General features: G+C 48.6%; 1 protein-coding gene across 1 annotated transcript; it reads right to left on the bottom strand.

Moving 5' to 3' along the window:
• Positions 1 to 30,617: 30,617 nt before the first annotated feature.
• LOC148542851 (protein kinase C delta type-like) lies at positions 30,618 to 57,842 on the bottom strand. Its single transcript, XM_088460178.1, has 9 exons — positions 57,362 to 57,842; positions 53,367 to 53,467; positions 49,118 to 49,291; positions 47,335 to 47,426; positions 45,022 to 45,084; positions 42,677 to 42,815; positions 35,791 to 35,946; positions 32,502 to 32,630; positions 30,618 to 30,746 (listed from the first exon to the last, which is right to left on the bottom strand). The coding sequence occupies exons 1-9, from the start codon at positions 57,840 to 57,842 to the stop codon at positions 30,618 to 30,620; spliced, it is 1,464 nt and encodes a 487-aa protein (XP_088316304.1).
• Between the last annotated feature and the right edge of the window lie 13,507 nt (positions 57,843 to 71,349).

Raw genomic sequence — 71,349 nt, 5'->3', positions numbered from 1 at the left:
AACAAAATTTATATTTTAGGAACAAATGTTAGGATGTAGCATGGGGCGGGAGGGCAGAGACCCCCAGTTGTTAGAGGCTGGGTGAGTCTATTTGAACCAGCCTGTTAAATGCTCTGTAACAGATGCTTCTCCCCTGGGAACCAATGATATCAGCAACAAACTTCTCTATTGTCCTGTCTATTCTGGGGGGGTATAAATATGTGTGCTCAAACGTTGGGTTTTTAGTCTTCGTGCTGAATGCTGAATGACGACGGGGTTTCTTGCTGATGCCTATCATCTGGTCCGGAAGCGCTGCGTATGTATACTGTACTTGGGGTCTGTATAACTCCTTTGCGTCTAATTGTGTCTGAATCAATAGCGTGTAACTGACTGTACTTTTTACTTGAATAATACTTTGTGCTTTGGAACCACATGTTCTAAGTCTGGAGTCTCTATTTACTGTATGACTGCGTACGCAAATTAGCGTCATCCTTAGAGGTCTATAGGTAGGACATTAGAAGGTACAGGCAGGGGTATATAGAGGTTCAAATTCAGTATCGTTAATATATATCTATAGATATCGCAGAGCCTCTGATTAGGGATGGCAACCGACCATCGATGGTTTGCAAACATCGATGGCCTGACTGAAAACAAATGGTTTGTCATTGCTGGTGGCCATCAATGTTGCACTATCGATGGTAGCCCCTCAATCGATGTTTAGGAAACATCGACAGTTGTGGTCTACACAGATCTTGCCCAATCGCTAAACAATTGATGGCTTCTAACGATGGTTGAACCATCGATGGTACAGCTGTCAATGGCTACAGTATAACATAAAAATTGCTATATTTATGGTATACTTGGTTTAAAAAAAAAAATTTCAAATAAAATAGTGATCAATAAGTTTAAAAGTATGTTCTTGACCTAATTCAATCATAAAAGAAACCGACAATTTTGGAGCGGTTTTTGGAAAAAGAATTTGTCAGTTAAGTGGTTAAACAAAACACACAATGTAGCTAAACTTAAAAAGATTTACTCTGATTATCTTATGCCCACCAGCAATATAATATAGCACAACCAATAATGTTTTACTATATATTTGTATTTATTAAGTTGAGGTAAACTGCAGCGTTCTAAAGCTATGTTCTGACAATAGAACAGCATCGCTCATTAATATTAATGTTGTACTATCACCGCATTTCCTTGCTTTACAGTGCTGCAGTTTCCTGGTCATCTGATACTGCACTTCATACTTGCCTACTTTTGAAAAAGCATTTCAGGGAGATAGTGAAAGCAGCACCTATGAACGTGTGTTACAGTGGGCGTGTACTGATAAATCTGAGAGGCGTGTCCTACATGTGATGGGCGTGTACTGATAAATCTGAGAGGCGTGTCCTAAATCTTACTTACATCCAAATGTAAACCAGCCCAACAGCAGTTAGTAAGATCTGTTTGTTGATGAAAACACACTAATACTTTTCAGAAATTCATAGGGATCATTGTGCCTTATAATAACCAAAGTAAGGAAATGACACTAATGTTCCCATTTGAATGTATATATCTCTGTTTTTTAATATAACAGCTTCATAATGGGGGTAAGGATGAAATGAGGGAGATTGCTAGACTCTTCAGTGAGACAGGAGATTGCTACTATATCAGGGAGTATCCCTGACAATGAGGAAGAGTTTGCAAGTATGCTGCACTTAGGGCCTGATTCATGCATCGCACTGCGCGTGGGCAAACTAGCCAGTGCGAGTGGGTAAGCGTACGCAGGCTACACGCAGTGTACATGCAGACCCGTCTGATATTTATTTATTGACAGGAAGTGCCATTTGTGGGGGATAGTTGGGTGAACATAGGCGTGCCTGTGCGTTGGGACGCCGTTACAGGGGCATGCATAATTAAGGCAGTGCGAGGCCCTACGCAGCTCAAGCCCTCACTGTGTGCAGGAAGTGAAGCAATTCCTGCACGAGGTCAGGTCAACCACTATTCTGCGTATGGGTCCGATGTTTCTCGATGTTACCGATGTTTACGCTATCTTGCGGACTACTCAGGCTTTGAGTAAAGGGAAGTGGGCGGCATTGTATATTGCTGGGCAGCTGCATCTTATGCTGAGGTCTCCGTGTGTATGCATTGATTAGCATATTCTCACAGCGGCCGGGTGCGTGCATCTTCTAGCGTGTGTTCCTTGCTGAATCAGGCCCTTAGCTGCCTCCAGAGTACCAGAGGGTTATACAATGTGTGAAAGGCTAGAAGGCAAAACAAAATATATATGATTGGGAGAAATATAGTATAGTCAAAAGTTGAAAAACACATACAAAGAAAATATGCTTAACTTCTGCAATGAATCATTTGAAAATTGCTAAAAATCACACTTAACGGCAATAAAATGAATAAAATGTAGTGTAGGGTATAGAGGGGTCAGTGATGTAGTGTAGGGTATAGAGGGGTCAGGGATGTAGTGCAGGGGCTGGCTGGCAACTTTTAGGCTGGGGGGCAAATGCATGCAGGCGGCCCCAGCAGTGGTCCCTTGATGCAGTGGCCCCAGTGGTAGTCCCCTCCCCCTATGTAGTGCCCCTAGTAGTAGTCCCCTCCCCTCTATGCAGTGTCCCTAGTAGTTGTCCCCTCCCCTTGTATTGCCCCTAGTAGTAGTAGTCCCCCCTTGTAATAGTAGTCCCCGGAGCCGGCGGCTGTGTGTTTGTCACTTGTGTAGCGCTGACCGAACTCCGTCCGGTCAGCGCTACACACGTGGTGCAGTATGTGTCACAGTGACACAGACTACCCGCGGCCCGCATGATGCTGCGGCCTGGGAGGCACATGGCACCCTGCCCCCCGGCCCAGCCCGCCACTGATGTAGTGTAGGGTATAGATGGGTCAGTGGTGTATGGTATAAAGGGTTCAGCGATGTAGTGTAGGGTTTAGAGGGGTCAGTGATGTAGTGTAGGGTATAGACTGTTCAGTGGTGTATGGTATAAAGGGGTCAGTGATGTAGTGTAGGGTATAGAGGGTTAAATTATGTAGTGTACGGTATAGAGGGGTCAGTGATGTATTGTAGGGTATAAAGGGGTCAGTGATGTAGCGTAGGGTATAAAGGGGTCAAGAGTGTAGTGTAGGGTATAGAGGAGTCAGTGATGTAGTGTAGGGTATAGATGGGTCAGTAGTGTATGGTATAAAGGGGTCAGTGATGTAGCGTAGGGTATAGATGGGTCAGTAGTGTATGGTATAAAGGGGTCAGTGATGTAGTGTAGGGTATAGAGGGGTCAGTGATGTGGTGTAGGGTATAAAGGGGTCTGTAATGTAGTGGCAAGTACAGAGGGATCAACAATGAGATGTAGTGTAGGGTATAGAAGGGTCAGTAAAAATTCTAATCCCATGTACTTAGACCCGCTCGCTAAGATGCATAGTCTTGCTGCTGCTGATGGTATGCAGTATGTATGCATTGTGCCCATGTGTATGCATCACAGTGCACATGTGCATACCTTAGCGAATGTTCACAATGCAAAGAAATAAATGTACCACCGCGCTCTGATGTTTTCAGCAGCTCAATTAAAAATGGCAAGAGAAATAAAATAAATACTGAGCACTATGTGTATTATAACTAATAGTAATGTGGCACCTGTGAAAATAAAAATTGGTTAAAACAATTTTGTTTATAGCTCCTTTTGGAGAATTTTGGTGGATTCCTTCGTGGAGTGGTCTGGCACTTCCGCCCGCAAAAGTAGATGTAAGCTGTCTCTCCCTACCTTACCCTTCCTGAGACCAACCGCTCCGTCTCCTCCAATTGCGGTGGTTCCGGATATGGTGATGGTTAGGGAGTCAGAGAGTTGAAGCCTGGCCTTGGCTGTAGCTCTCTGTAGTTCCGTGGCGTCTGGCCGCGATCAGCCGCTGGAGATGACGTCACTTGGGACGGGACGGGCGGCGTGTGCAGCTGACTGTAAATGAGATAGTCCAAGGAAAGTCCACGATCGCCACCTGTTACCTCCAACGCGTTTCGTACGCTTGCGCACTTTTTCAAGGATGGTGTGTAATCCACCAGTGGTGGTTTAAATAGTAAAAAAACATTAGCCCTTGTATGGCTGGAGAAGACAGGAAGCAGGATCACAATGCGTTTGCTCGCTGCACATAGACAGCCCAGCAGAGTGAGTGACAGGGGAAGAAATTTGTAGGAGGTAACAGGGGTTGGCCATTAAAAAATGGGGGAGTGGAGGTGCAAACGCAGCGGCGTTTTAGAGGTGTGCATAATTATAAAACAGCATCATAGTACACGTCACCTGGCTTGTTTTTACACTGAAGTGCTCGCAGTGCTTGTGGCAGGGTATGGTCAACCTCAAGGGCTGCGATAGCACCGATGTACCGATGGTTGCATACACTTCCTGGACATGACGTGCACAGTGGGTGTCTTAAAACAGGCTGGCGGGTGCCTGCATACACTATGTGATCGCTGCCTAAGAAATACTGGGTGTGCTAATGCATTGCTGTGCGGTAGCACTGCTTACACAAATGGCATACACATCGTGCGAGCGGCTCTGAATCAGGCCCTTAGTACACTATCATTATATTAAGATACAAAATGCAGGAAAAAGAATGCAATCTGGGTAATAAAAGGTCAGAGGTCCAATATGAGTGACCCGCGCCATGCCCTGCACCATGTATAGTTCTGCTTCCAGTGAGATATGTTCATTTTTTGTACGGGGGGGGGGGGGTGAGGAAATTTTGGCCATGGGATTCACTTGGTCTAGAACCAGCCCAGCCATGGAGGAACGCCATTACATTTCCAATTTATTTCTCCCTGCCTGTTTCTTCAAACGTGACTGCATCCCTGTAGAACACATCCTGGATGAATGCACGGTGCAACTTAGATGCATGCGCGGTAAAAGCACCCAACTCCATGAGCATCGGCATCGCGTCCAACTCAGAGTCAGGCCCTTTGTGTGTGTATATAAAATACCACAATCACGTTTGAGAGGGAATCAATGTACTCTGGGAGATGTACCACCTTTTGTGGCTAGGTACGAGGTAGGATTTAATGGGGTATGTCACTTTATAAAGCCATAATCCTTTTACTCAATGAGAATAATCCTATACCTAAGTCTATCAATGACACTAATGATATATGTGTGAGATATCCCTAGAAAGGTAAAGCATGACATGTTGGTATTCTTATTATTGTCTGCCACAAACAGGATTTCTCAGTATTGGTTACAGCTCGGTAACTACCAAAATGTCTGCTAGATAATTCTCAGAATAACCCCTTCATACACATTTATTTATTTCCTGTATCTGTTAGATGGAGCAGTATGTCCATGGAGTAGTAAAAATTAGGTACAAATAGGTCTAGTAAATGAAATTGTATATCCCTACACCAAATAATGAGGAAAGTGGATAAGAGAAGTTCGGGCTGATATAGTAACAGGAGTGACGTAACGTAGGTGAGAGAGCCCATGATATGAGGAGGCTGCGAGAGATGAGGACAATTTTCAAAACAGTTCCAAAGAATGTTTGCCGGGAGAGCGATAGAGAAGGGAGAGGAAGACGTGTTACTATATTTGCCTTACAATCCTTGCTCCATGCACAGCAGGGGGACATATTACTGTATTTGCCTTCCAGTCCTTGCTCCATATACATCAGGGAGACATGTTACTGTATTTGCCTTACAATCCTTGCTCCATGTACAGCAGGGAGACATGTTACTGTATTTGCCTACCACCCCTTGCTCCATGCACTGCAGGGAGACATATTACTGTATTTACCTTCCAGTCCTTGCTCCATATACTGTACAGCAGGGAGATATGTTACTGTATTTACCTTCCACCCCTTGCTCCATGCACAGCAGGGAGATATGTTACTGTATTTGCCTTCCACCCCTTGCTCCATGCACAGCAGGGAGATATGTTACTGTATTTGCCTTCCACCCCTTGCTCCATGCACAGCAGGGAGAAGGAGAGGTTCTCAGGTGCCACAGCCCAGTGGAGGAGTAGAGGCAGAGTCACTGTGTAGGGAACAAATGATGTTGCACTGACTGACCCTTAACCCTATTCATATCAAAGGTGCTGGTAATAACTCACCGTTAATTACTGTAATTCCCAATGGTGTTTTCACATACACTGCTCACTATCAAAGCTACAGAGAGACAATTGTTTCACTATTGTACAGATGTGCATAACTGTGACAGGATCACTAGAGAGGGTGCTGATGAGCAGCAGATTCTGTGTGGGGCAGGAGAGATCCACCCACACAGGGAAGATAAGCCGGGTGTTAGTTAAACTAATGGCTGCCTTGTGGAGAGAGTCCAGTTGTGGGCTGAGGAGAAGGCAGACCAGTCAGGCTGCTGTTGAAGACAGTCTAAGTGGGATAGTGGCAGCCAGAGAGTCCAGTGAGGCCAAGGCCAAGCCATTTGGGGCCAGGGGGCCTAAGTCCAGACCTGCAGGAGGCAGGGAGGACCACAAACCTCTCAGACTGTGTCATGTTAAATCAGCTAAGCTGCAGGCCAAGGAAGCCAGGGTCCATATCTGCAGGAGACAGGGAGGACCACAAGAAAGCCTTTGTGTGAAGGCCAGGAGGCCAATATTGATTCCCGTGAGAGACAGAATTAAAGGACTAAGGTGCATTTGCAGACTAGCTGCCTACTGTAGTCAGGGGCGAAGTGAGGTAGTGCCCTGAATGGGAGCTAGGCTTGTTTGTTGTTTTCCATTTGATTTATGCTGACAATAAAAGCACCATTTATTTTCATTTTAACCTTCAAAACTGTGTATGGACCTCTTATTATGCACCTACTCACTGTACCACTGACCTCTCTACCAAGCTAATACCCCAAGTCATCACAATAACAAACAGACTGCTATTTGTTTAATCATTAGATTTTTATTACAATTTTAAATAGGGAGGTATGGGGTACACAAAAAAAGGAGAAGGGATGGGAGGGTACAAAACAACACGACAATACACATTGATATACAACAGGCTGCATACGGGTATAACATAATAACATGTAGTAGCACAAAGATAAATACCAAGCAAAACCAGACCATGAGGGAAGCATCAATCTATTCATAGGAGGTGCGTGGTTCAGTCAGGTTGAATGGTTGAGAAGGGGACTGAACAGCAGGTCAAAGCCGAGAAACTTTTTTGACCATTGGGGGTGGGGGGGTGCCTAAATGGAGTACGGAGTTCCCAATGGTTCCATCTCAAAGATGAATTATCTTGTAGCAATAAGGTTGGCTAAAGAGGGGGTTGATTTCCAGTTTTGGTTTATGACTGCCCTGGAAGCTATCAATATAAGACCAAACACATACCGATGATATTTGTACAGAGGAGATGGAGAAGGGCTAAACTCAGATCCGGACTGAGGGCTGGATGCAGCAATGTGAGAAATGCAGTCAAACCCAGAAAATGCGGATTTGACCAAGACTCGGAATGCGATGCATTATGGGGCTTGGATGCGGTGGGTAGAAGTTACCCTATTCCAATCAGATCCATCCCAGTACCCCCCTGCGGCACGAGTGTCCTTCTGTGCATGCGCAGAAGGACGCCAGAGTTATAGACCCAGAAGTCTCTCATTCACATAGGACAACTGTTACCGAGAGAGCTGTCCTTTGCGATCTTCTTCATGCATACCGGTGTAATAAACAACGGCATGCATGGGAAGGGATGCAGAGAATCCTGAATGTGATGCATCATGCGTACCACCCTAAGTGAGATATTAATGTGAAAACCTGATGCAAAGTAGTTTAATGAAAGGGCAATCCCAGGAAATGTTCATGATGCTTCCCTTCAGGTCATAGTTATGCCACCAAAAGTATTCTAGTCACTTTTTATGCAACTTGGTGGCTGTCAAGTACAGTCGATTAAGCAATTTAATATACATTTCAGTGTGGTTCAAACATAAGATAGGAAGACCTATATATAAATTCCCATTGTCCCATAGACATAGATCAGTGGAGGTTTAATTACGATTGTAACTGTCCAGGGTGTTATCTGAAGGACCTGGAGGCCATCAAAATTTATACCAGTATGATATCAAACCTCTAGATGTAATGTTATAAGCCTATTTAGATGTAGGAGGGAAACGAGAGGTCTCAACTCTCCACATTTTTCGCAACCAGTGGTGAATTTACTTATATTGATAATGATTAGAAGGCAGCAGACCAAAAAGGTCCTAAAGCTGCACATAGGGGAGTATGGAGTCAGGGAACAGCAAGTGATAAGTTTGCTCTGTCAAATAAAAAATGTTGATTCAAATTTCCGGCCTCCAACCACCCCTCAAAAGCCGGCCAGTCACACTCCTTTTTAGTTCTATTCCATTCTCTGGGAGAATCAGCTAAGAGTTTGGCACTTAAAACAATATCTGCACTGTGTGAAAATTATTCAGTGCCCGCAGATGTAGGGTGCTTTGGCACTGAGATGCTCTAGCAGCGTGTGCTTTTAGGATAATTTTATGTAGAAAATCCCTGACAATGGTCAGGAGAACAAACACAACCAACTCTGGGTATTTGAAAGCAGGGTGAGGGTGAGGGTGTGGGAGCAGGGTGAGGGTGTGGGTGTGAGAGCAGGGTGAGAGTGTGAGAGAAGGGTGAGAGTGTGAGAGCAGGGTGAGGGTGTGAAAGCAGGGAGAGGGTGTGGGTGTAAGAGCAGGGTAAGGGTGTGAGAGCAGGGTGAGGGTGTGAGAGCAGGGTGAGGTTATGGGTGTGAGATTAATGTGAGGGTGTGAGAGCAGGGTGAGGGTGTGAGAGCAGGGTAAGGATGTGAGAGCAGGGTAAGGGTGAGTGTGTGAGAGCAGGGTGAGGGTGTGAAAGCAGGGTGAGGGTATCAGAGCAGGGTAAGGGAGTAGGTGTAAGGGCTAGGGGAGGGTGTGGGTGTAAGAGCAGGGTAATAGTGTGGTTGTGAGAGGAGGGTGAGGATGTGAGAGCAGGGTGAGGGTGTGAAAGTACTGTAAAGGGTGTGAGAGCAGGGTGAGGGTAAGGGTGAGGGTGTGAGAGCAGGGTGAGTGTGAAAGCAGGATGAGGGTAAGGGTGTGAGAGTAGGGTGAGGTTGTGGGTGTGAGAGCAATGTGAGGTTGTGAGAGGATGAGAGTGTGAGAGCGGGGTGAGAATGTGAAAGCAGGGTGAGTTCCGCCTTCCGGCTCCTGCAGTGGGTTATGGGAGAGACGACATGACATCATGACGTCTCTCCCATAATGTAGAGCGCACCAGCCCGGGGAGACCGAGGTGTGGACGAAGGCGGGAGCAGGAGCCGGAGTGGGGATTCAGGAAAGTGCTTTTTAAAAAAAAAAATTTTACTTGTGTGTCTGCACTACTGGTGGCATCGGGGGGGGGGGACCTCTACTGGGGGTACTGCATCGGGGTGGGGACATCTACTGGGGACTACTACCGGGGAAGGACTACTACTGGGGGAACTGCATCGGAGGGGACCTCTACTGGGGACTACTACTGGGGGGGGCTACTACTGGGGGCACTGCATCGGGGCAGGGACACTACTGGGGGTTGACATCTACTGGGGGCACTACTGGGGGGGGACTTCTACTGGGGGCACTGCATCGGGGGACCACTACCAGCGGCACTGCATAGGGGGGACCACTACTGGGGGCACTATCTAAAGGGCACTGCATAGGGAGTACCAGTACTGGGCACTGCATGGGAGGGACTACTACTGGGGGCACTATATAAGTGGCACTGCATAGGGGGGACCACTACTGGGGGCACTGAATCGGGAGGACCACTACAGGGTCCGCTGTATAAGGGGCACTGGATAGGGGGGGTCACTACTGGGGGCCTGCATAAGGGAGACCACTAGTGGGGGCACTATATAAGGGGCACTACTGGGGGCCTGCATAAGGGGAACAACTATTGGGGGCACTGTATTTGGGGCACTACTGGGGGCCTGTATAAGGGGAACCACTACTGAGGCACTGTATAAGGGGAACTAATGGGGGCCTGCATAAGGGGGACCACTACTGGGGGCACTGTATAAGGGGCACTACATAGGGGGGACCACTGCATGGGGAACTGCATAAGGGGGATCACTAATAGGGGCCAGCATAAGGAGGACCACTAGTGGGGGCACTGTATAAGGGGCACTACTGGGGGCCTGCATAAGGGGGACCACTACTGGGGGACACTGTATAAGGGGAACTACAGGGGGCCTGTATAAGGGCGACCACTACTGGGGATACTGTAGTAGGAGCAATACACAGAGGGGACCACTGCATGGTCCACTGTATAAGGGGCACTGGATAGGGGGGATCACTACTAGGGGCCAGCATAAGGGGGACCACTAGTGTAGGCACTATGTAAGGGGCACTACTGGGAGGGGGGGATGAGGGTAAGGGTGTGAGAGCAGGGTGAGTGTGTGAGGGGGGGGGCTCCAAATACCCTAGTTACACCACTGCCTGCTCCTTATGTGGGATAGTCCTGCCTTTGGGTACAGTATAGTTAATGCCATTGAACGTGGTTACTATGTTGTTATTTCTTCTGTCCTGTGGAGCAATGTTAGAAAAATCATTGTGTTCCCTTCCAGATGGGGATATAGAAGGGGAAGGAGTTTCAACACAGTGCAGATTATATTTTAGGTATAAAATGCTTGGCTAAGCCTCTTTATCCAGGTAGGTAATAGAGATGAGCAAACTTTTCATACTTGCTGCATATGGAGCTGGAATAAGACCTTATGGGGCCCTAGGCAAGCCAATGGTTTGGGACCTCCTCCTCTGATCATGTAATATACCACTCTAGTTACACACTATACACGTTGATCACTGCACACAGATCACACAGATATCATACACCTATTACACACTGAGGCCCTGATTCAGAGCCGGACGCTCTGACAGAGCGCTCGCTCTGAATCAGGGCCGTCCCTCTGAATTTAAGAGTGGCCTCCTGGCCGCTCGTATAGCTGTGGGTGAACACCCACAGCTATAGCGACCGGCCAAAATGATGGTTGTGATGGTCAAGACCATCGCAACCATCGGGCTTGCGACGAGACCCTTACGGTAGCGCCTCATTGCCGCAAGCCCTGGAGTGCTTTTGGCTCTATCAGAGCCAAAAGCACTCCCACTGACATCACTAGTGATGTCAGTGGGGCCGGCCCCAGACGGTAGGCGTTCCCATGGGAACGCCTCCGTCTGGGCAGCCACACCCCCGGCACGTCCACCAAAGGGTGCATGCTGTCACTCAACATCGACAGCACGCCCCCTTTGGTGCGAGACCCGGAGCGACGGATTGCCCGTCGCTAGCCGGGTCTCGCGCATGCGCATGACGGAGCCGGCGTATGCGCATGCACTCTGGGCTACCATCGACCCGGTTGCAAGCGCTCAGCGCTTGCGACTGGGACTGAATCAGGCCCCCTGGGCCTAATTCAGCAAGGAACGCACACTAGCAGACGCAAGCACCCTGCCGCTGCGAGAATATGCTAATCAATGCATACACACCTTAGACCTCAGCCTGCGTTCACCCGACCACCCCCCCCATTGCGGCAAACGGCACTTCCTGTCATTTAATGTCAGAGGGGTCTGCGTACACACTGCGTGTAGCCTGCCTACGCTGACATGCTCGCACTGTGCAGTGCGATGCATACACATGTGCAGTGCAAAAACATCAGCTGACTGTGTGCGAATTCCCATCTGCATTCCTTGCTGAATCAGGCCTTCTGTTCACCATACACAGGTCACAGCAATATTACACACCTGATATACACTGAGCACTATACACTACACTGATTACTATGCATAGGTCACCCTCAGGGCTGGATTTAGGTTTGTGGGGAGCCCAAGGCAACTAACGTGTGGTGGCTCTTACCAATAAAAATGGCAATATAATATGTTGGTGATGTTATTAAAAAGTATAATGCTCCCAGCAACACAAATGTGTTAAACACACTATAGTGACCCCAGCTCACAATACTGTATGCACGCGGGGGCACCCAGGCAACAGCCTTTGCCATCCTTTTGATATTTCAGCACTGCGCAAATGTATCTGAAGTCAAGAACCACAGGTAGTACACAGACTTTTTACACTGAACAAAGTGCAGTGTAAAAGGCAACTTGTTATTGGGATTAGGGCGCTGTATGCCATCTCAGGATGGCGTACAGTATCATTCACAAGATCCGAAAAAAATGATTTTCAGAACTTGATGAATTACATAATTTCTACGTCCCCATGCTAAAGTGTAGTGACTGTGGATATTATCCGGGGAGAACTGTAACCAGGAGATATCACTGATATCTCCTGTGTTACATACTTGATGAATGGCTCTGAACCTTAATTTTTACAAAAGTAGGTGAAAGTGTTAATTTTCTCCTACTTTTGTAGAAATTAATGGATGATAAATATGGCCCTTATACACACATACTGTATATACAGAATGATAATCTCCTAATTTTACATTTAGTGCTAGTACTCCAAGGTAGCAGGACAGGGGTTTCCTCAGAAAAAGAGAAATTCCCATCCATACAGTAGTTATATTTAGAATTGGATCTTCTCCTGCATTAACATTGGTATTTAATATTTTTTTAAACTCTGGATGCTGTTTACGCATGTTTGGTACTCTCAGCAAAAAAAAAAAAGCTGGTAACAACTCAAAATAAGACCAAACACATCTGATGATATTTAAGTACAGACGTAGGCCAGAGGTGGAGAAGGGCTAAACTCAGATCCAGAGTAAGGGGGAGATGTATCAATCCTTGGAGGTAGATAAAATGGAGAGAGATAAAGTGCCAACCAATCAGCTTCTAATTCATTTTACAGGCTGTCTTTGAAAAATTATTTAGAAGCTGATTGGTTGGTACTTTACCTCTCTCCACTTTATCTCTCTCCGAGGCTTGATACATCTCTCCTATGTAAGTGAGATATTAATGTCAAAACCTGATGCAAAGGGGTTGAATGAAAGGGAATGCCCGGGAGATGTTCATGATGCTTCCCTCCAGGTCACATTATGCCACCAAAAGTTAGAGCACTAGGAAGACCTGTATATAAATTCCCACTGTCCCATAGAGGTAGATCAATGGAGGTAATTACTATTGTAACTGGGGGGGGAATTATCTGAAGCACATGGAGGTGATCAGAACTTATACTAGAATGATATCACACCTCTAGATGTAACGTACATAAGATTGTTTAGAATTAGGAGGGAAATGGAGTGGGTTCTAAACTCTCCACATTTCTCCCAACCAGTGGTGAATTTGCTTATATTGATAATGATTAGAAGGCAGCAGACCAGAAAGGTCCTGAAGCTGTACATAGGGAAGTATGGAGTCAGGGGAAAGCAAGTGATAAGTTTGCTCTGTCAAATAAAAAATGTTGATTCAAATTTCCGGCCTCCAACCACCCCTCAATAGCCGGCCAGTCACACTCCTTTTTAGTTCCTCTATTCCATTCTCTGGGAGAATCAGCTAAGAGTTTGACACTTAAAACAATATCTGCACTGTGTGAAAATCCTGGATGGAATTATGTTTTCCTTTGAGTGCCCGCAGATGTAGGGTGCTTTGGCACTGAGATGATCTAGCAGCATATGCTTTTATGATAATATTGTGTAGAAAATCACTGACAATGGTCAGGAGAACAAACACAACCAACTCTGGGTATGTGAAAGCAGGGTGAGGGTGTGAGAGCAGGGTGAGGGTGTGAGAGCAGGGTGAGGGTGTGGGTGTGAGAGCAGGGTGAGGGTGTGGGTGTAAGAGCAGGGTGAGGGTGTGAGAGCAGGGTGTGGGTGTGAGAGCAGGGTGTGGGTGTGAGGGCAAGGTGAGGGTGTGAGAGCAGGGTGAGGGTGTGAGAGCAGGGTGAGGGTGTGGGTGTGAAAGCACGGTGAGAGGGTGAGAGTATGAGAGCAGGGTGAGGGTGTGGATGTGAGAGCAGGGTGTGGGTGTGAGAACAGGGTGTGGGTGTGAGAACAGGGTAAGAGTGTGAAAGCAGGGTGAAAGTGTGGGTGTGAGAGCAGGGTGAAGGTGTGAGAGCAGGGTGTGGGTGTGAGACCAGAGTGAGGTGGTGTGTGTGAGAGCAATGTGATGGTGTGAGAGCAGGGTGAGGGTGTGAGAGCAGGGTAAAAGTTTGAAAGCAGGGTGAAAGTGAGGGTGTGAGAGCAGGATAAGGGTGGGGTGTAAGTGTGGGTGTGAAAGCAGAGTGAGGGTATGAGAGCAGAGGGAGGGTGTGGGTGTGAGGGCAAGGTGAGGATGTGAGAGGAGGGTGAGGGTGTGAGAGCAGGGTGAGGTTATGGGTGTGAGAGCAATGTGAGGGTGTGAGAGCAGGGTGAGGGTGTGAGAGCAGGGTAAGGGTGTGAGAGCAAGGTAAGGGTGTGGGTGTGAGAGCAAGGTGGGGGTGTGAGAACAGGGTGAGTGTGTGGGTGTGAGCAGGGTGAGGGTGTGAAAGCATGATGAGGGTGTGGGTGTGAGAGCAGGGTGTGGGTGTGAGAGCAGGGTGAGGGTGTGAGAGCAAGGTAAGGATGAGGGTGTGAAAGCAGGGTTAGGGTATGAGAGCAGGGTGAGGGTGTGAGGGCAAGGTGAGTGTGTGAGAGCAGGGTGAGGGTGTGAGAGCAGCGTGAGGGTGTGAGAGCAGGGTGTGGGTGTGAGAGCAGTGTGAGGTTGTGGGTGTGAGTGCATTGTGAAGGTGTGAGAGCAGGGTAAGGGTGAGGGTGTGAAAGCAGTGTTAGGGTGTGAGAGCAGGGTGAGTGTGTGGGTGTGAGAGCAGGGTGAGGGTGTGAAAGCACGGAGAAGGTGTGAAAGCACTGTACAGGGTGTGAGAGGGAGAGAGTGTGAGGGTGAGGGTGTGAGAGCAGGGTGAGAGTGTGAAAGCAGGATGAGGGTGTGGGTGTGAATGCAGGGTGTGGGTGTGAGAACAATGTGAGGTTGTGGGTGTGAGAGCAATGTGAGGGTGTGAGAGCAGGGTGAAGGTGTGAGAGAAGGGTAAGGGTTGGGGTGTGAGAGCAGGGTGTGGGTGTGAGATTAGAGAGAGGTTGTGGGTGTGAGAGCAATGTGAGGTTTTGAGAGGGTGAGAGTGTGATAGCAGGGTGAGAGTGTGAAAACAAGGTGATGGTATGAGAGCAGGGTGTGGGTGTGAGAGCAGGGTGAGGGTGTGGGTGTGAGAGCATGGTGAGCATGCGAGTGTGAGAGCAGGGTGAGGGTGGGTGAGGGTGTGAGAGAAGGGTGAGGGTGTGGGTGTAAAAGCAAGGCAAGTGTGTGGGTGTGAGAGCAGGGTGAGAGTGTGAAAGCACTGTAAAGGGTGTGAGAGGGTGAGAGTGTGAGAGCAGGGTCAGGGTGTGAGAGCAAGGTAAGGGTGTGGGTGTGACGGCAAGGTGGGGGTGTGAGAACAGGGTGAGTGTGTGGGTGTGAGCACGGTGAGGGTGTGAAAGCATGATGAGGGTGTGGGTGTGAGAGCAGGGTGTGGGTGTGAGAGCAGGGTGAGGGTGTGAGAGCAAGGTAAGGATGAGGGTGTGGAAGCAGGGTTAGGGTATGAGAGCAGGGTGAGGGTGTGAGGGCAAGGTGAGTGTGTGAGAGCAGGGTGAGGGTGTGAGAGCAGCGTGAGGGTGTGAGAGCAGGGTGTGGGTGTGAGAGCAGTGTGAGGTTGTGGGTGTGAGTGCATTGTGAGGGTGTGAGAGCAGGGTAAGGGTGAGGGTGTGAAAGCAGTGTTAGGGTGTGAGAGCAGGGAGAGGTTATGGGTGTGAGAGCAATGTGAGGGTGTGAGAGCAGGGTGAGGGTGTGAGAGCAGGGTAAGGGTGTGAGAGCAAGGTAAGGGTGTGGGTGTGAGGGCAAGGTGGGGGTGTGAGAACAGGGTGAGTGTGTGGGTGTGAGCAGGGTGAGGGTGTGAAAGCATGATGAGGGTGTGGGTGTGAGAGCAGGGTGTGGGTGTGAGAGCAGGGTGAGGGTGTGAGAGCAAGGTAAGGATGAGGGTGTGAAAGCAGGGTTAGGGTATGAGAGCAGGGTGAGGGTGTGAGGGCAAGGTGAGTGTGTGAGAGCAGGGTGAGGGTGTGAGAGCAGCGTGAGGGTGTGAGAGCAGGGTGTGGGTGTGAGAGCAGTGTGAGGTTGTGGGTGTGAGTGCATTGTGAGGGTGTGAGAGCAGGGTAAGGGTGAGGGTGTGAAAGCAGTGTTAGGGTATGAGAGTATGGTGAGGGTATGGGTGTGAGGGCAAGGTGAGGGTGTGAGAGCAGGGTGAGTGTGTGGGTGTGAGAGCAGGGTGAGGGTGTGAAAGCACGGAGAAGGTGTGAAAGCACTGTATAGGGTGTGAGAGGGAGAGAGTGTGAGGGTGAGGGTGTGAGAGCAGGGTGAGAGTGTGAAAGCAGGATGAGGGTGTGGGTGTGAATGCAGGGTGTGGGTGTGAGAACAATGTGAGGTTGTGGGTGTGAGAGCAATGTGAGAGTGTGAGAGCAGGGTGAGGGTGTGAGAGAAGGGTAAGGGTGGGGGTGTGAGAGCAGAGTGTGGGTGTGAGATTAGGGTGAGGTTGTGGGTGTGAGAGCAATGTGAGGTTTTGAGAGGGTGAGAGTGTGATAGCAGGGTGAGAGTGTGAAAGCAAGGTGAGGGTGTGAGTGCAGGGTGAGGGTATGAGAGGAGGGTGTGGGTGTGAGAGCTGGGTGAGGGTGTGGGTGTGAGAGCACAGTGAGCATGCGAGTGTGAGAGCAGGGTGAGGGTGGGTGAGGGTGTGAGAGAAGGGTGAGGGTGTGGGTATAAAAGCAAGGCAAGTGTGTGGGTGTGAGAGCAGGGTGAGAGTGTGAAAGCACTGTAAAGGGTGTGAGAGGGTGAGAGTGTGAGAGCAGGGAGAGGGTGTGAGAGCAGGTTGAGGGTGAGAGTGTGAAAGCAGGGTGAAGGTGTGGGTGTGAGAGCAGGGTGAGGGTGTGAGAGCAGGGTGCCGGTGTGAGAGCACGGTAAGAGTGAGCGTGTGAGAGCAAGGTGAGGGTGTGGGTGTGAGGTCAAGGTGAGGGTGTGAGAACACGGTGATGGTATGAGAGCAGGGTGAGGGTGTGAGAGCAGGGTGAGGGCATTATAGCAGGGTGAGGGTGGGGATGTGGGTGTGAGAGCAGTGAAAGGGTGTGAGCAGGGTGAGAGTGGGTGAGGGTGTGAAAGCAGGGTGAGGGTGTGGATGTGAGAGCAGGGTGTGTATTTCAGAGCAGGGTGAGGGGGGTGTGGGTGTGAGAGTAAGGTAAGGGTGTGGGTGTGACGGCAAGGTGGGGGTGTGAGAACAGGGTGACTGTGTGGGTGTGAGCAGGGTGAGGGTGTGAAAGCATGATGAGGGTGTGGGTGTGAGAGCAGGGTGTGGGTGTGAGAGCAGGGTGAGGGTGTGAGAGCAAGGTAAGGATGAGGGTGTGAAAGCAGGGTTAGGGTATGAGAGCAGGGTGAGGGTGTGAGGGCAAGGTGAGTGTGTGAGAGCAGGGTGAGGGTGTGAGAGCAGCGTGAGGGTGTAAGAGCAGGGTGTGGGTGTGAGAGCAGTGTGAGGTTGTGGGTGTGAGTGCATTGTGAGGGTGTGAGAGCAGGGTAAGGGTGAGGGTGTGAAAGCAGTGTTAGGGTATGAGAGTAGGGTGAGGGTATGGGTGTGAGGGCAAGGTGAGGGTGTGAGAGCAGGGTGAGTGTGTGGGTGTGAGCAGGGTGAGGGTGTGAAAGCACGGAGAAGGTGTGAAAGCACTGTATAGGGTGTGAGAGGGAGAGAGTGTGAGAGCAGTGTGAGGGTGAGGATGTGAGAGCAGGGTGAGAGTGTGAAAGCAGGATGAGGGTGTGGGTGTGAATGCAGGGTGTGGGTGTGAGAACAATGTGAGGTTGTGGGTGTGAGAGCAATGTGAGGGTGTGAGAGCAGGGTGAGGGTGTGAGAGAAGGGTAAGGGTGGGGGTGTGAGAGCAGGGTGTGGGTGTGAGATTAGGGTGAGGTTGTGGGTGTGAGAGCAATGTGAGGTTTTGAGAGGGTGAGAGTGTGATAGCAGGGTGAGAGTGTGAAAGCAAGGTGAGGGTGTGAGTGCAGGGTGAGGGTATGAGAGGAGGGTGTGGGTGTGAGAGCAGGGTGAGGGTGTGGGTGTGAGAGCACAGTGAGCATGCGAGTGTGAGAGCAGGGTGAGGGTGGGTGAGGGTGTGAGAGAAGGGTGAGGGTGTGGGTATAAAAGCAAGGCAAGTGTGTGGGTGTGAGAGCAGGGTGAGAGTGTGAAAGCACTGTAAAGAGTGTGAGAGGGTGAGAGTGTGAGAGCATGGAGAGGGTGTGAGAGCAGGTTGAGGGTGAGAGTGTGAAAGCAGGGTGAAGGTGTGGGTGTGAGAGCAGGGTGAGGGTGTGAGAGCAGGGTGCCGGTGTGAGAGCACGGTAAGAGTGAGCGTGTGAGAGCAAGGTGAGGGTGTGGGTGTGAGGTCAAGGTGAGGGTGTGAGAACACGGTGATGGTATGAGAGCAGGGTGAGGGTGTGAGAGCAGGGTGAGGGCATTATAGCAGGGTGAGGGTGGGGATGTGGGTGTGAGAGCAGTGAAAGGGTGTGAGCAGGGTGAGGGTGGGTGAGGGTGTGAAAGCAGGGTGAGTGTGTGGATGTGAGAGCAGGGTGTGTATTTGAGAGCAGGGTGAGGGGGGTGTGGGTGTGAGAGTAGAGAGAGGGTGTGTGAGAGCAGGGTAAGGGTGTGGATGTGAGAGCAGGGTGAGGGTGGGTGAGGGTGTAAAAGCAGGGTGAGGGTGTGGGTGTGAGAGCAGGGTGTATGTGTGAGTGCAGGGTGAGGTGGGTGTGGGTGTGAGAGTAGAGTGAGGGTGTGAGAATAGGGTGAGGGTGTGGGTGTGAGAGCAGGGCGAGGATGTGAGAGCAGGGTGTGGGTGTGAGAGCAGTGTGAGGTTGAAGGTATGAGAGCAATGTGAGGGTTTGAGAGCAGGGTGAGGGTGTGGGTGTGAGGGCAAGGTGAGGGTGTGAGAGCAGGGTGAGTGTGTGGGTGTGAGGGCAGGGTGAGTGTGTGGGTGTGAGAGCAGGGTGAGTGTGTGGGTGTGAGAGCAGGGAGAAGGTGGGAAAGCAATGTGAGGTTGTGAGATGTTGAGAGTGTGAGAGCAGGGTGAGGGTGAGGGTGTGGGTGTGAGAGCAGGGTGTGGGTGTGAAAGCACGGTGAGGGTGTGAGAGGGTGAGAGTGTGAGAGCAGGGTGAGGGTGTGAGAGTAGGGTGAGGGTGTGGATGTGAGAGCAGGGTGTGGGTGTGAGAACAGGGTAAGATTGTGAAAGCAGGGTGAAAGTGTGGGTGTGAGAGCAGGGTGAAGGTGTGAGAGCAGGGTTTGGGTGTGAGAGCAGGGTAACGGTGGGAATGTGAGAGCAGGGTGAAGGTGTGAGAGCAGGGTTTGGGTGTGAGAGCAGGGTAAGGGTTGGGGTGTGAAAGCAGAGTGAGGGTATGAGAGCAGAGGGAGGGTGTGGGTGTGAGGGCAAGGTAAGGATGTGAGAGCAGGGTGATGGTGTGAGAGCAGGGTGAAGGTGTGAGAGCATGGTGAGGGTGTGAAAGCACTGTAAAGGGTGTGAGAGTGTGAGAACAGGGTGAGGGTGTGAGAGCAGGGTGAGAATGTGAAAGCAGGGTGAGGGTGTGAATGTGAGAGCAGGGTGTGGGCGTGAGAACAGGGTGAGGGTGTGAAAGGAGGGTGAAAGTGTTGTTGTGAGAGCAGTGTAAAGGTGTGAGACCAGAGTGAGGATGTGGGTGTGAGAGCAATGTGAGGGTGTGAGTGCAGGGTGAGGGTGCGAGAGCAGGGTGAGGTTGTGGGTGTGAGTGCATTGTGAGGGTGTGAGAGCAGGGTAAGGGTGAGGGTGTGAAAGCAGTGTTAGGGTATGAGAGTAGGGTGAGGGTATGGGTGTGAGGGCAAGGTGAAGGTGTGAGAGCAGGGTGAGTGTGTGGGTGTGAGAGCAGGGTGAGGGCACGGAGAAGGTGTGAAAGCACTGTATAGGGTGTGAGAGGGAGAGAGTGTGAGAGCAGTGTGAGGGTGAGGGTGTGAGAGCAGGGTGAGAGTGTGAAAGCAGGATGAGGGTGTGGGTGTGAATGCAGGGTGTGGGTGTGAGAACAATGTGAGGTTGTGGGTGTGAGAGCAATGTGAGGGTGTGAGAGCAGGGTGAGGGTGTGAGAGAAGGGTAATGGTGGGGGTGTGAGAGCAGGGTGTGGGTGTGAGATTAGGGTGAGGTTGTGGGTGTGAGAGCAATGTGAGGTTTTGAGAGGGTGAGAGTGTGATAGCAGGGTGAGAGTGTGAAAGCAAGGTGAGGTGTGAGAGCAGGGTGAGGGTATGAGAGGAGGGTGTGGGTGTGAGAGCAGGGTGAGGGTGTGGGTGTGAGAGCACAGTGAGCATGCGAGTGTGAGAGCAGGGTGAGGGTGGGTGAGGGTGTGAGAGAAGGGTGAGGGTGTGGGTATAAAAGCAAGGAAAGTGTGTGGGTGTGAGAGCAGGGTGAGAGTGTGAAAGCACTGTAAAGGGTGTGAGAGGGTGAGAGTGTGAGAGCAGGGAGAGGGTGTGAGAGCAGGTTGAGGGTGAGAGTGTGAAAGCAGGGTGAAGGTGTGGGTGTGAGAGCAGGGTGAGGGTGTGAGAGCAGGGTGAGGGCATGATAGCAGGGTGAGGGTGGGGATGTGGGTGTGAGAGCAGTGAAAGAGTGTGAGCAGGGTGAGGGTGGGTGAGGGTGTGAAAGCAGGGTGAGAGTGTGGATGTGAGAGCAGGGTGTGTATTTGAGAGCAGGGTGAGGGGGGTGTGGGTGTGAGAGTAGAGAGAGGGTGTGAGAGCAGGGTAAGGGTGTGGATGTGAGAGCAGGGTGAGGGTATGTGAGGGTGTAAAAGCAGGGTGAGGGTGTGGGTGTGAGAGCAGGGTGTATGTGTGAGTGCAGGGTGAGGTGGGTGTGGGTGTGAGAGTAGAGTGAGGGTGTGAGAGCAGGGTGAGGGTGTGAGAGCAGGGTGAGAATGTGAAAGCAGGGTGAGGGTGTGGATGTGAGAGCAGGGTGTGGGCGTGAGAACAGGGTGAGGGTGTGAAAGGAGGGTGAAAGTGTTGTTGTGAGAGCAGTGTAAAGGTGTGAGACCAGAGTGAGGATGTGGGTGTGAGAGCAATGTGAGGGTGTGAGTGCAGGGTGAGGGTGCGAGAGCAGGGTGAGGGTGAGAGAGAAGTTTGAGGGTGTGAGAGCAGATTGAGGGTGGGTGAGGGTGTGGAAGCAGGGTGATGGTGTGAGATTAGGGTGAGTGTGTGAGAGCAGGGTGAGGGTGTGTGTGAGAGCAGGGTGAGGGTGTGAGAGCAGGATGAGGGTGTAGGTGTGAGAGCAGGGATAGGGTGTGAAAGCAAGGCGAGGGTGTGGGTGTAAGAGCAGTCAAGTGTGTGGGTGTGAGAGCAGGGTGAGGGTGTGAAAGCACTGTATAGGATGTGAGAGGGTGAGAGTGTGAAAGCATGGTGAGGGTGTGGGTGTGAGAGCAGGGTGAGGGTGTGAAAGCAGTGTTAGGGTATGAGAGCAGGGTGAGGGTGTGAAAGCAGTGTTAGGGTATGAGAGCAGGGTGAGGGTGTGAGAGCAGGGTGAGGATGTGAAAGCAGAGTGAGGGTATGAGAGCAGAGAGAGGGTGTGGGTGTGAGGGCAAGGTTGGAATGTAAGAGCAGGGTGATGGTGTGAGAGCAGGGTGAGGGTGTGAGAGCAGGGTTTTGGTGTGAGAACAGAGTGAGGTTATGGGTGTGAGAGCAATGTGAGGGTGTGAGAGCAGGATGAGGGTGTGAGAGCAAGGTAAGGGTGTGTGTGTGAGGGCAAGGTGGGGGTGTGAGAGCACGGTGAGTGTGTGGGTGTGAGCAGGGTGAGGGTGTGAAAGCAGGGAGAGGGTGTGGGTGTAAGAGCAGGGTAAGAGTGTGGGGTGAGGATGTGAGAGCAAGATGAGGGTGTGAAAGCACTGTAAAGGGTGTGAGAGTGTGAGAGCAATGTGAGGGTGTGAGAGCAGGGTAAGGGTGAGAATGTGAAAGCAGGGTGAGGGTGTGGATGTGAGAGCAGGGTGTGGGTGTGAGAACAGGGTGAGGGTGTGAGAGCAGGGTAAGAGTGTGAAAGCAGGGTGAAAGTGTTGTTGTGAGACCAGAGTGAGGTTGTGGGTGTGAGAGCAATGTGAGAGTGTGAGTGCAGGGTGAGGGTGCGAGAGCAGGGTGAGGGTGTGAGAGAAGATTGAGGGTGTGAGAGCAGGTTGAGGGTGGGTGAGGGTGTGGAAGCAGAGTGAGGGTGTGAGATTAGGGTGTGTGTGTGAGAACAGGGTGTGGGTGTCAGCAGGGTTAGGGTGTGAAAGCAAGGCGAGGGTGTGGGTGTAAAAGCAGTCAAGTGTGTGGGTGTGAGAGCAGGGTGAGGGTGTGAAAGCAGGGTGAGGGTGTCAAAGCAGTGATAGGGTATGAAAGCACGGTGAGGGTGTGGGTGTGAGAGCAGGGTGAGGGTGTGAGCAGGGTGATGGTGTGAGTAGTGTGTGGGTGTGAGAGCAGTGAGAGGGTGTGAGAGCAGGATGAGGGTGTGAGAGCAGGGTGAGGATGTGAAAGCAGAGTGAGGGTATGATAGAACAGAGAGAGTGTGGGTGAGAGGGCAAGGTGAGGATGTGAGAGCAGGGTGAGGGTGTGAGAGCATGGTTTGGTGTGAGAACAGGGTGAGGTTATGGGTGTGAGAGCAGGGTGAGGGTGTGAGAGCAGGGTGAGGGTGTGAGAGCAATGTGAGGGTGTGAGAGCAGGGTAAGAGTAAGGGTGTGAGAGCAAGGTAAGGGTGTGGGTGTGAGGGCAAGGTGGGGGTGAGAGAGCAGAGTGAGTGTGGGTGTGAGGGCAAGGTGGGGGTGTGAGCAGGGTGAGGATGTGAAAGCAGGGAGAGGGTGTGGGTTTAAGAGCAGGGTAAGAGTGTGGGTGTGAGAGCAAGGTGAGGTTGTGAGAGCAAGGTGAGGTTGTGAGAGCAGGGTGCGGTTGTGAGAGCAGGGTAAGAGTGAGCATGTGAGAGCAAGGAGAGGGTGTGGGTGTTAGGGCAAGGTGAGGGTGTGAGAACAGGGTGAGGGTGTGAGAGCAGGGTGAGGGTGTGAGAGCAGCGAGAGGATGTGAGAGCAGGGTAAGGGTGAGGGTGGATGAGGGTGTGAAAGCAGGGTGAGGGTGTGAGAGCATGGTGTGTGTGTGTGTGAGAGCTGGGTGAGAGTGTTAGAGCAAGGTGACGTGTGTGTGGGTGTGAGAGTAGAGTGAAGGTGTGAGAGCAGGGTGAGGGTGTGAGAGCAGGGTGTGGGTGTGAGAGCAGGGTGAGGGTGTGGGAGTGAGGGCAAGGTGAGGGTGTGAGAGCAGGGTGAGTGTGTGGGTGTGAGAGCAGGGTGAGGGTGTGAAAGCATGGAGAAGGTGTATAGGGCGTGAGAGGGAGAGAGTGTGAGAGCAGGGTGAGGGTGAGGGTTTGAGAGCAGGGTGAGAATGTGAAAGCAGGGTGAAGGTGAGGGTGTGAGAGCAGGGTGTGGGTGTGAGAGCAGGGTGAGGGTGTGGATGTGAGAGCAGGGTGTGGGTGTGAAAACAGGGTGAGGTTGTGAGAGCAGGGTAAGAGTGCGAAAGCAGGTTGAAAGTGTTGTTGTGAGAGCAATGTGAAGGTGTGAGACCAGAGTGAGGTTGAGGGTGTGAGAGCAGGGTGAGGGTGTGAGAGCAGGGTGAGGGTGGGTGAGGGTGTGGAAGCAGGGTGAGGGTTTGAGATTAGGGTGAGTGTGTGAGAGCAGGGTGAAGGTGTATGTGTGAGAGCAGGGTGAGGGTGTGAGAGCAGGGTGAGGGTGTGAGTGTGAGAGCAGGGATAGGGTATGAAAGCAGGGCGAGGGTGTGGATGTAAGAGCAGGGGAAGTGTGTGGGTGTGAGAGCAGGGTGAGGGTGTGAAAGCACTGTAAAGGGTGTCAGAGGGTGAGAGTGTGAGAGCAGGGGAGGGTGTGAGAGCAGGGAGAGGGTGTGAGAGCACTGTAAAGGATGTGAGAGGGTGAGAGTGTGAAAGCATGGTGAGGGTGTGGGTGTGAGAGCAGGGTGAGGGTGTGAAAGCAGTGTTAGGGTATGAGAGCAGGGTGAGGGTGTGAAAGCAGTGTTAGGGTATGAGAGCAGGGTGAGGGTGTGAGAGCAGGGTGAGGATGTGAAAGCAGAGTGAGGGTATGAGAGCAGAGAGAGGGTGTGGGTGTGAGGGCAAGGTTGGAATGTAAGAGCAGGGTGATGGTGTGAGATGAGGGTGTGAGAGCAGGGTTTTGGTGTGAGAACAGAGTGAGGTTATGGGTGTGAGAGCAATGTGAGGGTGTGAGAGCAGGATGAGGGTGTGAGAGCAAGGTAAGGGTGTGTGTGTGAGGGCAAGGTGGGGGTGTGAGAGCACGGTGAGTGTGTGGGTGTGAGCAGGGTGAGGGTGTGAAAGCAGGGAGAGGGTGTGGGTGTAAGAGCAGGGTAAGAGTGTGGGGTGAGGATGTGAGAGCAAGATGAGGGTGTGAAAGCACTGTAAAGGGTGTGAGAGTGTGAGAGCAATGTGAGGGTGTGAGAGCAGGGTAAGGGTGAGAATGTGAAAGCAGGGTGAGGGTGTGGATGTGAGAGCAGGGTGTGGGTGTGAGAACAGGGTGAGGGTGTGAGAGCAGGGTAAGAGTGTGAAAGCAGGGTGAAAGTGTTGTTGTGAGACCAGAGTGAGGTTGTGGGTGTGAGAGCAATGTGAGAGTGTGAGTGCAGGGTGAGGGTGCGAGAGCAGGGTGAGGGTGTGAGAGAAGATTGAGGGTGTGAGAGCAGGTTGAGGGTGGGTGAGGGTGTGGAAGCAGAGTGAGGGTGTGAGATTAGGGTGTGTGTGTGAGAACAGGGTGTGGGTGTCAGCAGGGTTAGGGTGTGAAAGCAAGGCGAGGGTGTGGGTGTAAAAGCAGTCAAGTGTGTGGGTGTGAGAGCAGGGTGAGGGTGTGAAAGCAGGGTGAGGGTGTCAAAGCAGTGATAGGGTATGAAAGCACGGTGAGGGTGTGGGTGTGAGGGCAAGGTGAGGGTGTGAGAGCAGGGTGAGGGTGTGAGCAGGGTGATGGTGTGAGTAGTGTGTGGGTGTGAGAGCAGTGAGAGGGTGTGAGAGCAGGATGAGGGTGTGAGAGCAGGGTGAGGATGTGAAAGCAGAGTGAGGGTATGATAGAACAGAGAGAGTGTGGGTGAGAGGGCAAGGTGAGGATGTGAGAGCAGGGTGAGGGTGTGAGAGCATGGTTTGGTGTGAGAACAGGGTGAGGTTATGGGTGTGAGAGCAGGGTGAGGGTGTGAGAGCAGGGTGAGGGTGTGAGAGCAATGTGAGGGTGTGAGAGCAGGGTAAGAGTAAGGGTGTGAGAGCAAGGTAAGGGTGTGGGTGTGAGGGCAAGGTGGGGGTGAGAGAGCAGAGTGAGTGTGGGTGTGAGGGCAAGGTGGGGGTGTGAGCAGGGTGAGGATGTGAAAGCAGGGAGAGGGTGTGGGTTTAAGAGCAGGGTAAGAGTGTGGGTGTGAGAGCAAGGTGAGGTTGTGAGAGCAAGGTGAGGTTGTGAGAGCAGGGTGCGGTTGTGAGAGCAGGGTAAGAGTGAGCATGTGAGAGCAAGGAGAGGGTGTGGGTGTTAGGGCAAGGTGAGGGTGTGAGAACAGGGTGAGGGTGTGAGAGCAGGGTGAGGGTGTGAGAGCAGCGAGAGGATGTGAGAGCAGGGTAAGGGTGAGGGTGGATGAGGGTGTGAAAGCAGGGTGAGGGTGTGAGAGCATGGTGTGTGTGTGTGTGTGTGTGTGAGAGCTGGGTGAGAGTGTTAGAGCAAGGTGACGTGTGTGTGGGTGTGAGAGTAGAGTGAAGGTGTGAGAGCAGGGTGAGGGTGTGAGAGCAGGGTGTGGGTGTGAGAGCAGGGTGAGGGTGTGGGAGTGAGGGCAAGGTGAGGGTGTGAGAGCAGGGTGAGTGTGTGGGTGTGAGAGCAGGGTGAGGGTGTGAAAGCATGGAGAAGGTGTATAGGGCGTGAGAGGGAGAGAGTGTGAGAGCAGGGTGAGGGTGAGGGTTTGAGAGCAGGGTGAGAATGTGAAAGCAGGGTGAAGGTGAGGGTGTGAGAGCAGGGTGTGGGTGTGAGAGCAGGGTGAGGGTGTGGATGTGAGAGCAGGGTGTGGGTGTGAAAACAGGGTGAGGTTGTGAGAGCAGGGTAAGAGTGCGAAAGCAGGTTGAAAGTGTTGTTGTGAGAGCAATGTGAAGGTGTGAGACCAGAGTGAGGTTGAGGGTGTGAGAGCAGGGTGAGGGTGTGAGAGCAGGGTGAGGGTGGGTGAGGGTGTGGAAGCAGGGTGAGGGTTTGAGATTAGGGTGAGTGTGTGAGAGCAGGGTGAAGGTGTATGTGTGAGAGCAGGGTGAGGGTGTGAGAGCAGGGTGAGGGTGTGAGTGTGAGAGCAGGGATAGGGTATGAAAGCAGGGCGAGGGTGTGGATGTAAGAACAGGGGAAGTGTGTGGGTGTGAGAGCAGGGTGAGGGTGTGAAAGCACTGTAAAGGGTGTCAGAGGGTGAGAGTGTGAGAGCAGGGGAGGGTGTGAGAGCAGGGAGAGGGTGTGAGAGCAGGGTGAGAGTGTCAAAGCAGGGTGAGAGTGTGAGAGCAGGGTGCGGGTGTGAGAGCAGGGTAAGAGTGAGGTTGTGAGAGCAAGGTGAGGGTGTGGGTGTTAGGGCAAGGTGAGGGTGTGAGAACAGGGTGATGGTGTGAGAGCAGCATGAGGGTGTGAGAGCAGAGTGAGGGCTTGATAGCAGGTTGAGGGCATGATAGCAGGGTGAGGGTGAGGGTGTGAGAGCAGGGTGAGGGTGTGGGTGTGAGAGCAGCGAGAGGGTGTCAGAGCAGGGTAAGGGTGAGGGTGGGTGAGGATGTGAAAGCAGGGTGAGGGTGTGAGAGCAGGGTGACGGGGTGTGGGTGTGAGAGAAGAGTGAGGGTGTGATAGCAGGGTGAGGGGGTGAGTGTGAGAGCAGGGTGTGGGTGTGAGAGCAGTGTGAGGTTGTGGGTGTGAGTGCATTGTGAGGGTGTGAGAGCAGGGTTAGGGTATGAGAGCAGGGTGAGGGTGTGGGTGTGAGGGCAAGGTGACGGTGTGAGAGCAGGGTGAATGTGTGAGTGTGAGAGCAGGGTGAGGGTGTGAAAGCACGGAGAAGGTGTGAAAGCACTGTATAGGATGTGAGAGGGAGAGAGTGTGAGAGCTGGGTGAGGGTGAGGGTGTGAAAACAGCGTGAGGTTGAGGGTGTGAGAGCAATGTGAGGGTGTGAGAGCAGGGTGAGGGTGTGAGAGAAGGGTAAGGGTGGGGGTGTGAGAGCAGGGTGTGGGTGTGAGATTAGGGTGAGGTTGTGGGTATGAGAGCAATGTGAGGTTTTGAGAGGGTGAGAGTGTGAAAGCAAGGTGAGGGTGTGGGTGTGAGAGCAGGGTGAGGGTATGAGAGCAGGGTGAGTGTGTGGGTGTGAGAGCACGGTGAGCATGTGAGAGTGTGAGAGCAGGGTGAGGGTGTGGATGCGAAAGCAGGGTGTGGGTGTGAGAACAGGGTGAAGGTGTGAGTGTGAGAGCAGGGTGAGTTTGTGGGTGTGAGAGCAATGTGGGGGTATGAGAGCAGGGTGAGGGTGTGAGAGCAGGGTAAGGGTGGGGCTGTGAGAGCAGGGTGAGGGTGTGAGAGCAGGGTGAGGGTGTGAGTGTGAGAGCAGGGTTAGGGTGTGAGAGCAAGGAGAAGGTGTGAGAGCAGGGTAAGGGTGTGAGAGCAGGGTGAGGGTGTGAAAGCAGATGGAGAGAGTGTGAGAGCTGGGTGAGGGTGAGGGTGTGAAAGCAGGGTGAGGTTGAGGGTGTGAGAGCAATGTGAGAGCAGGGTGAGGGTGTGAGAGAAGGGTAAGGGTGGGGGTGTGAGAGCAGGGTGTGGGTGTGAGATTAGGGTGAGGTTGTGGGTGTGAGAGCAATGTGAGGTTTTGAGAGGGTGAGAGTGTGAAAGCAAGGTGAGGGTGTGGGTCTGAGAGCAGGGTGAGGGTATGAGAGCAGGGTGAGGGTGTGGGTGTGAGAGCACGGTGAGCATGTGAGAGTGTGAGAGCAGGGTGAAGGTGTGGATGCGAAAGCAGGTTGTGGGTGGGAGAACAGGGTGAAGGTGTGAGTGTGAGAGCAGGGTGAGTTTGTGGGTGTGAGAGCAATGTGAGGGTATGAGAGCAGGGTGAGGGTGTGAGAGCAGGGTAAGGGTGGGGATGTGAGAGCAGGGTGAGGGTGTGAGAGCAGGGTGAGGGTGTGAGTGTGAGAGAAGGGATAGGGTGTGAGAGCAGGGAGAAGGTGTGAGAGCAGGGTAAGGGTAAGGGTGTGAGAGCAGGGTGAGGGTGTGAAAGCAGAGGGAGAGAGTGTGAGAGCTGGGTGAGGGTGAGGGTGTGAAATCAGGGTGAGGTTGAGGGTGTGAGAGCAATGTGAGGGTGTGAGAGAAGGGTAAGGGTGGGGGTGTGAGAGCAGGGTGTGGGTGTGAGATTAGGGTGTGAGCAATGTGAGGTTTTGAGAGGGTGAGAGTGTGAAAGCAAGGTGAGGGTGTGGGTCTGAGAGCAGGGTGAGGGTATGAGAGCAGGGTGAGAGTGTGGGTGTGAGAGCACGGTGAGCATGTGAGAGTGTGAGAGCAGGGTGAGGGTGTGGATGCGAAAGCAGGGTGTGGGTGTGAGAACACGGTGAAGGTGTGAGTGTGAGAGCAGGGTGAGTTTGTGGGTGTGAGAGCAATGTGAGGGTATGAGAGCAGGGTGAGGGTGTGAGAGCAGGGTAAGGGTGGGGATGTGAGAGCAGGGTGAGGGTGTGAGAGCAGGGTGAGGGTGTGAGTGTGAGAGCAGGGTTAGGGTGTGAGAGCAGGGAGAAGGTGTGAGAGCAGTGTAAGTGTAAGGGTGTGAGAGCAGGGTGAGGGTGTGAAAGCAGGGTGAGGGGTATGAGAGCAAGGTAAGGGTGTGGGTGTGAGAGCAGGGTGAGGATGTGAAAGCACTGTAAAGGGTGTGAGAGGGTGACAGTGTGACAAAACGTTGATGGTGAGGGTGTGATAGCAGGGCGAGAGGGTGAAATAGGATGAGGGTGTGGGTGTGAAAGCAGGGTGAGTGTGTGAGAGCACGGTAAGAGTGAGGGTGTGAGAGCAAGGTGAGGGTGCGAGGGCAAGGTGAGGGTGTGAGAACAGAGTGATGGTGTGAGAGCAGGGTGAGGGTGTGAGAGCAGGGTGAGGGTGTGAGAGCAGGGTGAGGGGTGTGTGGGTGTGACAGCAGGGTGTGGGTGTGTGTGTGAGAGCATGTTGTGGGAGCAATGTGAGGGTGTGAGAGCAGGGTGAGGGTGTGAGAGCAGGGTAAGGGTGAGGGTGTGAAAGCTGGGTTAGGGTTTGAGAATAGGGTGAGGGTGTGGGTGTGAGGGCAAAGTGAGGGTGTGAGAGCAGGGAGAAGGTGTGAAAGCACTGTAAAGGTTGTGAGATGGTGAGAATGTGAGAGCAGGGAGAGGGTGTTAGATTATGGTGAGGGTGTGAGAGCAGGGTGAGAGTGTGAAAGCAGGGTAAGAGTGAGGGTGTGAGAGCAAGGTGACGGTGTGAGAACAGGGTGATGGTGTGAGAGCAGGGTTAGGGTGTGAGAGCAGGGTGAGGGCATGATAGCAGGTTGAGGGCATGATAGCAGGGTGAGGGTGTGAAAGCAGGGTGAGGGTATGGGTGCAAGAGTAGGGAGAGGGTGTGGGTGTGAAAGCACTGTAAAGGGTGCGAGAAGGTGAGAGTGTGAGAGCAGGGTGAGGGTGTGAGAGCAGTGTGAGGGTGAGGGTGCGAGAGCAGGGTAAGGGTGCGAGACCAGGGTGAGGGTGTGGAAGCAGGGTGGGGGTGTGAGAGCAGGGTGAGGGTGTGAGCAGTGTGAGGGTGTGAGAGCAGGGTGATGATGAGGGTATGAGAATTGTTTGAGGGTGTGAGAGCAGGGTGAGGGTGTTGGTGTGAGAGCAGGGTGTGGATGTGAGAGCAGGGTGAGGGTGTAAGAGCAGGTTGAGGGTGTGGGTGTGTGAGCAGGAATAGGGTGTTAGAGCAGGAAGAGGGTGTAAGAGCAGGAAGAGGGTGTGAGAGCAGACTGAGGGTGAGAGAGCGGCAGTCTCTGTACTGGTCTGTCTCCACCACAGGAATATCTGGATAACGTAATTACAGTAGCTAGGTCACAGAAGAAAAAGTTATATTTTACCTGTTAATATAACAAAAGTTCTGGGTCGTTGGTACTGGTTTCTCACACAGCATAAAAAGCAATGGGTCCAATATCAAGAGGACAAACCTCTGCTATTTATAGTGGACAGCTTAAAGTGAGACTGGCTTTGTCATCCAAGCAATTGGCTTACAAGCCTTGAAAAAACAGTAAACCTAAAGCACAATCTGCCCACCCAAGAGTGCCTGCATTGGGAGCCAATCTATTCTGTCCTGTGGAGCATGGTAAGTAAAATAACTGTGATCCCTGCTGGATGGGGCTATAGAAGGGGAAGGAGTTTCAAGACAGTGCAGATTTTATTTTAAGCATCAAATGCTTGGCTGAACCTCTGTATCCAGGTAGGTAATAGAGATGGGCAAACCTGCTGTATGGGATATTTGCCTGATTGTGCATTTGGCCTCAACATGTAGCACATTCACTTACAAATGCTAATCTTACCTTGATCTCCTAGGTGCTGTAGCGGATCACGTGTTGAGGATGTGAGAAGACTGATGGTAAACACAGAAATGATGTATGTTCTGGTTTGCTAGGGCCGCAGAGAAGTGATGGGCGATGTTCTGCCACATAAAAAGTAACAGGGCCATGGAGGAGGCCAGAAGTGTGGTATGGCAGGATGGGCTAGATGTTCTCAAAGGAGAAGCCACGGAAATGTTCTTGATTGAAGGAGCTGATTTCCCAGTCCCAGGCGGATCCTGCTGTTGGCATCAGTTGTTGTAATGTCAGGTGCGGGAATGACTCCTCAGATGGCTGCAGAGAGAAGAAATATAAGATGTGTATTTCCTATAAAGAGTGAGAGCAAATTCCCTTATGTGTGTCAGACAGATCCATTTACTGTGAGAATTCATTCATACTAGTGGTGCAAACAAATTATCTATCTAACGCTGCTCCTCACCTCTATGGGGGGGAAGTGTGTTGCACGTCGGCGGGCACGAGATGGCATCAGACAGAGCAATTCAATTGGGTGCGCACAGCCACCGGCGCTGACATTTCTATTAGCAGCCCTCCAAGTTGCCGAGCAGGAATTACTGAAAAATTACCCCTTTCAGCGCTCAAACGGGATTTTCTCGGGCGTGACAATGTCCCGTCATTTTGACAGGCTGCTAACTAGTTACATATAAATGTTATCTATCTGGCTAACCAGCAATGTCATATTATTATATACTTCATCCATATTAGGGGAATTTACATTCACCTCCCCCAATTAAGTTGTCCTATCACCTGGCTGCAATTTACATAACCAGCTACAAGTGTCAGAGGCTCAGTAAGAAATGAGTCATGGCGCCTTCACTATACTCTAATTCACTTTTATAATTGTAGTGAGTTTTATACACAATTCAGACATAATACAAGAGTCTCTGACATTATTCACAATATGGGAAATTTATCAAGTTGCAAATGAAAATTAAAAATCACCCCTTTTTGGAGCCTTTTTGGGCTAACTAGTAAATTGCTGATATAAGAAAGAGTGACTGACAGCAAATCACTGGAAAATGCCATTTTCCACAGCACCACATTACAAATTGCCATCCCGGTATTTAGCCATTACAACAATACAAATGTATGAAGCAAAGCACCAGAAAATCACCGGATTAAACACCAGTAAAATGGAGATGGTTGTGAAAGGTGAGATAGCTAAAGCTAGAGGCAGATTGAGCTGTCTTGTATGTCAACATGTGGGTAAAAAAAATCCTCCTTCCTCTCTAATAATAGGACGTTCTATGTAAGTTTTACTAATACACTAGCGCAGAACACAAATTACAGTAACCTTGGCTGGGCACCTGAACATAGGGATCCTGGCCCAACACAAAGTACTGTAGCATTAGGCCACTTGTCAGAGATGAGACTGACCCTGATTGGTTGCCCGTTTATTAAGTAGGCGGAGTTACTGACATTAATCCATATCACTTTAGGAGCTACTCAGGATCAGTTCTTTTTGCTTCAGTGTGTTTTTTTCCCCCACAATGGATTAAGGCAGATGAAGAAAATGAGAAGGTTATAGGTAATAAGTCATTTACCAAGGAGTACACTACAACAAATATTATGGGTACCAATACATTCTATATAGTAATTCTGTAGGGTCTGTCCTATCTGCAACACGCATACGCAATGGGAGTAAGTGCCCCAAATGCTCCACCTGCTAGGGAGACAGGACAGACCTAAGAAAGGAGGATAACCCACCGGTCACTGGGAACTGGGTTTGTATGTGGGCAGGAGGGTGAGGGGGGTTGAGCAGGGCTGGATAGATCAGCAATGCCAGGGGTAGAGTAACAGAGAGTGGGGGGCAGACTGTGGTGTCTCAGCATTTGCTGGCTCCCTTATTGCTTATAAATAACACTGTTGGGGGGAAAAACGTACTTAAACTAAAGGGGCACTGATACTCAGGGATGGATTTAATTAGACGTGAGCTGCCATATAGGAGTAAGGTAAGGCAACTTGCAGTGCTTTCTAGTCTGCCCAGAAACGCACACCTTGGTAAATCTCCTCCAATATCTCTGCACTTACTTTGCCGGGTATGAAAGGGGGTTCTAGCTGGAGAGCTTCCAGCTTCACCCAATCAATGCTCCGGAAGAAAGGGTGGTACCGAATCATACCATCCGCACCCAGACGTCTCGCAGGATCTTTGCTCAGGAGCTGATAAGAGAAACAAGAGCACAACTGTGTAACAATTCAGCTGTAAATGAGTCTGTAACCCATACTGTGTATCTAGACATTAGGTACTTGCATAATCACACAAGGGGGGGAAATCCCTTTTGGCCACTAGCAGGTGAGTTCAAGAATAAATGTATAACAAGATATGGGGCATCTACACCAAATGATATTTCAGACATGACAAAAATGTTAGTGGGTATGATGTCTGTGTTGTAAATGATGTATATTTAGTAGCCAGGTTTGTCTATTAAATCCTGACACAGAAATTAAATGGACATTTTATGACATGTCTATGTATTTATGACATTAATAGAGGCGATGGAACAAGGGTGGATGAAATTTAAAAGAAAATGTAACTTTTTTCCTGCAAAATCAGAAATCAAGTAAAATTATATTTTTTTTATAAAAAAAAACTTTGTAGGAATTTGAGAAAGTCTGCTGTAAAAAATCCAAATGGTCTCATTTATCCCGAGGGGAATTGAAAGCACTCAAAGAACTGGAACGTGACCATTCATTGGTCATTAGAAGAGCGGAAAAAGGAATTGGAGTAGTTCTCATGACAAGAGATTACTACCTCAAAGAGACATTCATTCAACTGAATGATACAACCTTTTATCATAAGTTATCTAAAGATCCAACACCAACCTATCAGATTCAATATAGAGATATGCTAAATGAAGCGCTCCGGGGAGAGATGTTATCTCCATGGAGGAATTTAACTTTTTATTTATAGATTTCCCAGTCACTCCCATTTTTTATCACATCCCCAAAATACACAAATCACTCACGGCACCTCCTGGGCGACCTATCATTTCTGCAAACGTGCCCTTGGTTGGCATTATTCTTTATTACAAGACCTGTGAGTGCCGCTGTGTTTTGCTGGACACATATATTTTTCATATTGTTCTATTGGGGATGTCAAAATAGATATTGAGACGATATGATGCAAAATAACATTGGGTTTAATATATGTATATTTTAGATCATCATTAGATTTAGGACTATACCAATTAGTCTGTATATTTCCGATTCTCTAATATTAATATATCACTATAGGAATGAAAAAATACAAATAATAAAATGAGTAAAGATGTAAATGGGTTTATTGACTTACATTTATATTATTAAGGTTTCTACTCTGGTCAATACCGGATATCCTTATTTTCAGAGGCAAAAGATATATTAGTGTAAAGATGCATTTGACCAAAAAATATATGAAATATGCAGCAAATGAGATGGGGTAGAGGTTAGAGTATCCATTCAATGATTGTTGAGTCATGGGTTCTGTCCCCGTGGATGGAAAGAGGGTGATATTTATGTTTTTTTATTATTTATTTATGTAATTATTTGAACTACATGTATTATGGTTAAACTTTTAAGGGTATATTTACTAAAGTGAGAGTTTTTAGAAGTGAGTTTTAAAAGTGATGTTGCCCATAGCAACCAATCAGATTCTACTTAACGTTTAACTAGCACCTTCTAGAAGATAATAGCTAGAATCTGATTGGTTGCTATGGGCAACATCACTTTTAAAACTCACTTCTAAAAACTCGCACTTTAGTAAATTTACCCCTTATAATGAATGTATTAGATCGGAACTATGATGTACTTATATATATGCAACGTTTTTGTGTCTTTGAAGCCTTGATATTTAGTTTTTTGATAATGCATTTTAATGTGAGAACTGTAGTGGTTAAAAACGCCTATTCAGGTGTAGTGATTACACACCTGAATTAATTTAAGTAATATCCAATCGGATTCTTGATTTGATAGATATAAGGAGAACCAGATCAGGGTACCTTCACTCTTTGAGAAAGCCTCCAGTGGTTAGAGGTGAAACGCGTCAGTGAACCCTGAAAAATGTAACCCCTTCGATGGTCTGACTACCTTGGATATCCACAGGAAAAAAATAAGCAGTGATTTGTCACTTTGTTGCTGTATGGACAGTTCTTCCCGGGCAGGTTGTGTGGGCAGCCCGCAGCGCTTGTGTATACACTGATCTCCTGCTGACGAGCAGGAATCACATTACGAGTGCACACGGACACAGACAGATGGGATATTGCTGTGACCGTATATGGTGTAATAACACACTGTGAGTATAAAGGACAGCTCACTTACCTTAAATGGATCACTGGCATCAGAAAGATAAAGATAAATTAATCAAGACTTGGTAATTATTATAATCCTACAGAAAGTCTATGCATTTGTATACTGCTATATTCAAATTCTCCTAAAGTGACGTATTAAAGACCATCTGGGACCTATTTTTTGGCTAGAAGGGGCAAACCCCTCACCTAAAATAGTTTTTAGGCGTATAATGAAAGCATGATATGTTTTTATTATACATAATCCATTGCTGCTATAATACCAATAGAAGTTTTAGTATTAGATAATTATAGAGACATCTATTTAATGTATTATATGTTTGTGTACATTGTATCTTTATACTTATCAAGTTATTAAATATATGACTTTTTAAACATGTGTTCCGACTGATACTACATTTCTGCCATCTCTCAAATCTAATAATATCATAAATATATAAATTATAAGTGCTCATTAGCGCAGTAACTGTTATAGATTTTTGGTTGTTGCAGAAATGAAATGGACATTCCGCTTGACTGCTTTGGTTATTACTATGCATAATGCATAACACAAGTAGTAACTGCTGACATGCCTTATGTGTCTGTTTAGTCACAGTTTCACATTAATGATATTGTAATACATCTGCATAGAAAATTACTGATAATATACAAACCTAATTTTATTAGAACATGTTACAACATAAAACTATAACAGGTAAAAAAAAAATCCCAGAGTGATTTCTGCCTTTTTACATTGGTGTAATAATCAATTTTTCAATATGTGTTTAATACATTTGTTTTAGATGGGATTTATAATAATTATGTAGCTTTATATTACTGTCTAGGTTTATTATGCTGCATGTGTTCCCTCTGGTTTGTTTGCTTTGTTGTCTGATAAGGTATTTAGGAGAGAACACCACGTCTTAATTTGGTGGGTATCACTTATATATAACTGAGCGGATATAAATATATCACTTATATTTCTTATGTTTCCCCATAATAAATGAGAGATCTGACAACTAGAGCTGTATATTCAGCACTTACACACACACACTCACCTTTGCAATGATGTTCTCTGCCTCGGTAGTGATGGAATAGTCCTCTACTCCGAGCAGACTGATGTTAAATTGGGAATCTCCGGTTAACATTTGGAAGAGGACAACGCCAAATGAGAACCAGTCAGCTCCAGCGTCATACTCGTGGTTACAGAGTATCTGCCAGAAGAAACACACAATTTACTACATGCTATGGGGCGGATTCAATTAGCCGGGGTAAAATGTATGTTTACTGTGGATTCATTTAACGCGTAATTGCCCTTAGCGCTGCTACTGTTTGCACGCTACCGCCTAACTCTCAATCCAAATGTAATGGTCACACAGTTATTCTCTATGATGTTAGTCACGTTAAGTGTGGGGAAAATGGGGAAATCAGCCACTACAACAAATATGTGCAAAGAACTATAACAGTGTAGAAGTATATTAGTGGCTAACAGCAAAGTAATTGGGGCCCTTAGAAAGTGTCACTTGACTGATATTTGCATTTTTTAATAACACTGAAAATGTGATAGAAAGCAAGTGTTTTTCAGCAAATTAATACTCTAGATTAACTTGGGGTGTACAAATACCTGTAAATTGATTTTTTATGTCACTATAAGCCACTTTATGTGTTAAACCCCCTGTAACTCCCACCTACAAGCCCAGAAACACATGTCCCATCCAGGGCTGCCATCAGAAATCCTGGGGCCCGTTACTGGCAAAATAGGCAGGGCAGCCCTCCCCCCCTGGGATGGATGGAGCAGAGTTGATTGGGGGGGCATCAATTGGTACGTAAACCAGCTGAAAAACTGCTGTAAAACTCAAACACATCATATATATATATATCAGACCCACATAAAAATACACTAAAAAGGCCGGGTCCACATACAAAGCCAGAAGGAAGGGTAAGTGTAGAAGTGTACGGCACAGGGCAGGGAAGGGCTGGTTGGACAAGGGAGAGGAACAAGGCATGGAATGCTGGCGGGACTAGGGGGGACAAGAAAGGCTGGCTGAACTAGGGGGGAGGCACAGGGTAGAGAAGGCTGACTGGACTGGGGGGGGGACGGACTGGGCAGGGAAGGCTGGCTGTACTGGGGGTGGACAGGGAAGGCTGGCTGTACTGGGGGGGTGGGCAGGGAAGGCTGGCTGAACTATGGGGGGAGATACAGGGCAGAGAAGGCTGTAACAGGAAAGGGGGCAGTGCAGAGAAGGCTGACTGGACAAGGGGGGGAGGCATAGGGCACTGGAACAGGTGGGTGGACAAGGAAGGGTGGCTGAACTAGGGAGGGTAGCATGTCAAGGTCAGGGTGTACCTGCTTAGCGGTGCGTTCAGCTGACTGTGCTGGTGCAGCCAGCCAGGTAAAATCCGCCCTGCTGCTTAATAATGGAGAGAGAGGAGTGGCCCGGCGGGTGGCATCGGTGCTGCAGCGGCAGCCAGGACAGCAGAGAGAGAATAGGAAGCCGACGTTTGCAGAGCCAATCACAGCTCGCGGACCGGGCAGCCAATCAGGAGCGGCCGCTCCTGATTGGCTGCCATTCCGCGATCTCAGGCTGCCTTGTGGCCACCCTGCTTGTATATTCCTCCCTGTTGTCACTGCTGCTGCAGCGGCGCTGCTACCCGCCGGGCCCCACTCTCTCTCCCCTTCCTCCGGGCCCGGGACTCGAGGCCCGGCGGTCCCCCCCTGATGGCGGCCCTGGTCCCATCCATAGAACACCCCTTATATTATGTAGACTATCCACCCAAAAATAACATGTCATTATTGGCCAAATTAAGTTATTAAAATTCCTTAAAATAGGGATTTTCCCAAACTTTACATCTGCTCAGGGTCTGTGAGAAAAAGTCGTATTAAACCCTATGGAAAGTTAACGTGGCTTAATTTGTGCGGCTAATTGGATAGCTAAAAGCTTGTGGCCGGCAGCATTAAGTTGCATTTAGCCGCTTTAACCCCTGTAAACGTGTTAACACAGCTAACTGGATTTCCCCCTATAGGTTATTTCTCATGTAATTGTATGTTTTGGACAGAAAAAGCACAGTAAGAGCAATATTTTCCATTGGGGAATCCCTATATACTGTATCTATGCAAATAATACATGTAACACACGTATGTAACACATAAACAGTCCAAATAATTCTATTGGTAAATACTATATATTATAAATGTGTGCAGAGCCCCATGTTCTGGTTTTGATCATAATACCATCTTCAGGTTTTGGCAAAACAACCGTAATTTGTTATGGCTTTGGAGCTGTTTTTCTTTATGTGTTAGTATATATTATTATTAATATTCCTTTACAATCATTTATAGCCCAGTTACTAATGATCACCTCACACCTGTCAGTAAAGACCAATACTGGTTGGAGGCTGCAGCAAGCTGGCTGGCTAACATTAGTGACATAGGTATGTAGTCATTATGCCGCCAATCACTGTAATAACAATACCCTCATGTTGGTTGTCATAATGTTGATTAACATGATTAAAATGTTGATACTCAAAATGGAGACAAGATTAAAATGTGAACATATTAAATTTTGTTAATAGAAATAGTAAAGTAATGCTGGGTACACACTGAGATGATGTGTACCGGAACGATATAGCAGCCGATGGGTACACATTAGAACAATGTAGTAAATGACGGAAGTATCCCTTGTTCCATCCTTCATCAACATGCATGGAGCCACAAGCAATATGATCCTGACTACTTTGCATGCAACCGCAGGAGTGCGCATATTGTGCATACACACTGCACGATATGCACAATATGTCGTTACCATTTGGCCAAATTGGCAAATCGTAACAACATCGTCTCAGTGTGTTCCCAGCTTTAGGCTGAGAATTGCGTGTCCTTTATATACACGTCGACATTCTGAACATATCAACATTTTGTACCTATCAACATCATGGTGTCTAATATGAATGTCGACAAAACATACGGAACCTGTGAGGGATTACATTCAGATCTGTCCTCCTCATACACTATTGCTGCAGTGATGCCAAACAGCCCTTCTCGGTCAAATGTACATTTAGTCAAAATGTGATGCAACAAAACGGCTTAATGAGACTGCACTGATTACTTTTATATATGTCACTTGTCTGAATCTGTGTACGAGGTGCTACGATGAGCGGCCGTGGCTTTATATACAAAGTTCCATTGTGCTTCATCTGTGACTTTGTTGTACATATTTAAAACTAATTCCGTGCAGTTAAGTCAGTTAGAAATCTCTGGTACACAATAAGTTTTGTTTTGATGCTACAGTGATCTGAATAGGAGGCAAATGTAAAGAAAAAGTCACTATGCTACAGCTCGGGATGGCTCAGGCATCTTGTGATGTATGGTGTATTGAAAGGAGTGATCAATTGGGAGATGAATTGGGAATACATGGTGGTGGGCTGGAGCAGATGAGGTGAGTTATGAAGCCTGCAAGCAATGTTTAATAAAAAAGGGTGTATTTTAAGGCCACATTTAAAGCTGGGGAGACTGGTGCAGAGTCTCAGGCAATTAAGTGAGTTTCAGAGGATGGGGGCATGATAGGCAAAATCTTGGAGGTAGATGTGAGAGGAAATTACCAGGGTGCCGGTGAGGTGGTGGCAGTGGTTTCACTGGGGTGGGTGACACAATGTGGCAAGTGCCAGTAGCACAAGCATACCAAAAAGTTATTGTGGCCCGTGGAGAAGGGGAATGGCCTCACGGTACACCCCCTTTTTTTTAATCACTCTGGGGGCATGCCCAGCACTCTCAGAGACTCTGAGCTACCCCCAGAGACTCTCCTGCGCTGCCGGCTTCTCCTCAGTGCTGTGACTGGGAGCTGGGCACTGCACAATACCATTACAGCTCAGCACCTAGCTCCAGGTCACTGAGGAGAAGCCAGCATTTTGATGTCTCAGAGTGTGACACCTGGTGAGACCCACACCTGTCTAGTGACGTCACTGTGTGGTGATTGGAATGGAGAGGGCTGCACAGAGAGAAGGTTGGAAATGTAGGGGAAAAAAGTGGTTTAGAGCTTTATATGCGAGAGTAAAGAGTTGGAACAAAATTTGAGGGGGAGGGAGCCAGTGATGCAGGATGCAGAGGTGGGTGGTGGAAGCACACACTAAATGGCCACAATAAAAAGGCCCATTCGGTGGGGCAACGCCCACTTCTAGGGTCCCACATTGGGGGCCACCAGCCAGAATCTTGCTTAGGGCATCAAATTAGTCGTGGTCAGATCTGCTCTGCATATTCCTACAGTGGCTCTTCATAGCCTTCATTATCCAATTCAAATGACTTACCCTCATCTACAAAGCCCTCACAAATCATCTTGAAATTGTCATGTTCTCCCACCTCTGCCTGACCTGTGGGTCAGCTAATATCTAAGAGTCACTTTTTTATTCATAGCTATTAGACTTCTTCCAAGCTTCTACCCAATTATGAGGGTATATTTACTAAAGGTCCATTTTAATCGATTTTGATCATTTTAAAATCAATCAAAATTGATCAACATTGATGTTGTGTTTCTGGAGCTGAATCACACATTTACTAATATTTAAAAAAGCAAATCAAAAATTGTCTGTTAGTAAATGTGTGATTTAGCACTAGAAACACAACATCGATGTTGATTGATTTTGATCGATTTCATCAATTTTAAAGCAATCAAAATTAAAATTGATCCTTAGTAAATTTACCATCTAGAATTCACTACCAAGCCTCATCAGACTCTTCACCAGTCTTCACATTTAGAAACATAGAATTAATCTACTGATATGTTTCTAGGCTGTGGGAACAAATGGGAGCAACTGGGGGAATCCATATAAACACAGAGAAAAGATACAACCTCCACATGGATGGTGCTTTGGTCAGAATATGATCCACAGTTGCAGAGCTATGAGCCAGATAGATGGTCAACTGACACTTGTTCTGTGTGTTTTCCTCATATTTTATTGTATGTTTAGGGACTTTTCAATCATTTTACACTTTATAATGTTACAACATCTTTTCTTGGTCAATCGAAAAATGGAAAAAGTGGAGACCTGAATCCTCTCAGTCTATTTCTGTCTCTGTCTCTTATTTTCTCTATCTATATAGACAGATAGATAGATAGATAGATAGATAGATAGATAGATAGATAGATAGATAGAGTTTAACACATTTTGTGTAGCAGATCTCTCTCTGGACATTACTACTGGGGGCATTAGTACTAGAGGCACTACAGGGGGCATCACTACTGGGTGCACTACTAATGGGGGTATGGACTAGGGGGCACTGCATAAGGGGCACCACTACTGTGGGCTCTGCTAAGGGGCACTATGACTGTAGGCACTGCATAAGGGACACCACTACTGGGGGCACTGCATAAGGGGCACCACTACTGGGGGCATTGAATAAGGGGCACCACTATAGTGGGCATTGCATAAGGGGTACTACTTCTGTGGGCATTATGTGTATTAGGGGCACTACCAGTGGCGGCTCCAGAGGTGGAGCTGCAGCTCAGTCCAAAATTCAAATAGGGGAGCCACACCAACCACCTTCCATATACTGCAAATCATCGCTGGCCAGAATTCACTGGCAGTTCGTGTGGCTCCCCTATTTATATTTTGGACTGTGCTGCAGCCCCACCTCTACAGCCGCCACTTGGCACTACTACTGTGGGCATTGTGTATAAGGGACTCTAATGTGGGCATTGTGTAAAAAGGGCCCTATTGCGCGTCATAACATGAATAAGGGAAACTACTATGTGGTGTAATGTGAATCAGGGACACTAGGGCCCTCATTCAGAGCCACTCGCTAGCGGCAGTACGCTCGTTCCGAGCGATGTTCGCACATCTGCGCATGCGTACGGTTTTTAGTACGCATGCGCGAACCAGTCAGTGCGGCCGAAAAACATTTGTACGCAATATAGCGAGTGCCTGCTATTTTGAGTGACAGAATGAGGCGTATGTGGGTGGTAACAGGGGAAGGTGCTTGAAAACGGGGAGTGGAGATCCGTTCGCAGGCGTGCTTAAAGGTCAAAACGGGCGTTTTATGGGTGTGCATAATTAATATAGCAGCATCAATGACCACGTCACTTGGTTTTTTTTAACTCAGAACTGCTCGCAAAATAGCGGTTGAAAAAACCAACCACAAGAATAGCGAGCAGTTCATATCCTGTTCAATGTACTCGATTAATCTAATAAATAGCGGACATGACGTATGGTGCGAGCGGCCAGGGGGCGTTTTTAAGAAATAAACGAGCGTATGTTTTGCTCGCTCGTTCAGACTTAGAGGTGTGAACAGACTGCAATGTGCGAACGGATCATTTGCATAGCCACCCCTTGTTTTTGAACGAACGAACGCAAATAGCGAACGGCTCTGAATGAGGGCCTATGTGCGGTGTAAAGTGAATAAGATTGTGCTACTGTGTGATGTAATTTGAAATGGGAATACTATTATGTGACAACACCCCTTTCTTTTGAGACCAGGCACCTTTTTGCAGCACGCGCTGTCCCTTTATTAAAAAAAAAAAATAGCTGACGAGGGGGTCGCTGTGAGCCCTCAGCCAGGGGCAAATCCTGGGGTGGCGCAATCAGGGTGATCACGTCCCCATCCTGCTCATGCAGGGGAGAGGAGACTGCTGCTGCTCAGCGGCAGCAGTCTCCTTGGTTCCACTTCAACCCAGCACACAGCATCCTGTACTGGGCTGCTGACATATAGAAGGGAGGGGCCCCTCCTACAAACCCGGGCCTTGGTAATTAGTACCCACTCCCCCCTCTAAGCCCCCCTGATTATAGAATGATACAAAACAACCGGGTTTTCTACTTGTGCTTGGTTTGCTCTGAGTATGGTATAAATATCATTGTTAGCTGTGTACTTGCTATTTGGTATAACATTATCATATATCATATGATATGATATATCATATCATATAAGAGAAACTAGTAAACTACTCTATTCTTCACCTCTGGTGCAACATAGCCCCGTGTTCCTGCATAGCCGGTGGCCTTCATATCTCCATGCACGTTGTTCAGTGCTAGGCCAAAGTCTGCCACCTTAATGTGGCCTGCACCATCGATCAAGATATTCTCCGGCTTTATATCACTGTGAAAAGGAAGAGTCCACATTTTCTATCTGTTCTATAACTATTTGTATCAACATCTAGTGAGTCTCTAAGTAAAATAAGTAGTTGAGATGGGACATCATCACACGATATATAGAACTTTATATGATATAATTTTACAGCACATGAAGCAGATATGTCATCATATTCATTAATTATATTTGTCACACTTTTCAGTAGGCAGTAAAGCACTTCCAGGCTTTTTACACAAATTTTACCAAACCCAATGACAGTATGTTAGGTATAAGAGCTATAGTGGGGGGGGTCCATCCCCAGAATTCCCAATTGCTCTATTTAGCTGGGTCCCTTAGAACTGTGACCTTTACAGATAACCCTCTGTGCTGCTCCACACTCTCTTAGTAGTAGCAGGGAGATGTCGTTGTGCTGCTGTAGCCTATGGGCTACACTCCATAAAATATACTGAGAAAGGGTTCCTCCGAAACCCTCCCCACCAATGGCCGCCACACATGTGTGGTCAGTACTCCTCACATGCCCAGGAGCCCAGCACAGGAGTGAAGTAACCACTGATGTGATCTTTTCACTCTGAGCACATCGCAGGGACGGCCCTGTCCCAAAGTATGTATCTAATATATTCCGGTATTAATATCGCATACTGCGATGCGATCATGGGCGCTAATATCGGGCCCAGATCACATTACAAAAGCGATTATTGATAAATGGGCCCCTTAGAGAGGAGGTATTGGATCTCCTTGCTATGGAGCCTAGCACTGCAGTCCATACATGTCAGCACATGGTGTCAGCTAGTATCTCCCTGGGAGTTCTGTGCTGATGACATATGTTCTGTTGGTCATCTACCCAATGAGCTGCATATCGTTTGTGAAGCTTTTCATTTAGTAAAACACTTTTTACTGACAGTTGTGTACAGAGCATGGCAAAGTTGGTTCCTATTGTGTTTCATGTGGCTGATGAATATTGCGCCATAGTAAAGAGAATTATTGCTATGAGCATTACCCCATCCATCTAGTATCAGGCTGTGTGGCGATTCTGCAATGCAGTGGTATTGCCACCATTGTGATGACTGCAGAGACTACCTGGTGTAGGGCTCCAATGTGCCTCAGTTTCCCAAGATATTCACCTTTGTCCCAATAGATGCTCATTCTCCTATAACAGAGACCTCCAGTGCAGCCAGAGTAACATAGTAACTATGGAGAGGATCTGACTGTCTTTCTCTTCTATTGGTAACTAAAAAGAATAGCTTGGTGCGATGAGAGACATAACACAAAGGGCGTGGTACTTAGTTATTCTGCTGCCAGAGATAGTAAACCAAAATGTCACCCTTTCCATCTCTGTCACAAATCACATGTGTATATAAGCAGCACAATTTACTCTATATCAGCAAGAAAATCTTTTTCTGACCCCTAAAACTTGCTACTAGAGCCAGCTTCCCCGATGGCTTTTTTATAGGCTCATATTAAGGCTAATGTTTAAATTAATAGAAGGAGCAATTGCCACAGCTCAACTATAGAACCTAAAGGGGATGTAGTTTGGAAGCCGACGGTCTAAATGCCGACCGCCGGCTTCCAGACTTTCTAATCCCGGCATGGTACTAATGACAGGCGTCGAAAACTTGACGCCTGTCATTAACCATACGCCGGAAAAGCGACGCCCGACATACCGAAGGAAGGTAAGCCGGGCGCCGGGCACGGACAGCCACGGGGAGGGGGGAGGTTAGGTTTAGGGCTCCCGGGGGGACTTAGGGTTAGGCACCCCCCCGGGAGGGTTAGGTTTAGGCTAGGGGAGGGGGGGTTAGGGTTAGGCACCCCCGGGGGGGACTTATGTTTAGGCTGTGGGGAGGGGGGGTTAGGTTTAGGCACTTAGAGGGGGGATTAGGGTTAGGCACTTGGGGGGGAGGTTAGAGTTAGGCACCCCTAGGGCAGGGTTAGGGGGGGGATTTTGTTAGCGATACTTACATTAGGGACAATCGGGATCTTCACCCTTGTCAGGCTGCCGTGTCGGGATTTGAACCGCTGGCCATGCGGCCGGAGGTAATACCTACTACATCCACCTAAAGGGGAAGCAGGAGGATATTTCATAGGAATAATGGAGGTCTATATGTGTATGGCCAGTCTACAGCACTCTTCATTGCAAGTATGATACAAGTGCACAAAGAAATATAATAAGTACAGAAATGGTAGAGCTGAGACAGGAGAAAACAAAAGAACTTACCGATGGATGAAGCCCTTTAGGTGCAGATACTGCAAACCAGATACAATTTCAGCTCCGTAGAAACTGGTATGCAAATAAAGAAACTCTTGTGAATAAATTTGGCCAACCTCAAAAAAAAAGTTTACATACAAAATAATAATAAAACCAATTATATTGTGATACACAACTCACTACAATACATTTATAACACTAGTCAAACCTCATCCCTATTGCTCAGAATTGTGTAGCAACTATGGGCCTGATTCAGATGTGGATGGAATTGCACAGACGCACACAAGCGGCTGTGCAATTCCGTTCATCTAAAATGCAAATGCAGAAGGAGGTGTCACACACCTACTTACTGCATTTGCGTGATCCCAGCGCTGCAGCCCAGGTCACAGCCTGGGGTCGCCATCGAAACAATTGCGACCATCGGTTGCGATTGTTGTCGATGTTCCATTGGCCAGGCTGCGGGAGCTAAAGCTTCCCGCAATGGTAAAAGGTTTTACGGTGTGCTTGTGTGGGCGCTTCTAGGGTCAGAGCAAGCCTAAATGTGACTGTGAGTCTCCCTAATTAGAACTCACAAGGATAACAATAATGGCAGGAAAAAGAGTGACACAAATAATTGGCGCTAGCCCAAAAAAACATAAAAAGATATTCTTTATTAAACATGTAAATATGTGCATAGATAATTATGCACTGATCACCCAACAGATAATCTGGTGGAATATGGGTACATAAAACATTGAACAACAGTAGGCAAAAATAATGTGGCAGAAATTATCATAAAAAGGCCTTAATAATAAAAAGAAGGTCCTACCGCCAACTGTGAATAGGAGCCGCAGGTGTTTAGGCAAAAAATGCATGCAGAGGCACCGGTTCCCCTGCATGTGGCTCCTAGGCTTTACCAACATGTTTCTAGATGCTTCCAGCCTTGAGAAAGAGACCAGGAAGCGTCTCAAAACATGTTGGCGTACCCCATGCTACCCGGACCCCTGATGCAGCAATAAGGACGTATCCCAACTGGTAAAGCCTAGGAGCAAAATGGGCATGGTCACAAGGGGCGTGGTCACTTAAAAATGGGGCATGTCAACAGGGCAATTTCTAGGGGCAGGTGACCCGTGCAATCTCATGGGGCGCTCCACTTCCGACCCCTACTGTGGAATGCTGGCCTCTGAAGCAGCCGGAGGATAAAGAAGCCTCTGATCGCTTCAGAGGCAAGTGTTCCCAGAGATGCACTGTGCGGGTGACGTCATGACGTCACCCGCGACGTGAGGAGCCTGCCCTGTGCGCCTATTGGATCTAGTTAAATTGAGTCAGAGCGAGGCAGAAGCAGCGGGAGTGGGACAGCTGACGCCGATGTTCAGGTAAGTACTGAACTGGGCTGGGACCTGCCTGGGTTACACTGCATAAAGGACCTGTCTGGGGGCACTGCATATGGGGCCAGCCTGAGAGCTTAGCATAAGGGGCCAGTCTGGGGACACTACATAAGGGGCCAGCCTGGGGACACTGCATAAGGGGCCGGCATGGGGGCACTGCATAAGGGGCTAGCCTGGGGGCACTGCATAGGGGCCAGTCTGGGGGCTCAGCATAAGGGGCCAATACCCTATAATGACAACGTGTAAAAAGTTTTTTTGAGGTTTTTGCAAATGTAATAAAAAAATAAAATTAAGAAATCACACATACATAAGTATTCAAAACCTTTGCTCAATACTTTGTGGATGCACCTTTGGCAGCAATTACAGCCTCAAGTCTTTTTGAAAATTATGCCACAAGCTTGGCACACCTATCTTTGGGCAGTTTCGCCCATTCCTCTTTGTAGCACCTCTCAAGCTCCATCAGGTTGGATGGGAAGCTTCGGTGCACAGCCATTTTCAGATCTCTCCAGAGATGTTCAATCGGATTCAAGTCTGGGCTCTGGCTGGGCCTCTCAAGGACAATCACAGATTTGTCCTGAAGCCACTCCTTTGATATCTTGGCTGTGTGCTTAGGGTCGTTTTCCTGCTGAAAGATGAACCGTCGCCCCAGTCTGAGGTCAAGAGCACTCTGGAGCAGGTTTCCAGCCACTAATGGATAACTGCATTTGCTTCCATAGCCAGGAGCCACAGTGGCATGCAGTCTGGGTAGCTTTTTATTGCATTGCAAACTCGCATGACAAAACACATTTGCATTCACCACCAAAAAACACGATTTTGCAAAAGTCGCTTCTTGGTAAATTTTCATCTTGGAAAACTTGTGCGTGTTTCTACGAACCTTCGAGTTTAATCTCGCCCCAAACACGTTTCTTAATATATTTACCCCTCAGTCTCCCAACACCTCATTTTCAGTTCTTACGTTGCCGTCTTGATGTCCAGGTGGTCTCTCTTATGGAGCAGCTCATCAAGATCTCCTCCATGTGCATACTGCATTCCCAGGAAGAGAAGGTCCTGTAACAGAACAGATACAGGTCTATACTGTATATTGTTATACTGTATATTCATGTTAGAATCTACTTAGGACACATAACTCACTGTCATTTTATAATTCCTATGTATCTTACTTGGGGCTTGGGAGGTTCATTCATCATTCAATTATAGATACAGAAATCTTACTTTCCGCATCTATAGCGTATATTGGAGTATTTATTTGTATGTAACGCAAGAGATAGTAACTAAAATATCCCATTTACATGACAGCCTTAATACTGAACATAGGACTTGCTTCACTAGCGATCGCAACTGCGATTACGCACACAATAAGAGATTGTTGCATTGTGCGCATGTGTATGCATCACAGTGCGCATGTGCGAATACTCCACTGCTATCGGGACTGCGATCGCAGTGACTACACAGACCCATCGCAGAGTGAATGACAGAAAGTACCATTTGGGGGTGGTGACAGGGGAGTGATCGGCAAAATGCAGATGTGCCAGTGCGTTTGAACCCCGTTACAGGGGCATGCATAAATTAGCCATTGCGATGTCATACACAGCTTGGGCTTTCACTGCGTGCGATGAGGTTAGCAATTCCTAAGTAATGTCAGAGCTTGTGCAAATGTGCGTGAGGCTGCAATTGTACTCGACGTTACTGATGGTTTTGCAGTCTTGCAAAGTATTACGGATGTGAGTAAGGGAAAGGGGGCGTCCTTATGTTAGGCTGCATATGGCATTGCGATTGCAATAATTAGCATAATATCGTAGTGATATTGCGTGCGCAATCGCTATTGCCATCGCAATAGCGATCTTTACTGAATCAGGCCCACAGATCCATATAATAGCATTGTGACCTAAATTCATCAGTTCCGGAAACTGAAACTAATTTGCTCCAGTAGTTTCGTATATGATGCCATAACTCACAGTCAGATACCTAATGAACAGGGGGCCAATGGGATTAATAAATAATATGCCCCTTGATAACATAGAGACCCGATTTATGTAGGGTTGTGCATGGTGTGCCTCAAATCCAACCCTGAATACAGGTCTAGTTATATTTTAGGCTAGGCTTGCCTACCCTCCCGAATATCAGGTGCCCCTCCCGCCCCCCCCCCCCTGCCCTCCCAAACTGGAAAGGCAGGCAAGCCTCCCGGCATCAACCAACCCTCCCGACCTCCCCCCAGAATAAACTAGAAATCCCTGCAGCTTGCGGTGATGCGATTCACGCTGAATCTCTATAATGAGTGTAGGGCGTGCGGGGCACACGGGCCCCTGGGTCCAGGGGAGCCATGCACCGCACACCCTGCACCCATAATATACTTACCCCTCTGGAGTCCCACATCTGCATTGGGGTCCGGCACTGTAAAAACGTCTGGAAAATGGCCACCACGGCCATTTTCCCGTTTACCTGCGCATACGCTATAGACTCTGGGCACATTCTAGTGCCCAGAGTCTATAACTCTGGCGCTGGCCGCGCACAGCTCAGTGCGATGCCGGCTGCCAAACGGAGAGGAGGATGACCCGTGTACAGTCTCTGTCCTCACCAGAAATGCCCCTGTACAGAAGCCATATTGCTATTACAAATGGGAAGATGTGTCTGTGTGACAGCTCTTGAAGCTGCTTCCTGCAATCAGCATGTAATAATGCTCAGGAACAGCAACAACATTTTCCTGTCCAAGTGGGTAATATAAATATTCTTGAAAGTACCTCGGTCTGGAAGGCACAGATCCCGCGAATCAGAAAGTTGTTACCAGTGGCCTCCTGTAGGACTCTTCTCTCCACGCAGATGGCCGTCCTGACATCCTCATCTTGCAGCTCTCTCTTCTGCAGCACCTTGATTGCCAGCTGTGTTTTGGCTGTGGTGTCATATGCCAGCAACACCTGTACAGAGGAGAGAGACACTACAGAGTCAGGATGAAATATATATGATAAAGGTTCACATATGAGGTATGGATCATATACTAATGGTAACATACTATGCCACCTTTTTTATTATCGCATATTGTTATATTTGTAAAGGGGCCTATCCACTAGGCGACCTGAAAGACTGAAGTCTAGCGTTCAGACCTTCAGGTCGCCGAGGTGCGGTGCCCGGACTGAACGGCGTTCACTGAACGTCATTCAGTGCAGGAGCCCGACCTCCTATCTCTGAACATGCCGAACCTGACGAGCGTCGTCTGGTTGACGGGCATGTTCAGTAGATAGTCGGGGTCGGCAAGGACCCAGCGTGCACGCGCATCGCTGATCCTTGACTGCTATCCATTACAAGACTTTGTGAACAAAATGACCAAAACCTCCTGGTTTTGGTCGGATTGTCCACAAAGTCGTTTAATGGATAGGCCCCTTAAAACTTTTAAATGTAATTAATAAATGTAAAGTATTAACAGCATGGGATAATTGAAAAAGGGAATTGGGACTTAAGGTGGCTGGTGAAGTTCTCCCACGGAGAGTTACCAACCTGCATTTGCCTCATATAAAGTAAAGCCGAGTTTGTGAGTCCAGTGGCATGTAGCGCGCATGGTGTGTATAACCATATTCCCTGGTCTCCGACTCAGAACATGGCGTGGTGGCGGGAAGGGCTTCCTGCCACCACAGTCACCATATTAACAGAGGTCTCACTCTCATCGCGTCCTCACTCGCCTTCTATATTATTTGTTGGGATGATTCCACATGGCACCAACTGATCGATACAGTGACGCTGTCAGGATCTGCTTTTTCTGTACCCATACCATACTCTGGGCACTCTGGGCACTGTTGTATCATGTAGGTATTTGCTTGTATTTTTGTAATAACCAACTTGTAGGAGATATACATAGATACACTACTACTTGGATTTCCTGTGTGAATTCAGAGATTGTCAGATTGGACAACCGCGGGGGCACCGGATCGTACACACACAAAAGGAGGGGGAGAGGGCGGGCAGACTGTACACCCGCGGGGGGAGGGGGGAAGGCCGGATCGCACACCCACAGGGGGAGGGGGGGTGGTCAAATTGTAAACCCGCAGGGGGGGGCGAATTGTACATCCGCAGGGGGGGGGGCAGTGAAGTCTGCAGCCTGTCTTCAAGCTTTAGGACAGACAGCGAAACGTTTCTCACTTACGAAAAACTGCTTTGTAGAAACAGCAGTTTTTCGGAAGTGATAGTTTAGGGCAGGACATGATGAATGATTCCTAAACTGTGTTTGAACTTGCAGCGAGTTCAAACCATAATTATCACATGTGATAAATATGTTTTGATGAATTGGTCACATAGTTGTGTAAGAGGGCTACTGGCAAATATTTTAACAAATCGTCCCCACAACAATCAATGTAATTTCTACTACTACTAGAATGGGTATGCACAGCAGCTGGCTGATCCAATCCTCCATCTCCTCCTCCTTGTGACCATTCCTACTTTGGGCAAAGCATTAAATATTCTTCATAGCCCCCACTCTCTCATACTGAGTGGGCACACAACCGGGGCCTGATAGACCTGATTCTAATACTCGACCAAGGCCTGTTATAGCGAAATTCCTTGACTTGTGCATGAAGGAGCTGATCCTGGGAGCTTTTATTAAGCTTCCCCAGCTAAGTGTTGAGGAGTCTAAAATCTTTATCATCCATGATTTTTTGGCCACTATGTCCCAAATGCAAAGTAAATGCTTCAATACTTCATGAGAATAACAAACAATGGGCCTGATTCAGAGATGGACCCTAATGTGATCAAAGCTTACACGGAGCGCAGCTGCGAAAATATGTTAATAGTTCTAAAGCTTACCCGAGCATAAGGACGCCCACTGCTGCCTTCTCATTGCAATTGCTAATTTATGCACGCACATGTAACAGCATTTAAACAGTCAAACACGCCTGCGTTTTATTGAACACGTACCCCCGTTACCTCCCCCAAACGCTGACTCCCTGTCACTCACCTTTGCGAATGGATTTGTTATGGGGCTTGCTTCATGTTTAGTTCTGTTAGGTAAAATGAGAAAATTCTGCTGTTTTGTGCTTGTCTTCTCTCTCTCCCTCTTTCTCTCAAGATGGCACATGCACACAAGAGAGCAATGGCCCTGGCACAGTGCTGGAGTCTTTGCTTTGACTATGCGGCACCATCTTCCTGAAGATGTCACTGGGAAGATGGCACCACAGGGAAGGGACCACAGAGAAGGAATTTCACCCAAAGTATACTTACCTTTTACCGGTGTACAAGGTAAGTATACTTTGGGTGAAGGGTATGCACCACACGCCCTGCACCCATTATAAATATTTCTATGCATCCACCTATAATTACATCCTCAACTCAATTTTACTAAAAGACAGCAAATTGCAACACTTCTAAGATGATTTCACCATCATCTCTCCGAGCCCCATGGTTAGGAGACTGTGGGCCTGATTCAGAGATGGAGACAATGGAGATATTTACAAAGATTGAGCGATTGTTTTCCATTGCGCACACTTGTAAGCCGCACTCCACACGCTCAGTATTTGAATTACGATTATGCTCGCACAGATTATTCATTCGCAAAGTGAGTGACATGTAGTACATTGGGTGGTCCCATTTTGGTGCTTCCTGAGATATCGGTGGCACTCAGATGACTGTAAAGAGCACCTTACTGGGAATTGAATGTCCTATCTGGATGATATCTGGGTGATAAGATTGAATACTGGAATTGACACACTATATTCTGGGGCGCATCAAAGGTTACACAAAAGAATCGCTAGAAGCATACACTCAGGCTAGACAGGTATAAGACAACTTGATATTGTCACATGTGAATCAAGACTTGGGGTTCTCCAAGTTAAAATATTACCAATGGAGTAACAAAGCAGGTCGGTAATTGGCTATCACGTTCAAGGAGGCTGATTACCGCTATTATAAATGCCCAAACAAACACTACAGACACTACCATATCCCAAAATAACAAACCACTTTGAATCCTATTACACTGATCTCTATAGTTCCCTTCCCTTTGACCCTACCATCATGACCATTTGATGCTGGAGGTGGAACTCCCTGCTTACATGTTCGCACCAGGAAAGTCTTCACGAGGACATAACCCTTACTGAATTAAACACGGCCATCTCCAAACTTAGAATGCATAAAACTCTAGGCCCAGATGGATGGATGAATATTATTAACTTTTACAACAACACATAGCCTGAATATTATAAGAATCATCTAACTAAATTCTTCACTACAACACACCTTTCCCACATTTTACTGAAGGGTACAGTGTTTTAATCCTAAACCTCAGTCGAATACTCAGTTGGTGGAATCCTTCAGGGCAGGCCTATAACATTACTCAATACCGTCATAAAATGGCTTGCGATAATTTTAGCAGATAGATTACAATTATTATTACCACATCTACTTACTGATCATCAGTTAAGCTAGGTACACACCTACACCATCCTCGGGCCAATCACCCGAGCCATCAGTTAAATAGGTGTGTATGCAGGACCGTTGATGGAGAGTTAGCCCATAAACAGCTTATAACACCTGCAATGGTCAGGATCAGGAGGTTGCATCCTATGTGCTGTTTAATATATATCACCTGACCACTCGATCCTATAGAAAACCCGTGCACAATGAGCTATTTCTAGAACAGTATGTACAGGGCTCACAGAAGGTCAAGATGGGGCTCACAGGGGGTCAAGATGGGGACACAGTACTCAGCATTAGTCTTTGTGAAAACAAATACCCAGTCAAAGGCATCTGAACAGCCATCGCATCAGTGATGTTACCTCTGGTAAGAATACACACGAGATATCTAATTGAGCTTGGATATCATTAAAGCCTTTGACCTTGTCTTTTGGTCCCATTTGTTTAGTTTTGAAACTTAGAAACTATGGTTCAACATTTATTAATTTCATCCATTATCTGTATTGCAATCCATATTCCTCTCTCTACTATGTATGTAAGGTTAGGCATAATGGTAATACCATGACAGACCAGACTGAAAAACACAAATCTTACATTTCCGAAGCTGCCCTGGCCGATCTTTCGCTGGAACGTGAACCTCTCAATGGAAACAGAGGTTCTGTCTCCAGGGCAGGCTGGCGAGATGCTGCTTCCTCCTATTGGGGTAACATAGGAAAAGGTTATGAATTATTTAGAGTAATGAAGAGTCAGATGATAGCAAAGGTTACACAATACGCATTCAGCTGCGGCATTGGGGCACTATGGGATTTTGTATTATAGGGCGCATTGTAAAGAATCATTAAACGTAAAATCATGTTGTTTTTCTGCTATAAAACCATTTACACATGTATATACAGTATTTATTAAAGGTATTAGTAGCAAAAAAAAGGGATAATCCTCTGACTGCTGGGTGAGAACCCTGTATTGCTGCTTGATACTAGTGGCTCAAAGCACCCTCCACCGCTATTACTGTCTGTTACTGTGGTCTACAGTATAGTGCCATCACCACTGACACAGGTATATAGCCCCCAAACACTGTTATTTGCTGATACTGTGGGTAAATTAGTATCATCCACCACTGTTGCTTCCTGATACTGTGATTATATAGTGCACTCATCACATCATCACATTATCACATCACTATTAGCACCTGATACTGAAGGAACACCCTTACCACTATTGCTACTTGATGCTGGGGTATAAAGCACCCACCACATGCCCCTTAAATGCCATCGGACCCCTCCACATTCCCTTTTATGAGCATCTTCCCTTAAATAATATCATCTGGTTTGTAATATTGTCATAGCGTGATTGACAGTCTTAGTATTAGTACAGACAATATGATTTCCGTTCCCCACAGAGAGTACTTATACTTCTATGTACCCCATATTGAAGTTCACCTTGGAAGAAGAAATAAACCCACCTCCCTACCTCTCTCAGTGCACAGACCACTGATTTGTTTTCAGCCCATCATGAAGGACGGACTCTTATATATATTATTTAAAAATAATTCAATAATTTTGTGTTAAAAAAATAAAACAACAACCTGTCTGCAAACTATCACTAATATAGAGGGGATCGTTGTTGCTTTCTCTCACCCAGGCACAGGCATTTAAACTGTCTAGTTATAGCTAGCTATTAATATTGAATGAGATGGTGCTGTCCATATAATTTTGGAAACGGAGACAGTAATATTACATAGATGGTATTTGCAAACTACAAGAAGTCATTAAAAATTTTCATTTTCTAGCTATAAAAGTCTTATTTGTTGTTTTATACTCTGTTGGTAGATTTAATAGTAATTAAATATGTAATAAACATTTCTGTTTTTGCATTATTTTTTATTTGTGCATGGGATAAGAAGTGTGCCATGCCAGGGGCCATCGGAGGCTCATGCACTAGTCTTGCACTGTGCACATACAAGTAACACATGGTGGAACACACGGCCTGATTCAGACCTGGTCGCAAGCGCTGAGCGCTCACAACCGGGTCGATGGTGGCCCAAAGCGCATGCGCACGACAGAGCCGGCTCCGTCGTGCACATGCGCAAGACCCGGATAGCGACGGGCAATCCGTCGCTCCGGGCCTCGCACCAAAGGGGGCTTGCTGTCAATGTTGAGTGACAGCACGCCCCCTTTGGTGGGCGGGGCGGGTGGGTGGCTGCCCAGACGGAGGCATTCCCATGAGAATGCCTACCATTTGGGGGCGGTCCCACTGACATCACAAGTGATGTCAGTGGGAGAGCTTTCGGCTCTGTTTGAGCCGAAAGCTCTCTGGGGCTTGCAGCCACGGGACCCTACCACAAGGGTCTCGTCGCAAGACCGATGGTCGCGATGGTCTTGACCATCGCGACCATCATCCTGGCCGCTCGCATTAGCTGTGGGTGGCAACCCACAGCAATGCGAGCGGCCAGGAGGCCGCTACATAAAAAACAAAAGACGCCCTGATTCAGATCGAGCGCTCTGTCAGAGCATCCGGCTCTGAATCAGGGCCACAGTACAGCAAAGTGTAAATGAGACACATTTGGGTATTTCACATGGCTGATTGATTAAAAGGTCAAAGTTCACTCAAATTTCCCTACAATATTATGTCTTTACAAACTAGAGATATGTAGAACATTGCCTTGGAACTAGGTATTTGAAGGCCCATAGAAAAAGTTTGTAAGGGCCCCTATGTACCACCCAATGGTGAAAAATGTATATATCACATGTACCTTTCAAAAGGAACATGGACCCCCTTCAGCTCTGGGACCCATAGCAGCTGTAGCCTGTGCACCTATGGCAGTTACGTCCATGTCTTGGACATCTGCTTATTCATTTATTTATGATGTATATGTATCTGCATTTTTAATGTAACTATGTTTGAGTATTGTTTTGTTTTGCATGTATTGAGATAATAGTTTTTTATTAGAGAATATAAAAAATTTATACATTTACATATATCTATATTTTTCATTTGAACAGAGCTTCTTTATAGGGGGATACTATTCCTCCCAATTGTGTATTTGCATTTATTTATAATCTATTATACACGACTAATATTTTGATAAATTAGGTACGTTCCTGGAATAGAGTTTAACACCAGTCAATGACAGTACTGCCTATAAGGGGTCTATTTACTAAGACTCCACATATCATGGAGTTAATGCCACTCCTGCTTCGCCTGCTACTACTGTGAAGCAGGAGATGGCTACCGCAGCTGTTACTAGTAATAGAGCCACTGAGGAGGGTGAACGTTAAGTCTCCCCCTCGGCGGTAACAGCTGAGACCCCTTTCCCCTGACAGCCCTGTATGTGACTCACCATCTCTGACCAGCAGCAGCAGCAGTGACTTTTTTTTTCTTTTGTAAAATCTTTATTAACACACTGTACAATTACAACAAGCACTTCCTGCTTCTCCAATGAGGAGAAGCAGATACCGGCAGCTACAGGAGGCGGTATCAGCGTTGGAGAAGACACCTGACGCCTACCCTCCAACATGACCCGTTCCATTAGGTACAGAATGCTCTGCTCCTGGACTTACCACCTAATTATTGATTGCAGCCACCTGTGTTGAACTAGGTGATTGATGAGACAGGTGTTTCACCTCAGGTGGCTGCAATCATCAATTAAGAAGGAAGTCCAGAAGCAGAGCATTTTGTACCTAATGGAACTGGTCATGTTGGAGGGTCTGCTGACAGTAAGTGGCATCTCCCCTTAGTAATACCTGGGACACTTAGCGCCATCATAGGTGTTTATGGCAGGACTAAGTGCCCCAGGTGCAGTGCGATGTTGTAGCCTGCACTTAGCACTGGCAGAGAAAATCCCTTTAGTACATACTGAGAATCAATATGTACAGGGATTTTTTTCTGCCTTTAGCATTTTTAATCCCTTATCTCACCTTAATAAATAGGCCCCTAAGTGTTCTTTGAATAATGCTCATGAATCAGTAGAGGTGTCTGTGTTGAGATTTATTATTTTGTTATACAGTGGTTCTCAATCAAAGGGGCTGATGTACTAAGCTCTGGAAAGTGATAAATTGGAGAGTGATAAACCACCAACCAATCAGCTCCTAACTGTCATTTTTCAAACACAGCCTATAACATGGCAGTTAGGAGCTGAGTGGCTGGTACTTTATCACTCTCCAAATTAACACCTTCGGGAGCTTATTACATCTCCCCCCTCAGTCCTCAGGGCCACTAATAGGTCATAACTTCCGGGTCTTCAGAATGAGACAGTTATGTCAGTTAGTAATGACTGTGCTGCACTGACAGTAATGACGGCCCCCGTGCCCCCCTGTATTTTATCTGTTAGTTTTTTTAACATGATCAAACATGGGCTATATAACCATTCAGTACTATTGCATAATAAACTCATTTAAAGGCAATGTTTTAAAGGCAGGTTTCTAGGCTCTATGGTACTTGGGTATGTGAGATTGAATTGAATTTAAATGAAACCATTGATAAATATCAGTCATGCACTAAGCTACAGTTTGAGCTATAACTAATGGTAGGAGATCAAGTTCACCATATTCAGAAAATATTTTCTGTTAAAACCATTTTGCCCTCTTTACCTGGTGGTCTGTCCTGTTCATCAGTGCAGTGACAGTCCTCAATGGCTACCCTGGTCTTCTTCTCGGTCTTCGTCTCGGGGTCCATGGCAAAATCCTCTTTTCTCCATTTCCTCTTCCTGCAAAGATTGATGTTCTTTCTTTGCCCATCATCATGGTGTTTCCTCTTCTTTTTCTTCTTCTTCTGCTGCTCCTGTGCTCCTCTCTTCTCACTCTCTCTCCTCCTCTTCTGATATTTTGACTCAAGACCCTTGCTCTTATCCATTTTGCCTCCGTGTGGTTCTTCATTTGGTCTTTTCACACCTTGGCCTGATGTCTTCCCTCCATGCTGTCCTGTCTCCCTGATGGTGCCAGTCTTCAAATAAAATTCATCTTGTGCAGTGCCGCATGTTACAGCAACCCTGTGCCTCTTCTCCCCGCTCCTCTTCTCCTTGAGCCTCTCCTCCCCGCTCATCTTCTCCTTGCACCTCTTCTTTCCGCTCATTTTCTCGCTTTCTCGCTCTCTCTCTGGCTGCGCAGCTCAGGTAGGTCAGTTACAACCACCAACTGCCACTCAGAGTGACAGATGTAAACAACACGGTTCCCCAGACAACAGCCAGGTCAGAGCACGGAACCCTGTGGCCGTGAGACCGTGCACCTGCTCTCTCTCTACCCACTGTCATGTATTTCTAATGTATTTATTCTTAGAGACCTATTCATTGTTGGGGGCCATGTGGCCCCTATAATAAAGTAACCAATTCGCTGCGAATTGTGGCAACGTAAACCTAAGTACCAGGGCAATTCAACATTGCTCTAGTGTGGGGACAACTGCTCTGAGCCCGGACCTCCTTCCCATAGAAAGGATCGGGACAGTGGGAATCAACTCCAACTGATTATGCCATTGATTCTAGCAAGCAAACTCCAAAAACTTTCAGTTTTTGGAGTTTGCTGAATACTAGGCAGCCCCATCAGTCGCCTACTAATGAATGGGTCTGTTACAAAAAAGTGATGATGAAAAGGCCCCTTAATGAGTTTGGGTGTTTTAAGATTGATAGAATTGGTGTAGGAGTTTTATTCTATTACAGTTTAAACATTTTGATAACTGACTTGATGCTTATTTATGACTTATTTAGGTTTTATTTAGTTGGAAACAGTTCACTTTTGTATGTTATTAATTTTTCTGTACTTCTCAGTCCTCTCCCAGAATTTTTACTTCAGATGTGATGCATTACAGAATTGTATTTATCTTTTATATTAAGGATTAAGTAAATATAAAAATGTACAAAATGCAAAATAGGTACCTTCACCAATTACATATATAAATAAAAGCAAGGTGCCAGAATTGCTCTTAAGTTTAGATCTGAGGGCCCGATTCAGACCCGCTCACTAGGATGCATTCACACGCAGCCAGCCGATGATTGCATTCTGCGCATGCATATGCATTACAGTGCTCGTGCGCAAAACAGTCCATGCGATCGCGAAGCATAGCCACCTCGCCAGAATGAGTGACAGGAGAAGCCATTGTGGGTGTTGACAGGGGTTGAGCGCTGGAAACGGGAGAGTGGTGGTGCGAACGCAGGCGTGCTGAGCGTCTTAACGCCATTTCAGAGGCGTGCAGTAGCATCATAGTACACGTCACTTGGCTGAATTTTACACTGAAGCGTTCTCAGTGATTGTGGTAGGGTATGGTCAACCACAAGTGCTGCGTATGCATCCGATGGTACTCGATGGTACCGATGGTTGCATACACTTCCTGGAGATGACGTGCATTAGTGGGCGTCTTAATACAGGCTAGTGGGCGTCTAAATACACACCACGATCGCACGCTAAGACATAGTGGGCGTACTAATGCCTTGCCGTACGATTTGCATAAGCTTTCTGCGTGCGAACGCATCTAGTGAGCAGGTCTAAATCGAGCCCTAAGATCTAAGATTATGTGCCAAGATGGCGTCCACCTTGTTGCCTCATTCGTAGTAACCCTAAAGGAGCCACCTGAGAGTATCTGCAGCCTTAGAAGACAAAAGTTGGTTGAGTCTCCTGAGAGGCTAAAGCTGGCGCAAAGACTTTTGTTTAGGAAAATGGTGGCATTTTATGATCAAATCAGCAATATGCAATTCAAAGGATTAATCTCTCTCATCTCAGCTCTTTTTTGAGGCAGAGATTTGAGTAAAGAAGAGCTTTCCTAATTAATAATGTGAGGTCTGCTCAGGGTTTTTGTTACTCCTGAATCTATCCATGGTAGGTTCTAAAAGGTGTTGAAATCCCCACCTAAGAGAACTCATCCCTTAGCATGCTGAGACAGTATAGAGAAGGCCTGGAAAAGGAAACACGTTGGGCTACATTAGGAGCAATATGTTAGCAATCGTGATGGGAGTACTGCTAATATTTCCAATCAGTAAAAGAGAGGAGTTACTAAAAAGGGATTGCTACATCCTTAGTTTTGCGTCCAGAAGCATAGAATTCTTGTGGAAAAGTTTTATTAGTTAAGTTAAGGTATTTTTGCAGGAAGTATGTTTTTTGAAGCAAGGCTATGTGTACATGTTGGCGTTTATGATATTTAAAGGACATTAGGCCTGATTCAGAGAAGGACGCAAAGCTGATATTTGCACAGAACGAGCGATTGTTTGCTATTGCGCTTGTGTGAATGCCGTATTGCATAAGTGCAGTGATTGCATTGCGATTACTCTTGTAAAAGAATTACACCGCTTGCAGATGGTACAAAACGCAGCTGCCAGGCTATTAACCAACCAGCCCCGTTCCAGCCACATAACACCCATTCTCTACTCCCTTAACTGGCTGCCTGTCAGATGGCGAATTGCTTTCAAGATTGGATTAATAACTTACAAAGCCCTTCATGACCATGGCCCAGGGTACCTGAAGCAGCTTCTGTTTCCCCACTGTCCCACTCGATTACTGCGATCCGTTGACGAAGGACTATTAACAGTACCTAGAATCTCACGGAATTCGTCTGGGGGTCGAGCTTTCAGTTTTGTGGCTCCAACCTTATGGAACTCACTTCCCCGCACAGTTCGAGAGGCCTCCACTCTAGAATCCTTCAAAAATAGACTCAAGACTCACCTATTCACCCAAGCATTTCACTAATGTCCCTTGTTTAAGTTTGTTTTGTATTTTGTACTGTAAATGTAAAGCACTTTGAGTCCTTTAGGAGAGAAGCGCTATATAAATAAAAGTATTATTATTATTATTATTATTATTATTATTATTATTAATAAACAGAAACCACTTCCTTCTTAAAGTGAGTGACAGGTAGTCATCGTTTTGGGGTGGTAATGGGGGTGGTTAGAACTGTTTGTTTTCAGTGGCGTGCATAAATTAGCCAATAAAATCACCTTTGCAGCATGACTGCTCTCTGAGTGTTAGGAGAGCTGCAGTGTTTGCGGCTGGTCAGACTTGAATTGCAAGCTGTGTGACTGCCCGATGTGCGTTGATGTTACCAATGTTTACACAGGATGTAGTCAGGAAGCTGGCGGTCGAAATGCTGGCTGTCAGCTCCCCGACAGTGAAATCCTGGCATGGGACTAATTATAGGCATCTAAATACAGACGCTTATAATTAGCCCCACACTGAAATCCTGACTCCCGGCATACCGAATGTAGGTAAGCCGGGCGTCAGGGTCCCATATCCACGGGGGGGGGAAGGGTAAGCTTAGGGACTCCCAGGGGCACTTAGGGTTAGGCACCCCCCAGGAGGGTTAGGCTAGGGGAAGGGGGGTTAGGGTCAGGCACCACCAGGGGGGGGTATTAGGGTTAACCACCCCCCAGGGAGGGTTAGGTTTAGGGTGTGAGGAGGGGGGGTTAGATTTAGGCACCCCTGGGGGGAGGTTAGGGTTAGGCACTAGGGGGGGAGAGGGAAGAGTTAGGGTACTAACTTACCTTAGTCGGGATCTTCATCTGCCGGTATTCCGGTGTTGGGATTTCATCCACCGGGCTTAGGTCCAGCGGTAATACATACCGATTCCGTCTACACTGTTGCACACCGTCTAACAGATACGAGAAGGCAGCAGAGGGCGTCTCTATGCTCAGCTAAGCTTTGGATGGCATTAGCATCTCAAAGATTGTATTTAAGGCTCTGATCAAGTGTCATTCTAGAAAGCCTATGGGGTAGCTGTATTAAGCCTTGGAGAGAGTTAAAGTGGAGATAAATAAAGTATCAACCAATTAGTTCCTGACATTTTTCAAACACAGTCTGTAAAGTGACAGGAGCTGATTGGTTGGTACTTTATCTCTGTCCACTTTATCTCTCTCTCTCAGGCTTAGTACATCTCCCCCTATATAATAAAATATTTCTGATTGATCAAAGATCTCATCCATCTTTCCCAACCTGGACTGGTTTATTTCTCACCATTTATAACACTTTTTACACACTTATGTGTTGTTACTCACCATATATGTATTATACTATGTTTCATTTAATTTTATATACACAAATATGAATATGGATGGAAACCCCGTGCAAGAGTTTCCTTGAGATAAATATCAGAGCGCTCATGAAAAATTTTATTTCTACTTCAGGGTCCATAGGGGGTCCACAGGGTTGACCTTGGGGTATAGCTGGATCTGGATCCATGGGCACCACGCAGTTAAAGCTTTAGCTGCTCCCAGGATGCACTTGGGTCCGTCCTCCTCTATACCCCGCCCCCGGCCACAGCACCTCAGTTTGAGTTGGTGCCCGGCCGGAGACGGGTCACCTGCGCAGGGGGGCTGCAGGAGCAGCCCCCAAAAGCTTTCTATTTTTATTTAAAAAAAAAAAAAAAAAAGAGCCTGTTAGATTTTTATTTTAAAACAGAGGCTCTAGTGTGGCAGCGACGGGCTGTCTATGCAGACGCCCACGCTGCCGCTCTCCTTCCCCGCTGGCGCCGCGACGCCAGTACTGCACTGGGGATCGCGGCGGGAGGCCAGAGTCCGTACTAGCCGGACTCTGGGTCCCTCCCTGGACTGCTGCCGGAGTCGCCGGGGACAAGGTAAGCCGCGAGTCGCCGATTAGCGGCGGCTCGCGGGTTTTGCCTGCAAATGCAGTCCTTTGCCCCCGGTCCTAGGGGACAGACCGGGGGCCGCTAGCGGTGGCGGCGGGCTCCCCCTCTGAGGAGGAATAACCCGTGGGACCACTAGACCACCAGGGATATATGGCAAGCGGGATGCCGGCAAGCCCTGGGGTTAATATGCTAGCCAGGGGAGGAAGCCTTCCCTGTTTAGCGGCTCCTCCCCTCAGCTCAGCGCGCCTTTCAGCACGGAGTCTGGCGTCGCTGAGCTGCAGTTACACGGCCACTCCTCCTCTGAGGTCTCCAGCGTTTATTTTCTCACAGTGGCAGCGCAGATCTTCAGGGAGCACGCGGACCGGTCCCCCTGTGTACCTCTCCCCTGATTAAGGACAGCGTACACAGCACTATAGCCCTCCCAGACACTGAATCTGGGAGGTTGATTGTAGTGTAAAGGTGCAGTGAGTATATCTTCCTGCATGGTATGTGACTTTTGCTAGTGCTGCCTGTCTGTGCTTATTTTCCGCTTACTGTCAGCTTATACCTATCCCTTTCCTTCTCCTACAAGCCCTACAGGTGTGTGGGGGAGGGGCGTTTCTACTGACCTCACTTATATAGATCACGTATTTGTGAGGTCCGTCACATACAGTTGTGTGCTACACAGTGCCGTATTGTGGGCTGTTGTTTAGCACACCGGTGAGTGCGTTTTCTTCTGCCCTGTTGCCAGATATATTTTTTGACTATATAATATATTCTGTCATGTCAGACGAGGAGGTTGAGCGCTCAGTGGCTCCGGTGTTGGCCTCCTGCGGACGCTGTTCTGCAGGAGTAGATAGGGAGGATTTGTCACAGGATGGCCTGTGTAGTCGATGCCAGGTGGCTCCTGGCCCATCCAGACCTTCTCTGGCGCAGGAACCACCGTGGGCGATGTTTTCTCAAGTGCTGGTGTCTATTGCGGACCGTCTGTCGGTCCCGACTGCGTTGCCCCAGCCGACCATCCCCCATTCCCCGGGTGTCCCGCAGTTATTGCGGAGTCCTCCTGGGTCTCAGTCGGTGGGTCCCTATGCGGGGTTGCCTATGTATATAAAGGCTTCCCCTGTGCCGCAGCAGCCTGTGGTACCTTTTCAGGCCCCTATGGTGACTCCTCCACCCTGGGTGGATGTGCTCTCCAACTCCGTGCAAAATTTGGCGGCCGCTTCCTCGGCTTTTCAGTCAATGTTGCAGACTGACATGCCTTCTAGGATTTCAAAACGCCCACTCATGACACGGGCTGCTCAGGTATCGGACTCAGAGGGTTCCTCAGATGATGGGGAGGTCCCTGATGACACTGACTCTGACGCCTCGGTCCAGGAAATGGATACCAAGTCGTCCATTAATGTGCGAGCACTAGTTAGGGCGGTGCGAGCTATTCTTCTTATAGAGGATGAGGCACCGGTTCCTAAGTCGAAGTTTCCTAGTTTCAAAAAAACTAAGGTGGCTTCTGCGGTGTTTCCCCTGTCGGATCAGTTGACGGATCATATGGCGGTAGCTTGGCAGGCGCCCAGTAAGAGATTCCTTCCTCAGAAGCGGTTGGCTTCTAATTACCCCTTCCCTGAGGCACATTGTAAAAAATGGGAAACTCCACCGGCGGTGGATTCCCATGTCACCCGTTTAACTCGGGGCGCCACCTTACCATTACCGTCGATATCCTCGCTGAAGGATCCCACGGACAGGAAAGTTGAGACTTGCTTAAAGTCTATTTACTCCCTCTCCGGGGCGGTGGCCCGACCGTCCATGGCCATCTCCTGGGTGGCCAAGGCCATTGAGGGGTGGGCCAATGCATTGGAAGATACCTTCCCGGACGACGCTCTGGATGTCCAGCGGGCGTTGTTGGGACAAATGAGGGACGCTGCTTCTTACATTGGAGAAGCTTCTTTAGATGCTAGTCTGCTGACCTCGCGGGTATCGGCTGCAGCGGTGTCTGCCCGCCGATCCTTATGGTTGCGGTCCTGGAGAGCGGACTCTGATTCAAAGAAAGGTCTGGAGGCCTTACCTTTCAATGGGGAATTACTATTTGGTCAGGACTTGGACAAAATAGTGGACACCCTGGCTAAATCCAAGTCGGCCTTCCTCCCTTCGGCGGCACTGCCTGCTAAGGTTCGGAGTTCGGCTTTTCGTTCCTTTCGGGTTCAGGGTAAGGCGAAAGGTCAGTCCTTCCCGAGACAGTCTGCGAGTAAGACGGCCTCTAAACCCAAGAAGCAAGCCTGGAGTGCTCGGCGCCCTTCTTCCAAGCAGGAAGATAAACCTGCGGCCTGATGGGACGGGCCTCCCTCTGGGGGACCTCAGAGTGGGAGGCCAACTTCTTCTATTTGCCCAGTGCTGGCACAATACCACCACGGATGCCTGGGTTCGAGAAGTGGTCTCCCAGGGGTACGCCCTGTCTTTTCGGCACAGACCACCCCACCCCACCAGTTTTTCTGCACAGGTCCTTCTCAGGACAAGACCAAGGCGTTACAGGTTCAGGAGGCTATAGAGTCCTTGCTGAAAGCAGGGGTCATTGTTCCCGTTCCTCTATCACAACGAGGGACGGGGTATTATTCGTCTCTGTTTCTGGTGCAGAAACCCAATGGTTCTCATCGCCCTATCCTCAACTTGAAGTCTCTGAACAAATTCCTCAGAGTTCCCAAGTTCAGGATGGAAACGTTACGTTCCATTATTCTGGCGATGGAACCGGGGGATTACATGGTGTCCCTGGACATCCAGGACGCCTACCTCCATGTTCTGATAGCATCTTCACACCAGCGGTATCTGAGGTTCGCTATCCTTCAACACCACTATCAGTTCCGGGCGCTACCCTTTGGTCTCTCCACGGCACCGAGGGTGTTCACGAAGATTATGGCGGTCATGGCCGCACATCTTCGGAACCAGAATGTACGGCTGCTGCCGTACCTGGATGACCTCCTGTTGCTGGCGAGCTCCCCGGAGGTACTGCTTCAACATCTCCACCTGACGATCGCTTGCCTGCAAGCACACGGGTGGTTGATAAATTGGAAAAAGTCCTCCCTGATTCCATCACAGCGGATGGTTCATTTGGGAGCCCTGCTGGATTCGCGTCAGCAAAGGATCTTCCTGACTCCGGAGAAGGTCGCCTCCCTACAGCTGCGGATACGCAGTTGCCTGAGCCGTTGCCGCCTGTCGGTCCATTCGGCTATGAGAGTTCTGGGGTCCATGGTGTCGACATTCGACATGGTGGAATTTGCCCAGTTCCATTCCCGGCCCCTGCAGGGGCTGATTCTATCAGAATGGAACGGGTTACCTCACCGGATCCGCTCTCAGGTGCTGGTGTTGTCTCCGGACGTTCGGCTATCTTTGGCTTGGTGGCTTCAGACAGCTCATCTGGTCGAGGGGCGCCCATTTTGGATCCCGGACTGGGTCCTGCTCACGACGGATGCCAGTCTCCGGGGTTGGGGGGCAGTGACCGGCTCTTTGTCGCTTCAGGGTCGTTGGTCAGCGGAAGAAGCACTTCTCCCCATCAACATCCTGGAACTGCGGGCCGTATACAGGGCCCTGCAGTCGTCCGGCCCCGCTCTTCACGGAAGGGCGGTACAGGTGCAGTCCGACAACGCCACCACGGTGGCGTATATCAACCACCAAGGCGGAACTCGCAGTCAGGCAGCGATGTCGGAGGTGTCTTGTATCCTGACTTGGGCGGAGGGTCACATTCCAGCGATCTCGGCGGTCTTCATCCCCGGAGTCCTCAATTGGGAGGCGGACTTCCTCAGCCGTCACGACGTGCATCCCGGGGAATGGTCGCTTCACCCAGAGGTGTTTCAGCTACTCGTGGACAGGTGGGGACTGCCAGAGCTGGACTTGATGGCCTCCCGTCACAATCACAAGTTGCCCGTTTACGGGTCAAGGACAAGAGACGCAGGTGCAAGTCTGGTGGACACGCTGTCGGTGAAATGGACGTTTCACCTGGCGTATCTGTTTCCTCCGATATCCCTGCTTCCTCGGGTTCTGCGGAAATTCAAGCAGGACGGCGGCATGCTCGTGCTGGTAGCTCCGGTGTGGCCCAGACGTCCTTGGTACTCCAATCTCAGGAGCCGCTCCATCGACGCTCCGTACCTTCTTCCTCAGCGTCGGGACCTGTTGTCTCAGGGGCCCTGCCTTTACCCGGATCTGGGTCGGCTGTCTTTGACGGCGTGGCTCTTGAGACAGCCGTCTTGAGGTCTCGGGGCTTCTCCAGTTCGGTTATTGGTACCATGCTCAGGGCACGCAAGCCTGCTTCAGCACGGATTTATCACAGAGTGTGGCACACTTACTTTCAGTGGTGTGAGTCCAGACATTATGATCCTCAGGTGTTCCGAGTTTCTAGGATCTTGGAATTTCTTCAGTCAGGATTGGATCTTGGCTTACGCCTTGCATCTCTGAAGGTTCATGTGTCCGCCTTGTCCGTGTGGTTTCAACGGCGGATTGCAATACTACCAGACGTTCACACCTTTTTCCAAGGTGTTCTCAGGATCCTGCCTCCCTTTGTGCCTCCTGTGGCTCCTTGGGACTTGGCGGTGGTGCTACGGGTCCTGCAGGGTCCTCCGTTTGAGCCTCTTGAGGCGGTGGAGCTCAAGTGGCTGACATTTAAGACGGTTTTTCTCCTGGCAATTGCTTCGGCCAGGAGGGTGTCTGAATTGGGGGCGCTTTCCTGTCGCCCTCCTTTCCTGATTTTTCACCAGGACAGAGCGGTGCTCCGCACTCGTCCTGAGTTTTTGCCCAAAGTGGTCTCGAAGTTCCATATTAATCAGGAACTTGTTGTGCCAGCTTTTCAGTCCCCTGATCTTTCAGCTGGTGAGACTTCCTTAGATGTGGTCCGGGCGCTTAGAATTTATGTAGACCGGACGGCTTCGGTTAGGAAGTCTGATTCCTTGTTTATCCTCTTTGGTTTTCACAAGAGGGGTTGGCCTGCCAACAAACAAACGTTAGCCCGTTGGCTTCGTTCCGTGATTTGTGAGGCTTATGCACAGGAGGGCTTACCTGTGCCAGCCTCTGTTAAGGCTCATTCCACTCGTTCTGTGGGTCCCTCTTGGGCTGCTAGACGTGGCGCTTCTGCTGTTCAGCTGTGTAAGGCGGCCACTTGGTCTTCAATTCAAACGTTTTTGAGGTTCTATGCGTTTGACACCTTTGCCTCTCAGGATGCATCCTTTGGGCGCCGGGTACTCCTTTCAGCACAGGAGCGTCCCCGCCCTTAGTTGTACTGCTTTGGGACATCCCCAAGGTCAACCCTGTGGACCCCCTATGGACCCTGAAGTAGAAAACAAGAGATATGGTAAGAACTTACCTTTGTTATCTCTGTTTCTACGAAGTCCATAGGGTCCACAGGGCGCCCGCCCTGACGCACCTGGCTTCAAATGGGCTGTGTGGCTGGTCACCGGTTTTCCGTCTCCCATTTCTGTGAGTATGGTTTCTTGTGTGTTCCAGTCTTCCTTCTCTCTGTTTAGTCTCCTCCTCCGGCCTTGGCTGCTTACCAACTGAGGTGCTGTGGCCGGGGGCGGGGTATAGAGGAGGACGGACCCAAGTGCATCCTGGGAGCAGCTAAAGCTTTAACTGCGTGGTGCCCATGGATCCAGATCCAGCTATACCCCAAGGTCAACCCTGTGGACCCTATGGACTTCGTAGAAACAGAGATAACAAAGGTAAGTTCTTACCATATCTCTTGTTTTTACTCCTAGGAGACAAACACAGTTAGAGGACGGGGAGACAGATTGACAGAAAGGACAGACTCACAGATAGGACTGTGAGACAGAGATACATACATACATACAGACTGTCTGGACGGACAAACACTGGAATGGGAAAGGGATAGATGGACAAACACTGCCTTTGGGCTCGGAAACAGACTGCAGGACAAGGTGGAATTACCCATAAGGAAATAAAGGCAGCCAGCCGTCTCAGGCCTAGGTGGCCTTCCCTAGCCTAGTCTCAGGAGGCAGGCAGTTCTCATGAATTTGTGAGAACCGCATTAGGAGCTAATGGTGATGGATGCAACTTACAGCAGCTCCTTCCTGCTGCGGTGCACTATGGTTGTTGAGACACCCGGAGTCAGAGGAGCAGGGGGTGGGGCTACACCATATTGTGGCTGCAGGAGGGAGGCCTTTCGATCGATATGGGATCGATATGTCTGTATTTAATACAGAAAATATTAATGCAATAATATAGCTTATTCTCGTGATCGATACTATTTTTCCGCATGAGCAGTTAGCACAGCAGTAAAAAACGCATATATGTGGTTAAAAAAAAATAATGGACAATGCATGCTCAGTAAAGCGGGGACCCCAGTTTATCGCTGCTGCAGCATTGTATATTTTTCTGGATCAATTCTATCAATACATTGGGGGTCATTCAGACCCGGTCGCAAGCGTTGATAGCTCGCAACCGGGTCGCGACGTGCGCATGCACGAGACACGGCTAGCGATGGGCACTCCATCGCTGGGGGTCTCGCACCAAAGGGGGCGAGCTGTCGATGGTGAGTGACAGCTCGCACTGTTTGGGAGGTGGGCAGGGGGCGTGGCTGGCCAAACGGTATACAGTCGGGAAGCCGGCTGCCTTAATACCGACAGCCTGCTTCAAGACTGTCATATCCCGTCGAGGGATGAAATGCCGGGCGTCTAGATGTAGACACCTGACATTTCCCCGACGCCGGGAGAACATCCCAATCGAAGGGATGCCGAGCACCGCGAGCGGACAGCCACGGGGGGGAGGGTTAGATTTAGGGCACCCGGGGGGGACTTAGGGTTAGGCACCCCCCGGGAGGATTAGGGTTAGGCTAGGGGGAGGGAGGGTTAGGCACCCCCAGGGGGGACTTAGGGTTAGGCACCCCCCCGGGGGACTTAGGTTAAGGCAGCGGGGAAGGGGGAGGTTAGGGTTAGGCACTTAGAGGGGGGATTAGCGTTAGGCACTTGGGGGGGAGGTTAAGGTTAGGCACCCCTAAGGTGGGTTAGGGTTAGGGGGTTAGGTTAGGTTAGTAGATACTTACCTTAGGATGATCGGGATTTCCAGCGCTGTCGGGCTTCCGCTGCCGGGAATTCTGCATCTGTCGGCCAGGCACTGCTGGGAATCATACCGATTCTGGCCAAACGGAGGCATTCCCGAAAGAACACCTGTCGTTTGGGGGCGGCCCCACTGACATCGATCAGAGCAGGAAGCTCCCTGGGGCTTGCGAGTGCCGAGACCCAACCTTAGGTTCTTGTCGCAAGCCCGATGGTCGCGATGGTCTTGACCATCGCGACCATCACCCTGGTCGGTTGCTAGAGCTGTGGGTGGTAACCCACAGCTTAGCGATCGACCAAGAGGCGGCACTACAAGATGCAAGCGGCCGCCCTCATTCAGAGCGACCGCTTGCATCTAACGAACGCCTCTGAATGAGGTCCATTGTGTCTCCAATGGCTCTTGCTGGGGGAGGATGGGGCCTCTTTTCGTATGGTGTACACACCATATGTCTCCCTCACCCTGCAGGTGGTTATCAGGGTTTTGGATGGCCTCGTGTGTATGTCGTGGCGGCATCCCGCACTATTCACCACTAGGCTGCAGCATCCGTCCTGGTGTGTGCACTCTGAATCTTCAATCCTGTTAACTCCACCCCTGTGCTGGGTTATCCTTGGTGGAGGTTCTCTATTGTGCGGCCAGAATCCCTGCAAGTCCTACAGAATCCCCTGACCCTGTGTGTGCTTAGGTCTGTAGGTGAGAGAACTTCTTCCGGGTAGTGGAGGTGACAGCAGCTGTGATGGTGATGGGTACGTGTCTGTGGGGCCCCTAGGCTTTAGTCTATCAAGCCTTATGAATAATACGGCCCTGCCCATTCCTAAACTGCCACAGTCAGACATCATGGAGAAGGGTGTCCCAATCTGTTTGTGTGACCACCTGTGTATGTTAGCCTCCCTGTACATTGGTGTGCATATATTTAACACCCTCCTGTGTATGTCACCATATGACCCTCCATTTATGTCTCTATATATGACACACCATAGGCAAACGCAGGGGGGGTTTCCAGTTGGTCCAGCAATACCCGGTTTTCCTTCCAAGTCTGCTGTGTGTGTGTATCTGAGTGCTCAGTCAGTGCACTGGACCAGGGAGCAACCTCCAGCAAGAAAATATAGATGTCTTACCATGAGATGGGAGAAAGCTCTTACTCGATATATTATGTATGAAGTATTACATACACTGTACTTTGTATGATTCAGATGCATAGGCATATTTATTTGGGTGCAGGGTTTGTGGTGCACACGGGCCCCTGTGTACGTGTGTGTCTCTTTATGTGAATCTTCCTATCTATGTATCTCTGTGTGTGACCCTCCCTGTATCATACTTGCCTATCTTTTCTATCTCCTCCCCAAGAGAAACCGGGGAGAAGCAGATGAGTCACAACGGGGACGGGGCCTGATGATTTGCGTTAGTAAGCCCCGTCCCCTCAGCGGCAAATTGCCGTGATTGGCACACATTTAAATAAGGGGTGGTGCTAAATGATGCGATTCATGTAGATTCATGTAGATTCATGGGACCCGCGATCGCCGCGGAAGTTCTCCCCATTCTGGCCACTTCATTAGGAAGTGGCCAGAATGCGGGAGAAGTGCCTACCCTTTCCGGGGGTGCGGGGAGTTACCCAAAAAATTGGGAGCCTCCTGCGAAAATCGGGAGGGTAGGCATATATGACCTGTATATGTGTGTTTCTTTATGTAACCAACTGTCTCTGAGCCTGTGTTAGGTAAGAAGGGAATATGGCAACACTTAAGGTGGTTATCCACTAGCCCAGTGATTCCCAAACTGTGCGCCGCGGCACCCTGGGTTGCAGGGGTGCCTCAGGTTGGTAGTCCAGCATCAAATCAAATTATTTATGATCAAAGTAATGTAAATATATGGACAAACAGAAGCGCAAACCTGTCCCCATCACATAACTGACCCTAAGGATGACACGTCAGCACAATTTACTGCACTTTACTACATTTTTTTCTGGATTTTTCAATAACAAACTTTTGGCTTAGGTGTGCTG

This window comes from Taudactylus pleione, unplaced genomic scaffold, assembly GCF_031769625.1.
Source record: "Taudactylus pleione unplaced genomic scaffold, aTauple2 ptg000007l, whole genome shotgun sequence".
In the NCBI taxonomy this organism is placed as follows: Eukaryota; Metazoa; Chordata; class Amphibia; order Anura; family Myobatrachidae; genus Taudactylus; species Taudactylus pleione.
This window is presented reverse-complemented; position numbering and strand designations above follow the sequence as displayed.

What these genes read in the sequence shown, in the direction of transcription:
- LOC148542851 (XM_088460178.1), bottom strand. Translation starts at nt 57,842, where the DNA reads ATGAGCGGAAAGAAGAGGTGCAAGGAGAAGATGAGCGGGGAGGAGAGG. An exon ending in TGAACAGGACAGACCACCAG is followed by an intron (nt 53,468 to 57,361) that starts GTAAAGAGGGCA and finishes TTACCCCAATAG; the next exon opens with GAGGAAGCAGCATCTCGCCA. An exon ending in CTGGACATCAAGACGGCAAC is followed by an intron (nt 45,085 to 47,334) that starts GTAAGAACTGAA and finishes TTTGCATACCAG; the next exon opens with TTTCTACGGAGCTGAAATTG.